Source organism: Vipera ursinii, assembly GCF_947247035.1.
Source record: "Vipera ursinii genome assembly, chromosome: 1".
Taxonomy (NCBI): domain Eukaryota; kingdom Metazoa; phylum Chordata; class Lepidosauria; order Squamata; family Viperidae; genus Vipera; species Vipera ursinii.
In genome coordinates this window covers 240173106-240234053 of record NC_139512.1, presented here as the reverse complement: position 1 = coordinate 240234053, position 60948 = coordinate 240173106, and the positions used below count along the sequence as shown (strand labels likewise).

The window sequence follows — 60948 nt, the reverse complement described above, 5'->3', positions numbered from 1 at the left end:
TCAGGCATCTCAAGACAATTCCTTATCTTCCATTTATAGGCAGTAACCGGGTCTTGAGAAGGATGCTGCTACAATATTTGCAAACATAAAACCTCGCAACAAAAGTAGGGATTAAAGTAGCCCCAGAATGTCCCCTGGCCAGCCTGACAATTAGAGTGAGCCAGTTGCGGGAAAAACCAATTTTGGGAGAGAGGCCCAGCCATGGGCAGAGAGATCAGTGTAGATCTCGTAGTCTGCCCTAATGCCATTCTGGCCAAACCTCTGTATAATTTCAGCTGGCCACACCTGAAATAAACATAACACATACTTTCTCTTCCCCTTTCCCCTCTTCTCCCCCCCCATCTCCTTTTTTTCCATTCCTCTGGTGTTTAATCTTCCAGCATTGCCAAGGCCTGTTATCCTCCTGTCCTGTCTGAGGCCTTCAGGCCACCTTCAAGCTGTCATTGTTCCTGTGTGATCCTAGCTGGCGCTCCTCGTCATAACTGTCAGGAAAATAGTGTTTTGTCCTCATTGAGATGGCCAGGAGGAAAGTGAGAAAAAGGGAGGCAAAGGAATGTATCCCTGTTGCCAAGGTACCTGTGCTTCCTCGCCGGGCTACTATTAGGATGTGTCAGCCTTGTTGTCTTAGCAATAACAATAAGGATGCTATTTACCAACCCTGAACTACTGCTGTGTGATATAAATTGGAGAAGGATTTCCTTAACTGCAGACAAAATCCTATATTCTTGGCACAGTATTTTCACAACATGTTGACATATTTGGTGCGTGCAAGAATAAACGTGGCTACTGAATCAGAGATGATAATGTTTATGAAAATCATCTTTTCTCCTGTCCCATTTGGAGCTCACCCTAGTTTGTGATTTCAAAATACAAAATTAGGCTTGGGCCTTCATTTTTATTATTCTTATCTAGAACAGCAATGCTTATATAACCTTAGCCATTAATCGAAAGCAGTTTCTGTATCTTTATAACAGTGAAAAAAAAGGATTCCCATTTGATGTGTATTGTGGCCAACTAGGATAAAATTAATCCAGTCTTATTTCCAAAGTGAGATTTATCATCTTTCTTTGTCTGCTACTGGGCATAGAATAGAGCCACTAGGGATAGTAGTAGTAGTAGTAAAGTTGGAAGGGACCTTTGAGGTCATCTAGCCCAACCCCCTGCTCAGGCAGGAAACCCTATACCATTTCAGACAAATGGTTGTCCAGTCTTCCTGCCATTCTATTTTCCTGCTTAATATTGACTTTTCACCACAGATATTGAGATGTTTAAGGGCATATGTAATAGCAGTTGCAAAATCTCATTCATGAAATGAGATTTCAAGTGTGGAATTGTGGATATCAGAATTATCTGGAAACATAGAATTATATTTCCTTTGCTTCTGAGAAAGCTTTGAATACTGTGTAACAAGACCCCTCTGTTAATGTCACCATACCATTTTGTCAACATTGTTCTGCAAAAGGAGAGGTTCGTGATATGAGGGTAGTGTTACATAAGTGTGCTCTCAGGTTTAGTTTAGGGTCACTCATTCACACACACAGAGCCCTGGAAAATTGCCACATTCAAATCGCTTTCAACTGAACAATGAGGCACAAATGGTTCTTTAAAAGACATGGAAACCCAGTGAATTTAAAATAACAGCAAACCTTTACTGATTATAAAGTATATCTATTTGCTCTCTCACATGCACTCTCTCCTTCATTCAACCAGTGGATCATTTCAGCTCCATCTTCTTTGTCAGCAACAATTGTCAGACTAATCTTTCATCTGTTTCTCAGATTGTACGCATTCAACTCTTGAAATTGTTTGACTTTTCATTAACCTTTCTAAAATTTCATTGTTATTGTTTGCCCATTTTTGACATATCAAAATAATTCCAAATCAAGACAGTTTAGAATTTCGCTGTCACTGATATATTGGTAAGAATTCAGTTTTCCAAACAAAAACAGTTCCTGCTGAGAAACTACTAAGGTAAATATAGAACAGGGATAGGCAACCTTGGCTATGTACTTCAACTCCCAGAATTTCTGAGCCAGCATGGCTCAGCATGGAAACCTCTCCCTTCCCTTCAGCATGGCTGGCTCAGGAATTCTGGGAGTTGAAGTCCACGAGTCATAAAAGAGCCAAGGTTGGCTACCCCTGGTATAGAAGATAAAAATTAAACAGACATATTTGTGTTTTTGCTGTTATTTTATATTGCATTTATCTTTTATTTATAATTTTGTTAATTTCCGCACAGATCAGGTTTATAGCTACTACCTCAGAATAACTGTCTCAAATGCTTCAGAACACACTTTGCTACAGTCATATGCTATTTCTAGAACCTCTTTACTTTCTCAACCCAGTGATTTCTTTAATTGCTGAAAAATAACTCCAGATTAAAATTAATGTCCAGGAAATATTCCAGTACTTTTAGCATGCAATTCATCCAACTCTCTTACATTTATGTAAAACTAGGGAGAAAAGCTTGCCTATTGAATATCTATGTAGTCAATACTGTACTGAGTTTCATATTTGTAACAAACCAAGATGAAAAATATAGTTCTGTAAAATCTTCCATTATCTAAATGTACGCAAGTAGCCATTCTTTTGTGAGTTCTTAGCAATGGCACGACAAGCAGAAAGTTAACTGATTGTCCTCCAAGTGCTTTTTTAAAAAATAACTCTTGTAATATATACTTATGTATATGTATACATAATATGGATTAAAAAAGACTCTACCATTTCATGTCACTTTTAAATTGTACTGTCATAATATTTTTAAAATGTCTTTTCTTTCAACAGAAAATGAATATAATTGAAATTTAAAATATTTAAATATTATTTTAATGCATTTCCTATAATCTTATTTCAATTTTGATCTGATCAAGAGATACTGGCAATAATGACCATTTTAACTATAGAGAATTATAACATTTTATATATAACACTATGACATCCAGCCAAACACTATGACAATGCATCATTAATGAAAAGGCTTTATACTATATAATGTATGGAAATGGATCATTGTCTGAATATGTCTCTCATCCTCAGTGTGTGGGTTTAAAATTGTATCCACAAGCAACAAGGAGTTTAACTGCAATCACCACATAATAACTATGGTAAAGATAAGGAAAAGCATACTCAAAGTTACTCACACTCACTTTTAGAGCTCAAATGATTAGATGGAGAACTTTTCACCTGGCCTTGCCCTTGTTCTAATTATAGGATTTGATAAAATGGAAAGATGGATTTGTTTGAAGTGGCAACAATGATCTACACTTTAGTAACCTTGTTGGAATGAATGCCTTGATGTCTGAAAGATGTACGAAGTCTTGTATATGGTATTTTTTCTTTTATGTTTTTTTATCCCTCTCATCAGTATGTTACTCTTGATGTAGGAAAGGTCCTATAATGTCATCTTCTCAACCTGTATTTGTGGAATATTTATGGAACTTCTCATTTCCTTTTGGGGGCAGCAGTTCTTCAATTCAAAGAGCAGTCTTTTTTTTTGTCACTAGTAAACATCCAATTTTAACATTTGTCTAGGATATTCCTGTATCTTGGTGGCTTTCACTGGCAGCAGGAGATACAATTCATTGCTCAGTCAATTTGCAGAAGTGATACATATTCTCTGCTGAACAGATTGTCTAAAACTGAGATTTTAAAACTTTTTCATGCTTTGGAACTTTTTTAATTCTTGGAGTACCTGATCAAGACAATAGTCTGCTCTGAGTGTGTGGTTTCTTTTATTGTACAAGATAGGGAGTAAATCAGATGGAAAAATAATGCTATAGGCATTCTGGATGGCAGTAGTGAATGTTTGAATGCATTTTAAAAACATTTTTTTCTCTTAGCTCCTCACAGAGATTTTTCCCTAGTCTTTTGTGTAAGGGATTAAAATAACAGCTTATTTATATATTTGTAAGATTTATATAACTGCCCATCTCATACAAGTGTGACTTTGGGTTATTCATAAGGTTTAACACAGAAAAACAAAACACCAATAAATAACCGCAGATGCCCAATGATAAACAAAAAAGATACACTGCTAACAGCAGAGGTCATCTATCTACCTGAACTATGGGCCTGTCATCTTTATCAGATAGACCAGACAGGAGACACAGCTAGATATTTTGCAAGTCTGAAAGTACAGTTCTTCCACTATCCCTTTTATAGTCCAAGGGAAGATGCCTTCTGAGCCTCTTGCTCCTCCCTCTGTACAACTGTGGGCTATGCTGCCTCTTATCTGATTGTTCCCTAGGCCAGCGTTTCTCAACCTTAGGAACTTGAAGATGCGTGGACTTCAACTCCCAGAATTCCCCAGCCAGCATAGCTGGCTGGGGAATTCTGGGAGTTGAAGTCCACGCATCTTCAAGTTCCTAAGGTTGGGAAACGCTGCCCTAGGCATCATCTCTTCACTCCATCTCACAAGGTCTTTCCCTCATACTGTGACAGGGTGTAGGAAACAACTAGGACTTGTATACCTTTCAAAACATTGAGGGTTGAGCCACCCAAATCTCGGGAGGTGGGGTGGAATTTGGATTCTATCCAAAGTATACCAGATTCCAATTACAGTAAACAATATTGTCCATGCCATTTCACTCGATTCATAGTTTGGCCAAAAACTATCAATCTGTGCATGGAGTAGTCCGCACATCCCCATTTGTCCTTCTTACATTTCCTTCGCTAATTTTCTATTTTTGTCATAAACTAATGCTTTTATATATATTATTTTGCCATGTATATATATGAGAGGACTTCTGCTTAAATCCCATATTAAACAAAGAGATCTTGTATAAACAGTAACCCACTCTTGGATCTCTCAATAGTCTTTTATTTTTCCTTTATTCCCATTCACTTCTGATACCTAGGATTTTTCTTCTTCTGGTTCCCATCTATTCAAAATATTACATAATTTCCCCCCAAATTCATCTCTGATTCTTCAATTCAGCAAATCCGGCAATCAGTATAACATGCAAATTTCACTTTCTTACTTTCACACTGTATTTCAGTAATTGATACCAATTCATGCTTTCCTACATAGAACTCAAATCTTTGAAGAGGAATGTCCTATGCTTGCTTGGGAATACTTTTAAGCTAATGGCAGGATATTATTGTGATATTCATTTGTTTGAGATGATATGTTCTCCTGCTTGAACAGAGGGCCTCCAAGGTCCCTCCCAGCTCTATTCTATTCAAATTATTGTGATATTATTGAATTGGAATATCCATTAGCTGTGAATTGTGCTTAATATTTTGTTGAATATAACAGCAACTAGAACACATTTTCTAGATAAATAAAATTTAGCTTTTGTTATTAAATTAACCTTGCAAACCTTTAGTGTTTTACACCTTGAAGTCTTTTGAGAACATCATGATATACAAATACCTTCTATATGTTTATTTCCTTATGGATGTTATAATATTATAGGTATTATATTCCATAAAAATAATTCAAAATAAGAATATTTCTGAATAAGGCTTATAGATTAAAATTAATTTGATATGAAATATTTTCAAATGCACAATTCAGAGAAATAATAGTAAAAATGTCTTTGTCAGTTCTACATTTAATACTTTTTCAAAAGTTATAGCAAAAAAAAATTAAGACTTTTATTCAAACTGAAGTGCTTTTCATATTTATACATATATTTTAAAACTTTGTTTCTTATTACACATTTTTTTACAAAAATGTTGATCAATTCAATTTAAAATGAAATTATTGTAATATTAATAAAACTAAGATTACACATGGCCAGGAATATTTCACCTTAACTTTACATATTAAATAGAGTTCCAATGATTTTGTTTTCCCCACATGGCCTTCAGATACACGACAATCTTTGAAGCAGAAAGCACTGGAGAGATTATTTTGAAAAGCTACTGAAATGTGTACATTTTAAATAACAAGCCTACTTGAAATCCTTTTCTAGCAAAAGAACCCATAAGAATTCTTGCTACATAAGAAATCAGTAATGTATTTACATAAATGTTAACCTACAAATTCTGTAAACATTAGAGATCATGATTAATTAACAAATAATTATTTGCTTTGGTAGTTGTGGTAGAAATCTGAAGAATTGTTTCCACAATGTGGCCTATTGTTTGAAGAAAGAAAGATTCAGTGATAGATCTTAATACAGGTTTTTCCAATCTCAACAGCTTTGAAGGTCTGTGGACTTCAACTCCTAGAAATCTTCAGTCAGCATAACCACTGCTAAGAATCTTTAGGAATTGAAGTTTTCACATCTCCAAGTTTGTTGAGGTTGGGAAACAGTACAACTTGTGCATCTCAGGTTACCTTTATGGTGAAACTTTTATGTACACTTCAATATATGTGACAATTACATCTGTTTACATTTGAGACCAGTTATTTTCTTCTTCAAGCTACCCTTACCATTAGGAGTATATTGTATATGGCTTCTTGGGCTACTGTTATCTCCAATTTCTGATAGAATGATACATTTAGCTTTTTATAGTTTTAAAAATTAGAATACATAAATGTCATTATTGCACCTTAATAACAGGCAGGGATTTGTTCAAAGTAGTGACTGCATAAAACAAATAAATTTTAATACTCCCAGTTTTGTTCATTTTCTAAATATGATTTAAAGGTATTTAAATAATACGGTTCCTTCTCGTTTCTTCAAATTGGGAACATGCCACTTTGATTAAGCTTAATTTTATTGGTTTAGAATTCAAGAAAATGGGTTTCCCAAATTTTAGAAATACTTAAACATTAATTTGGTAGGACCACCAAAGTGTGAAGATCATTTTTTTTCTCTTGTCTTACTCTATGTTTCAATAATGAATACATGATGCTTATTTGAGCAGAACCCTGAGATAAGTTAATATGTTGGAAATAAAATAGTAAATGTTTTAATAATACCAGTTACCAGAGAAGAATCTTTTCTTTAAAGTGTTAACTGAGTAACAAACTGAAAGAGCCAAGAATATTTGTTCTTTAGTATGAATGATTTAAACTTACCTATATACGTGTGTGTTTGTGTGTACACACAGAGAGACATATACATACATACATACACAACCTGGGATTTAAGTGCACCTCAAGTTTATGGTTAACTTAATTAACCTAGCAGAAAATGCTGAATCAATACAAAAAAATCTAATTTCTAAAGCCAAGTTCAAATTCAATGTATGACTTCCATTGCCCAACGCTACTAGATATTAGATGATTCTGTATTATTGTTAGCCCTGTGCACAAGTGTCATTGTTCCCTAACCAGAGGCAAATCTGAGCATATTTGAGGGGTGTAATTCGAACTGCAACATTGTAATCCTGTTGTTCTCCATTAACGTCCACCCACTGGTGGCCAGAATAAATGGCAATAATTTTGCGTTTCCATTTCTTCTTGTTTGGTTCTTTAAGGCGGAGGTAGATTCCTGAACCAGTAGAGCCAGGCTCAGCATCACAATATTGGTAGAAGAGATCATTGGATTCATCAGATATGCTGCAAAAGCGATAAACCAGTTGGCCAGCTCGGTCTGCATCATATCCAGAAAAGTGGATCATATTTCCAGGAATCATCTTGCTATTCGGACTGATGCCAAGTTCCATGTATTTCTTCTTGTGGGGACGCCTGAGCTCCAAAACTGCATAGTCATAATCGACTGCCACATCCCTTGTCACATCTGTTGTCCAGCCTTTGGGGATCTGAGTACTTTTAACTCTGGTCCACTGGAAGGAGGGCTTGCGCTCTGACTTCCTCTCATTCAACACTGATGTCTTTTGTTTTCTGCCAGCTCTGCTGCCAGCTCCCCTCTTCTGGAGTTTGGAGTCAGCCACATCATCTTTGACTTCTGGCACCTCCCTCTTACTCCTCTTGGCTCCCCTGCGTCTCTTGCCACTGCCTTTGGATTTCAGTTTCAACAGCCCCACTCTCAGTTTCTTGCCACCTTTAATGTAATCTTTACCGTCATGCACACAATGGGCAGCAGTGAGTACATGCTTTGGAGAAATAAGGATGCCACTGCAGCCCGTGGAGATCTTTACCGCTGTGTTAAAAGGAAAGTTGGTCAGAAATCGAGTGTCTGAAATGCTGAATCTGCTGTCTGTGCCATAGACCTGTCTCTTCCTTCTTCTTGGCATCTTGTTAGTAACATTTACAATTGCGTCGGGCTCCATCCCCAGAACCTCCACTTCTGTCAAGGTCCTCGTCCCATTCTCAAAGACTGTCTCATAGGAAAGCAGCTCCTTCAGATCAGACCAACGTGGCACTGGTAGTGTCCTTTGGCATTCAATCCCACATACGCCGCTCAGTTCTAATTTGGCACTGGCTTCAAATTTAGGAGTGTCGAGAAAGACAGTCTTTTCCTTCACAATCTGTGGTATTTTTTTTAACTGCCAGCTAAAATCTTGCAGGTTTATTCCATTTGTGAGGCTGAAGGCAAGAGTCGAAATGAGCAGAACTAAGGCCATCATGTGCTTGGTTTCTGTTTTGAAAAAAAAAAGTGTGAAATATTATTTTAATTACCATAAATTTACAAAAGCTTCTAGAAACCTTGTAAATTTGTGTCATAGTAATATTAAATATGGCCCTATAAAGACAATTAAAAACTCCCACTTTACGACCTGGTGGTCCCTATTTTGGGTAGAGTCAGGGTGACTCTACTGGATGGAGCTGAGCTATAAAGACAATCAATATAATAAAAGTAACATATTCAAATAGCTATCAGCATTTTTTTTTCATTTTTAGCTTTTTGAAATTTTATTCTGCATCTAATTAAACAAATATTTAAGCATTCATGTGGCTAGCAAAGCCAAAAATATTTATTTATTGATCATTTTTTTAGTCTTCTTATAACCATATGCTGCTCTATACTGGTACTGTGTAGTATTAGAAAAAAAATACATTTTTAATACATCCTTGCTTTCCCTCAGAACTTCAAGGTGTCTTATGTGGGGCTCTCATTCCATCTTCTATTCTGAGGTACAATCCTGTAAGGTAGGTTGGCTGAGAAAGAGTGCCTGGCCCAAAATCACTCATCAAGATTTCTTTGCTGTCAATTGAAATCAATCTCTCCTCAATCTTATTCTAAGACTTTAACCACTCTACAAGACAGCAAATTCCAATTCTTGTATTGTATATCTATAACTACTGAACTTAACTAACATATTTTAGAAATAATTAAGAGTTTGAGGTAAAACTGTCACAGCTGATGCCTTTACTTTACTTACAAATCTTTTTTTCCACTAGCATTTGCATTAGATCTCCTAACTGAACTTGCTATATAAAAGATAGAACAAACCAGGATCAATCCAGAAGTGAAATACCTTTCTCAAGAATATTTTGATAAATATCCATGTCGACTCAGAAACTGAATTCAGTCCATCAGAATACTTACTAAACTTAAGTATACATAAGGCCCTTTTCACATAGTATATTGAAGATATTCCAAGTATATCTTCTCAGTTCTCAACATTGTTTTTCTGTCCCAAAGGTGCTTTTTCAGGAGGCAACTGGACTTTCTTATTTTTAATTGAAGACGTTTTGCTTCTTAACCAAGAAGCTTCTTCAGTTCTGACTGGATGATGGGGAAGTGAAGGATTTATATTCCCCACCATCCAATCAGAGCTGAAGAAGCTTCTTGGATGAGAAGCAAAACGTCTTCAAAGAAAAACAAGAAAGTCCAGTTGCCTCCTGAAAAAGCACCTTTGGGACAACCATGACCTGGATGACTGAGAATCTCCATAGACACTGTTTTTCTGTGGTTGCCTGGAGTATCTTCACATTTTTCTATTGAAGTCATCCAATGTACTTCCATGTTGGCCAATGATGGAATGCTAAAACAACTTCCATCCTCTGCTGTGCTTTTTATCCTTGAATTACCTTGAAAAGCAGCCACTGGCAAAGCCATATTTAGAGCAGGCAAAAATGGCAGAATGGTATTTAAGTAAGATAGGACTTTGGTTTTAGGAGAAAAGGGAAAATCTCAAGAGCAAGGACAAGAGGGAAGAACCACCTGACCTGTATTACATGGGAAATGCAGCTGATTTGTCTCTTCTGCATTGTCCCAGGCCAGTTACCTTCCAAAGTTTTATTTGACACATCAATAGAAATTGCACTATTTGCAATTCAATTCAAAATTGAGCACGGACTTAACTAGTCAGGGAGAAATTCTTAAAATTCTGGAAGTTTTATTTGAATGCCTGTGGTGGGCACCAAGTTGGGATGATCTGCAAGAGGTTGCCATAGTTGTATATTCAGAAGCAGCAAGAGATTAAATGTTATTTCCCTCTATATTTCAAACCAGCAGCACACATAATTATATTACATTTCTAGTGCTTTCCAACCTGTTGTTTCAATAAGAGAGGATCCTTTTTTAAACCTGGCGGTATTAATAGTGTCTCTTCCCTTAGATGGTTTGTATAAAAAAACAGCCTGAATGTTGCAGTGCTCTGAAACTAGTCCTAACACAACCACAAGGACCACACCAGCTTCTTGTATTGCATTTTGGTTTGTTAAATATATATGCTTCTTACTGCAGCAAATTCAGGAAGGTAACTTGTAATTAACGGCAGGCGCATCTGATGTAATGAAGGACAGTGCCACAGTGTGATTGCGGCTATCCTAATCACAGCAAAGAATAAATGTGTGGCTTGACTCCTCCTCTGGCCACTGTATTCTCCTTTGCCTCAAAAACAAATGAAACAACATCTAAAAGCACGCATTTTTCCCTGTTCTCTGTCTCTCATTCACTCACTTCTCCCAGTAGTAAAATCAAAACCTGAGGTATTTTCTCCTTCATCTTCTGACTCATTTCCACATATACTTTTACAAATAGCACAGTTCTGTGAGACTTCTTTGGCTTACAGCAAGGGAGGTTCTCAAAAGGTAACAATGAGGCTACGACACCCCACCATTCTTCACCTAGGCCACAATTCAAGCAGCCATATTGGCAATATTGACACCTCTGGACACTTGCCTTTTGCTCCTTTAGTAAAGCAAGCATTAAGCATCACCAGTGTTGCTTTCAAGATGGCCTGCAATGTACGTTTCCCATAAGCTCCTTGAAAATAATAATAGTGGGGACTGAAGATCATTTGCCAGAGAAAAGGAAAAGGATAGAGAAAAGTGAAAGGGGACACCTTAAGGGGTTAGGACAGGGGTCTTCAAACTTGGCCCTTTTATGACTTGTGTACTTCAACTCCCAGAATTCCTCATCTAGAGTTGCTGGTTGGGAGTTCAAGTCCACAAGTCATAAAAGGGCCACGTCTGAAGACCCCTGGTAGGAGGAGTGATTCAGAGAATCCTCACTAGTTCGTCTTACAGCCTATATGTTAATGATTGGCAAGTCCCACTTTTGCAGCCATGTTCTAAACTCACAAAATCCCTCTATGACAGTCACAACATAGTTCCAATTTTTAAATATGCCTATCAGCCAAGGTGTGCTCTAGTCTAGTCCTTAAAAGGACCTAAAACGATAGTTTAGTTAACTATATTCTGCTGTGAGTGTGTGGTTTCTTTTATTGTACAAGATGGGGAGTAGATCAGATGGAAAAATAAGGCCTGGATTAATCATTTTTGGTGGTGTAAGCACAATTTTAGTTAGTTTAGTTAGTTAGCTATGTCCTATTTGAAAGGATCTTTCTATACCTCAGAGACAGATACTTTGCTAGTGCTAATTGTACTAATATCCAATGATATTTCTCATCTGTGTCAAGTTTAACCATCATTTGGGAAAAGTTGAAGCTATTTTTATTTAGACTAGATATAAGACTAAATCTAAGAGCAGGTTGCTTAAATTTAAGCTATTGAATTATAATTTTATACACTATATAATAAGTAATCGTATCTTTTATATATTGGTTTACATCTATTTTTAATTGTTTTGACCCAATTTGAAGAGTGGGTGGGTGATGAATTACAGTAAAACTAATAATAAAGTTTCCCTTCATCTTAACTTTCCTTTCATCTTAAACTCAAATATGTTTCTGAAATAACCACTAGAGGGCAGAAAATTTATTTCAAGTGCACTTAATGAATAATAAAAATGTGTTTCAGTACTTCAGACTGTGTTCGTTGAATATATTATTACATTCATATGATAGGGAGTGTGAATCAGCCACGGCTCCTTGGTAGCCCACATGTTTTGAATGTCTTCGTACTTCTTAGTTACTATCTGACAGCAAGCTTAAGAAAGGTCCTTACCTCTGAATTTGATGTTTGGTTGTGCTGTAGTGATTCGAACACTTGCTTGTATTGTAGTGGTTTTGATAAAACGTGCTGACCAATCAACCATATAGCACAATTAACACAAGCTATGAAAAATATAACACTTCTATACATCAAAACATCTAAAAAAACAATTAACATTACAGCCACACAGCATCACCAGAGCACAAAAACCAAATAAGGCCTTTCAAAACATCTTAAGTAAACTAAAATACCCAATATCCCACAAAGAAAAAAAAATAAGAATCAGCTACAACATACAGTGCAACAACTGTACCAGCCACTACGTAGGACAGACAGGCAGAAGACTAGTGGAACCCATCCATGAATACCAACTAGAAGTCAAGAGACACAAAGAAATCTCCTTACCCTCACAACACATGCCCAAATTCAACCATAGGTTCAATTAGGAAACTGTGAGCATCTAGACCAGGGGTCTTCGAACTTGGTCCTTTTATGACAGGCATGACCTATGATCATTTGTGACAATTTGAAGTTATGGGGTTACTGAAAAAAATCATGGCACGTAATTGTGATTTTGGTGCTTGGCAATTGTTATGCATTCACGATGGCTGCAGTATCCCATGTTCACAGGATCACCATTTGTGATCTTTCCAGCCAGCTTCTGATAAGCAAAGTCAATTGGGAGGGTAACACAAGTCTTAATCATCTGATGATTCAATGGTTTATTTAATAATTACAGCAAAAAAGGTATAAAATTGGATGCAGTCATATGATGCTTACTTAACAACCAATTTTCTGGTCCCTCTTGTGGTCATAAGTAGAGGGATACCTATAATCAAGTGCTGCCATGGAGAAAACCACACTCCCACCAATACTCATAGGGCAATTACTGCATACAAATAAGAAGCAAACCCTATATTCATTAGCACTTAAGATGTTACCTAGATGGGTGATGAAATATCTACAAGCAAGCAATCAAATTCAGAGAGCATCAAGGACTCCACAAATTCCTATATATTAATTTATATATCTCCCTCTCTGCTGTTTTTGTCTCTTCTTTTAGACTGCAAAACTGAGTACACAGCATTTCATTTTGCTTTTTTTTACAAAATGCTTCCTAAACTTTAAATATTGGCCTTAAAAAAAATCCCATCTTACATATGAAAAAACTATCATCTATCAGTACAGACTGGAAACAATAATACTTTCTCTGCTGTTATTCATTCTTATCTCCATAAGCTAGCCAGGAAAAACAATCACCAAATGGCAGTGGGGTTCTATGGACAAAACTTTCCAAGTAAAAGGGCTTGAGAAAGATGCCAAGTAGGGAAAAGAGAAAAGTCCCTGCATCCAAGCCTCAAAATGTATGTAAGTTATTTCATCAGGCCAAAGAGGTATGCAATATGCAATAAGTTAAAAGGAACTTCACTGACTGACTTCATCCTTTAGTTCAGGGGTGTCAAACTCGCAACGTCACGTGACGTGTCATGACTTTTTTCCCATTGCCGGCAATGGGGTGGGCGCAGTTTTGCTATGACGCACCCGGCCCGTGGGCCGGCAGTTTGACAGCCCTGTTTTAGTTCTTTGGCTTATATTATCACCCATGCAACAAATACATTGTAAAGATTTAATGGGAATAATGGGAATCTCCCAGAGCAGTTTATAGTTCTGAAAACATTTTCCATATAGGTAGAACCCACTGTCAACAGAATCTGCCTTTACTCCAATCCTTATTACTCTTTTACTCTTAGATTCTAAAAGCTTTATAATAAAATTTACTAGGAGTGCCATTAAAATCTATCTTCCTGATATAATTTATAATTTGGAAGGTCTCTTTGTTTTTCTGATTTGATTGAGATATGGCTTTCCCAAGGAATACTTTCACTCTATCTTCTCAGAATTTCAGATGCTTAAAATTTAGATTTTCTACCCTAACCCAACGGGGTTGGATATTTAATTATCAGGGCTTTTTTTCGTCATAGAACGCTCAGAACGGAGTTCCGGCACCTTTTTTGGATGGAACCTTGTAGGGTAGGCAAGGCGGGTTGTATGACAGGTGTGAGTTCCGGCACCTTTTTCTTTTACAAAAAGCACTGTTAATTATTATCTGTAATTGACTGGATTATCTAGAAAAGGCCTCAAGACTGGCCCACTCTTGGGACTCTCATTTAAGATTTTGTTTCCCTAATAATTGCTCAGGTTTTAAAGTACAGCTGGCTCTTTTTAGCTTAAACCATTCTCTTGTGGAGAGATTCCCTCCCATCTCTTCCCATTTTTTTAACAATCCAATCATTTTATGCCATTCTTTTTTTGGTCTGTTAGTCAGTTTTTTGAGTCCTGGCAATGGCCTGGATAAGTGCCAGAAGTTTTCTTGGCAAGGTTTTTTCAGAAGTGGTTTGCAACTGCCTCCTTCCAAGGTCTGAAAGAGATTGATTGGCAGTATATATGAGCCATGAAACTACACACCATCACCCTACTTGCAAAAGAAAACATAAAATGTAAGCTATCTATATCTGAGGGTGTACTTGGGTCAGTGCCCAGTAATCTGAGACAAACTCCAGAATCTTATTCTAGTCATTTTACCACTTTCTTGAACACTTATATCCAAAATGCAATATGAAGTGGTATGTTTCCAAAATAATGGCTCATAAATCCATTTGTGAATCATTGCAATGTATATATATGCAGTATTGCAGTTAAGGCAGAAATTAATGAGTGGAGACTTTTCAATGCCTAAATGGCAGTGGTTCCCACTGGAAGAAAAATTCTAAAAATAAAAGCTTGAAATTACTGCAATGAGAGAGAAAATTACTTTTGGCAAAGAAACTGTTTTCTCCCCTCTGTGCTGGTAATGACTTAATTGAGTTCTTAGGGTTACTGCTGTCAACACTATTTCCTTTTCACTCTGCAATATAGGAAGAGCTTTGAAAACTCCAATCACCTTTAATATATTGCTTAAATCACTTTCCAGTTTGGTCCATGAGGAGCACAAAACCTTCTCACTCAAATAAAGACAGGTATGTGGAAGTTGGGGAGCCCCATGGAATACTTCATATGTAAAAGAGGTTCAGTTTTGACAGCAGTCAGAACCTTCTATGGCTGTGGTGGCGAACCTATGGCACGCGTGCCACAGGTGGCACGCAAAGCCCTCTCTGTGGGCACACATGCCGCTGCCCCACTCCTAGGCCTTCAGCTGGGTTTTATAAAACCTTTTCGCTTTAGGCCTCCGCCGTGTGCAAAAAAAAAAAGGTTCAATCAATCAATCAATTTCAACTTCTCATGGGACCTCGCAGTTAGAATTGATTGATTGAACTTTTTAGCCCCATCCAGTCTGCCTCTACCACCACAGCCACGCCCACCCAATGGGCCAGGCCCACCTGACACCCAATGATACATGTGGGTTTTGGGTTGCAGTTTGGATACTCAGTCTCTAAAAGGTTCGCCATCACTGTTCTATGGGTCTGGTGTAAATGCAAGCTAGGTCTAGAGGTTAAGACACCAGGCTAGAAACCAGGAGACGGTGAATTCCAGTCCATCCTTAGGCATGAATGCCAGCTGGGTGACTTTGGATCAGTCCCTCTCTCTCAGCCCAACCCACCTCACAGGGTTGTTGTGAGGAAAATAGGAGGAGCAAAGAGTATTAGCTATGTTTGCTGCTGTGAGTTATTTACAAATGTAATAAAGGTGGGATAAAAGAAATCTTCTAAAAATGCAAGGAAAGTATGAAATTGGGGTTAGCCATGTCTTCATTCTGCTTCATGTTCACTTGTAATCTGAAGTGAAGGAATCCATAGGTCTTTTAAGCCAAAAACTTTCAAATGGTGTCTGAATTAACTCTGTGTTACAAACTAATCAAAATGCTTTGGCTGTTTTTATTAAATGTAATTACTTTTTAGGGTCCCTCCCTTTCTACATTTCTGCTGCCTTCTTTTCATTTATTTAAACAAGGTGTCTGAAGCTGAAAATCAAATAAGTAACCTTAGTAAAAGACTTTTGTGATTCCAACACACAGAGCTCGTCGAAGAGGCAATCTGGATAAAATTAGTGTCAGTTTTCCCAAAAGGAAATGCAGGGTTGGTTCTGAATTTAAAAGCTGACTATTTCAAGAGAGCTAAATCTTTTGCCCTGTCAAATCCATACAGAAGCTCAATAAATACTCAAAGACCTTTGTGTACCAAGCTGAGCAAAACCAAAATATTTATCATGGTAAATGCATCCCACCAATGCCTAAATTCTACTTAAAGTACACATAGCTTTCCCACTTCCATTCTTCAATTTCCTTTCCTGGGCTTTAAATCCAAGTCTGTTTATTCTTTCTCTGGCTCCGCTATTAACCCTCCTAGGAATCGCTTCCAAGAACGACGCGCAACCATAAGAAAGCAGTGCTAAAATTCCGCTCACCGATGTTGCCGAAGCTACCATCATTTATTTCCAACCAATTTGTCTTTACAATCTTTGATTTAGCCTGTAGCAGATTGATTTTATTTAATTCAATGTATTTATTCCATTTCTATGGCCGTCCAACTCAACCAAGTGTCTTTCTTAGAGAGGGATAGGGGATGCTTCCCGCCTGGTCCTATGCTGTATTTCAGGGGTCTTCAAACTTGGCCCTTTTATGACTTGTGGACTTCAACTCCCAGAATTCCTCAGCCAGCAAAGCTGGCTGAGGAATTCTGGGAGTTGAAGTCCACAAGTCATAAAAGGGCCAAGTTTGAAGACCCCTGCGTGTATTTGCTCCGTTCCCTCGCACCAATTTTAAAAGGGGCACCGAATCGCAGCCCCCCCCCCGACACACACACACCCGGTCCCCCAGACGTGCATTTTTGTGCCTTTGTGCATCGCCCTTCCGATTCACCTCTTCGCTTTCCTATTTTCATTAACTCTACCTTTCGCCCCCGATCCCGATCCAAGTCGGCATCCCGCTTTTCCCGTCTCAACAGCCCCGCACCAAGCATTTCTTCAAGAAGCCCCGTTTAAAACCATCGGCTTTCTGGCAGGTTAGCTCAAGCCTGAAACGCGTCCTCTACGAGGCAAGGAACGGGGCCGCTTCCAGACAAGCCATTCCAACCGGGGGCAATTTTTTTTTCCTTCCCCCCTTTAGGACTGAAGATCAACGCAAGCCTGGAAGCCGGTGGGGCAACCGTACCTCGTGCGAATGGGCCACCGCTCGCCTAAGCCTCTTCGCTCCTTCGAGACTCGCGCTCCGCAGCCGCGAACGCGCGGCCGTCCCAAAGTGCAGGGTCGCAGAATTGCAAGCGCGCGCAGAGGACGAGCCGTCCAAAAGGGCAGCGCCGCCGGGGTACCCGCCGCCTTCAGTTGACTCGTGAGGGAAAAGGCGGGGTGGCGACGGCAGCGGCGGCGAAGCCCTGGCGAAGGCTACTGCTGCGGGCGGAGGGGGATCCGCCTGCTAGGGTCTTTCCCAGCCGCGTGGGCGGGGAAGAGCGGCGCGAAAGGAGAGGGCAGGGCAGCTTCGGGAGCGACGGGAGGGAGGAAGAAGTGGCGGGAGAGCCGGCGGGGACGGCACTCCCGGAGAGGGCAGCCGCTCCGTAAGAGCAGGGGCCGAGCGGCTAGACGGGGCCGCTTTCCCCCCCCCCTGTCAGATGCAAAAAAGGCGATTTATTTATTTATGTATTTATTTATGTATTTATTTATGTATGTATGTATTTATGTATGTATGTATGTATGTATGTATGTATTTATTTATTTGATTTATATACCGCCCTTCTCCTGAGGGACTCAGGGCGGTGTACAGGGCAATAAAAATAAGAATACATTAGTTAAAATAATATTAAAACCCAAATCCATCAGGCCAGGCCGGCTCGTTCCAATAGTTTTCCCGCTCTTCCCGCGCCGGTCTAGGACAGAGAGAAACGAGGGGCGCGCGGTTTGCTGAGGCACAGGAGGCGCTATTTCTCGGCGCATATTATTATTATTATTTATTATTTATTACATTTTTAGACCGCCCTTCTCCCCGAAGGACTCAGGGCGGCGTACAGGGCAATAAATATCAGAATATCAATACAAAAGTTTAAAAAGGAGGTTAAAAAGAATTAAATAATTATGCCCCATATAATACAATAATTAAAACTAGGTTAAAATTAAATCCAACCCTAAACACATCAGACCAGGCCAGATTGTCAGGGGTCTTCAAACTTGGCCCTTTTATGACTTGTGGACTTCAACTCCCAGAATTCCTCAGCCAGCAAAGCTGGCTGAGGAATTCTGGGAGTTGAAGTCCACAAGTCATAAAAGGGCCAAGTTTGAAGACCCCTGGTTCAAATAGGTAAGTTTTTAATTCGCGCTGGAAGGAGCGAAGAAGGTCGGGGCGAGCTCCTCCTTTCCCAAACTGGGAAATAAATCTGCAAGGGTGTCTTTTGTAGGAGCACGCCGTTGCAAAACCGGGCAAGATTAATTGCGGAGTCGGTGCCCGACAACGTCGCGCCGCCTTCCCCCGGCAGTTGGCTGCTGCTCGGGATTCCCTCAGCAAGCCGGTCGTCGCGCGCGCCTCGCTTTCGTTCCGAGGCGGGGCGCTTCCGAGCAAGCGGACAAATCTGATTCATTTCCCCCCCCCCCTTAAGACAGGCTATTTAAATAAACCCAAGAAGGGAGGGCCATGGTGAGGGGTGTTCTTCTGTACGTTTTAATTAAAGGCGCCTCCAATTTAAAGCAAAAGCCATCGCAATAAAAGTGAGGGGCAAGGTAGGCTTTACAAGTAAGCTAGCTAACCAGAGTGTTTATAGCAGGGGTCTTCAAACTTGGCCCTTTTATGACTTGTGGACTTCAACTCCCAGAATTCCTCAGCCAGCTGGCTGAGGAATTCTGGGAGTTGAAGTCCACAAGTCATAAAAGGGCCAAGTTTGAAGACCCCTGGTTTATAGCATAAATGTATCGGGGTGAATCAGAAGGGCGATGCACAAGGAACAAAAATGCACGTCTGGGGGACCGGGGTGTGTGTGTGTGTCGGGGGGGCTGCGATTCGGTGCCCCTTTTAAAATTGGTGCGAGGGAACGGAGCAAATACACGCAGGGGTCTTCAAACTTGGCCCTTTTATGACTTGTGGACTTCAACTCCCAGAATTCCTCAGCCAGACATGCTGGCTGAGTTATTCTGGGAGTTGAAGTCCACAAGTCATAAAAGGGCCAAGTTTGAAGACCCCTGGTTTATAGCATAAATGTATCGGGGTGCTGGTACTTGTGTTTTCTCTACCCCTCCATATTCATACAAGGGATTCTTGGAGGGTGTTTTTTCCCCCCCCATTAAAGCTTCTATAGCTGGGCTGCAAATACCCGATGGTAAAGGGCAGCTAAGGTTTGGGGTTTCTGTATCCTTTTGCAGCCCAGGCGTCTTCAAGTACACCCTTAGAGAAAATGAGATTTCATTACCCTAACTAGGTAACATCATCACTGCTTAGGACTGATGCACTGATGATGCTACCTAGCTAGGATAATGAAACGTCTGCAAGAAAACAAGAAAGCTCAGAGAGCACCGAGGACCCTTCTTTTCAACCCTGAGCTACAAATATTCTCCTTCATTGGTAAGATGGGAAGGAAACACCAGCAGAAGAGCCCCCACCCACCCCCTCAAAAAAACCAAGAGAGAAAAGACTCCATCAGAAGCGTTGAGAGGGGTGGGGAGAAGCCAGACTTAACTGCTGTCATTCCAAGTGTCCAGCCAACTCAGGTTACCTTTCCAGTTCAATTATGCTGATATAGCAATTTATTCTGAAACAAGTTATTTTGTTATTGTTATCCCAAGTCTTTTATACAATCCAGTATAATTTCCTTATCCTTTCGCATCACCTAATGAAGTTGGTTTGATTTTAGTTTAATGTGATCTGAGAATTGAGGTTTTGATTTCCACCACAGTTTAGGGTTTATTAGAGCAGTGTGTGGAGCCAGTCATTATTATTCAGTAAGCATGGTGAAGCAAACAATGGCTTAGTGCAACACCAGCCAGCTGTTTTATTGAACATTGATTTTAGTCTCATACCAAATTGATTTTAGTTTCGCACCCAAGCAACTTTGGCTTGGGTTCAGATTCACATGCATCTAAAGTAATCATAGCCTGAGCCACATCTGAGCCACATCTCCAAACAATGCCTGGGTGATGAGGCTTTGTCAAACATGACTTCACTCATACCATGAAAGTTTACTAGTATACTAAAACAGGAAAACTCTGGCTTTCATTCTTTCCCCTAAAAGGACACCATCTTGAGTTCCTTGGAAGATGGGAGACAGTTGAGATACAAACAAACGGTGCACAAGTAGCAATTTCTAGAAATCCCTGCAGTGGATTCCAGTAGAAAACAATCACGGTTTTGTTTTTACTCATCAATTATTCTACCCTGCATTCACCTGGCAATATAAGCAAGAGGCTGAAGTTCCATGTAATTTCCATACAAGTAGTCCTTGACTTACAACCATTCACTTAATGACTGTTCAAAGTTACAACAGCACTGAAAAAGTGACATTACTATTTTTTACACTTACCACCATTGAAGTATCCCCCCATGGTCATGTGATAAAAATTGCCAACTGTCTCGTATTTGCAGATGGTTGACACGTTCTGGGGTCATGTGATCACCTCTTGCAACCTTCTGACAAACAATATCAATGTGGAAGCCAGGTTCACTGAATCCTCCTTAAAAGGCAGATGTTGTGAAATTGAAATTGGCTGATATGTATTTGAGGAGTGATGGATTATAATCTAATAAATAAAAATAACTTTTCTGAGAATCAAATCTTCTGTGGCAAGCTTTTATTGCAGAATAACCTGTGCTCACAGGTGAGTTTCTCATACGACAATTACCGGTATTCAGCAGTTGTTTTGTCTTTTCCCAAATCATAGATTTATTTTTCATAGATGTGGAAGAATAGGGTAGTTGCCATAGATTTAGTTGCAATACTCTCTATTAAAATTTTACATGCTCATTTTGGGCAGAGATGGGTGGTCTAGAAATTCTTACAGCAGGATGAAGCCTAACATAATAGTACAAAGATAGCATCATTTTCTTTTTTTTTTCAACCGCTAAATTTTGTTCTCTATGTGCTTGGAGTGGTGGTGTCAGATCTGAAAGCTTCAAGAAGCTTTTTGGGACTAAAAGCAGTCTTTGTGTCAAATTCCAATCTTGATTGGCAAATGAAATTGTCTATATTGTTGCTTTGATGGCAGTATGGAAGAGACCTGATGGACCTTCTAGGATTTTTTGTTGTTTTACTTTTCAGTCTACTCTGCAATCCCACCCAAGTAGTATCCAGTTTAAACTGTGCTCACCTGTTTTGAGATCAGTCAACCTTGACTAGAATGCTGCTACCTGCTGTAGCTCTTAAGGCAATGTAGGTTAATCAGAGGTTACAATTAGACTACTCCCTTGAAATGGTTTTGTAAACATCACAGGCCTAAAACCTGTGAAAGAACTGTAGGAAATACGTTTGTGAGGCTTATATAGGGCTATCAGTGCATGTAACATAGATGTGTGTGTGTGGACAAGAATATCAACCTTGCTGTCAAGCAAAATCAAACTTCTATTAGCAAGTGCCACACAAAGTGCACTAACCAAATACAGTAGGTGGTAAGACAATAGGGGAACTCAGGCACCACACAGGTTATGTAGAAAGTAAAGACAGGGTCAGACATAAAGGACTCAAATGTCTATACACCAATGCACAGAGTATGAACAGCAAACAGTGAACTAGAAATTCAGGTTAATGAGGGCAGATATGATATTGTTGCCATTATGGAAACATGGTGGAATGAAACCCACAAATGGAACACACAGCTAGAGGGATTTAAATTATTTAAAAGAAACAGACCAAATAAAAGAGGAGGTAGAGTTGCCCTCTATATAAGGAATAACTACATCTCTACAGAAATAGAACACAATAATGAAAACTGTAAACTTGAATGCATTTGGGTCAATATAAAAGGGGGGGGAATGACATTGCCATAGGTGTATACTATAGGCCACCCAACAAAACAGTGGAAATAGATGAACTTTTTGCTAGTAAGCTAACTAAGGTATATAGGAAGCACATCACAATAATAATGGGGGACTTTAACTACCCTGACATCAACTGGGAGACAAACTCTGTCACCCAAAAAGTAGAGAAGGGAACTAGGGGATTAGCTATTTTGGATCTAATTCTCACTAACAGAGATGAAATGATAGAAGGTGTTGAAGCCACAGGAACCTTGGGGGGAAGTGATCATGCAATATTGGAATTCAACATTATTGAAGCACAAGCAATAGAACTCAGTCAAACTAGAGTCTTGGACTTTAAGAGAGCTAATTTCAATAAACTTAGAGAGGGCTTGAGAAGGATTCCATGGATGAGAATCCTCAAGGGGAAAACAACTCAAGAAGCTTGGGAAATTTTGAAAAGTGAGATAATAAAAGCCCAGTCTAGCACAATACCAACGAAAAGGAAAAATAACAGCTCTCAAAAGAAACCAGCGTGGCTGCATAAAGAACTCTCTGATAAATAGAAAGATAAAAAGGACAAGTATAGAAAGTGGAAAGAGGGGCACATAACTAAGTCAGAATATCAGCAAATAGCCCAAGCCTGCAAAGATGAAGTGAGGAAAGCTAAGGCTCAAAATGAACTAAGGCTTGTGACCAAAGTCAACAATAACAAAAATAAGCTTCTTTCAACATGTAAAAAACAAGAAAAAAGTGAAGGAAATGATTGGTCCATTAGTGGGTGAAAGTGGCAAGCAACAGGGAGAAAGCAGAACTATTTAACTCATTTTTTGCATCTGTCTTTACACAAAGGGAAAAAACAGACCAACCTATCTATTGTGTAGTGGGTCCGACGCAAGAGAGACGCCAGCCGGTGTGTGAGTTCAGCTCTTTATTGGAAGGGGAAGTGAACTGAGGAAACTGAGGAATGAGGGCTACCTGGCCTCCTTATATACCTGGCCAGGTAAGCTAACAGCCAATGGGGTTGGCCCTAGGTTTCCCGCCGAAACTGTCCAGGCCAACGCCCCCTGATGGCTGTTGCTATGCAGATGCCTGCATACATAACACTATCAAAAATAGTTCCATAAAAAACAGAATAGAAACATACTGTAATTTAAGAGGCAAGAAAATGAAAGAGTGGTCTGAAGGTCCTTAAGGGGTCCGCAAACTCAAATACATGTTTAAAAATGTCTTGATCTTAATTTCTATCTCATAATGATGTTGTGAGGAAAATAGAAGGCTGGGAGATGTTAATCCCTTGAGTTATTTACAAAAAAGATGGAATCAAAATATAATAGTAATACATTATAAGTAGAATCCACATAAACCAAAGCTCTTTGGGCTCCACAAACATTTTTAAGAATCTAAAGAGGTCCTGAGACCAAAATGTTTGAGAAGTACTGCTTTATAGTTCTAAACTAAGACCCACAGATTAAGTGAATTATTGTCTATAAGAAGCAGTTGTTTACATACATTCCTTTCTCTCCCATGTGCATGGAAGGAAGAAAGCTGCAATTCTGCCTTCTAAACAATTTCATACTGTTTTCAGCAAAGTTATAAGAAAGGTCAAATTCATACCATTAAATCTGCATGAATCTGATACCTTAACACAGTTTAGGACTAAACAGAGCAGTCTTAAATATAAAAAACAAAAATAGTTGTATGGTGATTTTTAAAAATATTTATTGTTGATAAATGATAAATAATGAGATATACCAACAGTGCTACTGGCCAGATAGGCATGAAAGCCAGATGGGTGACTTTGGGTCAGTCACTCTCTCTCAGCCTAACCTACCTCACACAGTTGTTGTGGGGAAAATAGGACAAAGAAGGAGTATTAGGGATATTTGCTGCCTGGAGTTACTTATAAAGTAATAAAGTGGGATAGATAGATAGATAGATAGATAGATAGATAGATAGATAGATAGATAGATAGATAGATAGGAGGATGCATGGATGCATGGATGGATCGAAATGGCTTAAAAATATTGGCACTCATTGCATGAGAAAAAGGTACCTAGTTAAGTTTCTAGAAGCCCACTTGCTCCAACAGGAAAATATATATGATTCGCCACCTACGCACTTAAACCAACAGTGACATGGAGTAGATAAGAACTAAATGCAAAAAGCATGTTAAAAATCAATTATATTATTTATTAGCCTTGTTTGCATTTATGGTACATCTCTTTTCATGCCTGCCAAATTATTAAATTATTTAATATTATTTTGCCAACTAATTTTCACTTACAGTATGTAATACTGTGAGTTTTTAATCAATTACTAGGAATCACTAGATTAAAATAATAATAATAATAATAATAATAATAATAATAATAATAATAATAATAATAATGAATAGAACTGGGAAATGGAAGTATTATGAAAGCACTAGCAAAGGATGACGGTTACAAATACCTAGGCATATTGGAAGCAGATAACATCTTGAATGGAAAAGTCAAAGAGTCAACACAAAAGGAATACATCAGGAGAGTCCGCAAAATACTAAAATCAAACCTGAATGCTGGAAATATAATTAAAGCCATTAATACATGGGCAGTCCCAGAGATACGCTACCCAGTTGGAATTATCAACTGGACTTTGGCTGAATTGGAACACCTAGACCGGAAAATGTGTAAACTTTTGAATATGCACCACGCTCTACATCCACGAAGTGACATCAACAGGTTGTACCTGCCAAGAAGAATAGGGGGCAGAGGGCTACTGCAAATCCACCAAACTGTAGAAGAAGAAAAACGAAGTTTGAATGACTATGTAAATCAAAGTACAGAAAAATTGCTGCAGGCTGTGAATACAGAGAGCATTATAAAAATAACAGAAACAAAGGCAGAATATAAGGAAAAACGGCTGGATGACTGATTAAATAGATGGAAAACCAAAGCTTTGCATGGACAGCATTTGAAAAACATTGAAGGAAAATGTGATAACAACTTGACATGGGAATGGCTTAAGATGGGAACCATCAAGAAAGAAACGGAAGGCTTAATACTGGCTGCTCAAGAACAAACACTACAAATTAATGCCATGAAAGCGAAGACACAAAAATCTACTGACAATCCTAATGGCCAACTTTGCAATGACAAAGTTGAAACTGTTTCACATTTAATATGTGAGTCAACAAAATCATACAAACTGATTACAAAGCTAGACGGCCCAATACTCCCATATAACACCTCTGCTCCATCAGCTGCATTGGTTACCGGTTGCCCTCCGGGTGAGATTTAAGGTGCTGGTACTTACCTTTAAAGCCCTACATGGCTTAGGCCTGGGATACTTGCAGGATCATCTGCTACCGGGAACGAATTCCCATCACCCAGTACGCTCACACAGAGAAGGCCTCCTCAGGGTACCGTCGGCTAAACAATGTCGGCTGGCGACCCCCAGGGGAAGGGCCTTCTCTGTGGGAGCGCCAGTCCTATGGAATCAGCTCCCCCCTGAGCTTCGGATGGCCCAAAATCTCCAGTGCTTTCGCCGCAGCCTCAAAATACTCCTTTTCCACCTGGCTGACCTGGACTGACAGGCATTTTAATTATGTTCTCAATTTTTAATTTATTTTTAATTTTAATTTATTGCACAGATGACTTTAATTTTAATTTTATCTTAATTTCTGTACTTACTATATGTTATTGTTGTTAGCCGCCCTGAGTCCTTCGGGAGATAGGGCAGGATATAAGTCCCATTAATAAATAAAATAAATAAATAGACATGACCGAGTTGTTAAACTAATCCACTGGACATTGTGTAAAAAATACGACTTGCCTGTGTCCGAAAAGTTGTGGGAACATAGGGTGGAAAAAGTTGTCGAGAATGAGAGGGTGAAGATCTTGTGGGACTTCCAAATATAGACAGATCACCATTTGGAACACAATATGCCAGATATCGCAGTCATAGAGAACCAAAGTGTACAGTTGATTGATATCGCTGTACCAGGAGATGCCTGAGTCGAAGAAAAAGAACTGGAAAAAATTATGAAATACTGTGACCTGGCCATTGAAACTTGCGTGATTATGGATGAAACGTGTAACAGTGATATCCATTGTCATCGGGGCACTGGGAACTATGTCCAAAAACTTTGCAAAATACATCAAGAAATTGCAGCTTCCTGCAATAACTCCAGCAAAGCTACAAAAAACTGTGCTACTCGGAAGATCTTACATTTTAAGGAGATACCTGGTTGATCCCTAGGATGCTGGCAGCAACCCGTGTCAACCATTAATGCCAGTCAATTTGAGTGTTCAGTTGACTTGTGTTGCATGTTTTATGAATAAAAGTTTTATAGTAATAATAATGTTGGAAGAGACCTTGGAGGTCATTTAGTCCAACCCCCTGCTCAGGCAGGAAACCCTATTTCAGACAACTCTTATCTTTTAGTTTTGTTAATTCCTGATTCCCAAGATACTGCTCTGCATATCTGATACTCTCATTAATTCAAGCAAGCTGCCGGCGAAAAGAAACGCACGCTACATATGAACTGGACCAATTTTACACTGAGACACTTTTTCTATCTCCCTTCAGAGCGGTGTTGATTTTCCTGTTTGGCAAGGTAATAGTGGAACTATTCCACTATTCTTTATCATAATCACCCCCAATATTTGTCTCCCAATAACAGCTGACTTTCAGAGCAGCATGCAAAAATAAAGAGCATGTATTTTTTTTTTTAAAAACACACCCTCAAAACTTCAAAATCAGCATCCAGTTCAAGGCAGCAGAAAGACAGGCACCACAGGTTTCAGTGAATGGGAGTGTTCATCTGCTGTCTTTTGACGTACTCCAATAAAGGTGGAATTTAAATACTAAGGTAGAGTTGCAAGTGTCCCTTTGATCCAGATTAAGGGAGTCTCCAAAAATGATGAAATAAACAAACTCCCTGCAGGTAATTTTGTCTCCTATTAATCTCTCTTAGGCAAAGTTAGTACACACAGTTAATCTTTCTGAGCAATCTGGATATGTAGGAAGAACAATCAAAAGATTGTTTAAAGCCCATCAGTCCATTTATACCACTGGATTTACTGGAAGAAAATGAAAGAGTCATTTATAAAGTTATAAAAATAATTAACTCTTATACTAGTTAAAACATAACTAGTTAAATCTATAATGTGACACTGTATGCTATTGTAGTCCAGTATTCTCAGGATTCCAGGTTCAATAGCATCTTTTAAATTGATTTTATTTACAGAAACTCCTATAGATAAAAGCAGAAATGGACTCAAACCGACTAAGAACAAAACTAAATGACATCCTGTGATTTTTTTTTGTGAGGTTAAAGTAAGACAAGTTTGAAAAACGATTCAAGTTCTCCTAGGCATCTGAACATAGGCAGAACTATCTATGGGAACAATTAATTTCAGAGTTTTCTTGAGGGTGAAGAGCAAATATCGATGGTGTTACAGAATACAAAGCAAAACACTAAAAATGGAATGCTTTGTAACTTCGGCTGCCCTTAAATCAAGTTTAGCTGCAAAACTATTGTAGGACAGTGCAGCAAAGGGAGCAGATTGGTCACAACACAACAATATCTCATTTTCAGCTTTATATAGTAAAACCCTAAGGAACAAGCCCATCAAGAGATGATGAGGTTCTTTCAGAAGCCACATGTTACCGTAAGGGAAGAAAAATGAATTGGGAGGCAGGGGAATGTAGACAATTGAATAGACACCTTCAGAAGAGCCAAACAGTGTGTGGTATTACTTATTTGATTGGCAAAATCTTTTGGAAAATTTAGATCAAACGTCTTCACTGAACCTTCATTGTGTCTGGAAGTCCTAAGTCTTTCTGGCTGCAAAGTCTGTAAATCTGGCACCCAGTTTGGGTGAGATATTTTCCCAATCTTAGGCTCTTTCTGAGAGCTATTGCTTCCTGAGGAGACTATGCTGAACTGAAATATTTAGAAAGCCATTTAAGGGTCATAGGTGGTTTTCTTTTTTTTAATAAAACAAACTAAAAAAAACTATAAACTACTGTATATTTCTGTAGACGGCTGAAGAAGGAATTAATGTTGGCAGATGGGCAGAGCAAGATCCTAATGGAGACTGGTAATTGTATTAGGGTTAGAGGTTTGTATCATTGTATCTGAAAAATGTGAAAGATTGAGAAGGAAAGTTTTTTTTATTTTGCTGTGGAGAGCTGTGAATTCTGCAGTTCGTTGTCAGCTGGAAAGATATTTCTGCTGTATAGGATAACCTAATTGTGAAGGTAGAAGTTCTGTGCTATATTATATACAACTATGTGCGTCTCACATTAAAAAAAATAATTAACACTACTGTTATAAAAACAATCCTTCTGTAATGCTGGCTGTATCATTTAGTCATACCCTGCAATTTGCTAGTTGTTATATCTCATGCACAACTGATTGACACAGCATGCATAGCAGCAGCTAAGCTCTTATTCAGTGGTGGGATTCAGCCAGTTCGCACCAGTTCGGCAGAACTGGTAGCTAATTTTTTGTTGCCGAGGCCCAGAATGGACTTCTGGAAGCGGCATCCACACAGAGAACTGGTTGTTCACATATTTGAATCCCATCACTGCTCTTATCCAGTGCTTTTTTTGTAAAAGGAAAAGGTGCCGGAACGCACACATGTCATACAACCCGCCTTGCCTACCCTACAAGGTTCCACCCAAAAAAGGTGCCGGAACTCCGTTCTGAGCGTTCTATGAGAAAAAAAGCCCTGCTCTTATCTAATGTGCTGATCTGAATACAGCTCTCATATAGCATCAGCAATGGCTTTACTGGACAATCAGGAAAAACAATTAGAGGTGCTCATACTTGGAAATGCCTCAGGAATTGTTTCCTAACCAATGGGTTGGAGTATTAGGTATTATGAAACAATTGAAGCCCAATCTGAAGGACAACGTGCAGTACTGGAACATTTTTACCATATATAGGTGGGCTTCTTTCAGCACTTGTTTAGTGACTGTCCAAATTTGAGATGGTGCTGGATGAGACTGAGTAGTACTTATGACCAGCCCATGAAGTTCCATGTATCGCAGCGTCCCTGCAACCATTGCAAGATGATTGCAATCTTGGCATTTGGTGCATGGCTGCTTATTATGATATTGCAGTCTCCTGCAATCACATGGTCACCATTTGTAACCTTCTTTGTTGGCCTCCTACAAGCAAAGGCAATTGGGAAACAAGCAGAAGGTCCCAAATGGTGATCACATGATTGCCTTGCTTAATGATGATGTGGAATTCACTTAACGACAGGAACAAGAGCCAATTTGAAGTAATAGTTAAGGCGGTGGCCTAGAAACCATGAGACTGAATTCTAAACTCGCCTTAGGTATGAAAGCCAGCTGAGTGATTTTGGTCCTATCATTCTCTCTCAGTCCTAACCAACTTAAAAGGGTTGTTATTGTGGTAAAAATAAGAGGAGGAAGGAAGAGTTTGTATGTTCACCACCCTGAATTACTTATAAAGTAATAAACTTGGGATAAAAATAAAAAAATAAAACCAGAAGGTGCTGCAATGCAGCCACGTGATGTCACACTTTACAATTGTGATTGCTGAAAATGCAAAGGATTTGCAAGACCTTGTAACAGAAATAAAAGAGAACAGTGGAAAAACGGAACTGAAATTAAATATAAACACCAAACTAATGACAACAATTGGAATAACCAGCCTTGGAATTGACAATGAAGATTCCAAAGTTGTGGATCACGTCTGCCTTTTAGGATCTACCATCAACAATAAAGGACAAGAAATATACCACAGACAAGCATTTGGTAGAGCATGGAAAAGATATTCAAATGCCATGATGTGTCATACCCTCCAAGATCAAAGTTGTACTTTGAAGGAATAAGATAAATAAATCAACCCAGAGTTCTCACTTAAAGCACAAAAATAAGGCTCGAATTATCTTACTTAGAATAGAATAGAGCTGGAAGGGACCTTGGAGGTCTTCAGTCCAGCCCAGTGCTCAAGCAGGAAAACCTATATCATTTCAGACAAGTGACTGTCTAGTCCCTTGGTGGCGAACCTATGGCACGCGTGCCACAGGCAGCAGGCAGAGCTGTCCCTGTGGACATGCGTGCTATCATCCCAGAAGGACGCAGGATGGGCTGCTCCCTTCCCCCTCTCCATGCGCGCCAGCGCTTTCACTCTCTTTCTCTGCACCGGGAGTCAGATCAGCTGCAAGAGCTGGGCGGGGAGAGATGAGAAGCCAGAAGTGGCGCAGAGAAAGAGGTGTTGAGACGAGCTCAAGGGCCAGGGAGGGAATGGGGAAAAAGATCGCTCTTGCCACAATCTCCCTTCTGCTGGCCACTGGGAAGATTGGCGGCATGGCTTGGCACAGCTAAACCGGGAAACTCCAGTGCCCCGGACTTGCAAGTGAGTTTTGGCGCTCCCCAAGTTTTAGTGCGGCAACTGGACGAAACTCAGCAAAGCGTTGAGTGTTCTGTGCAGGTTTGTGGTGCCTTTACGAGAATGGCTGCTCCCTCTGCCTTCCCATCTCCCCTTATCTAAGGGGTGCTTTGGCATGAGCAGCTGGGGAAGGGGAGGCCTGGCTTCTCTCAGGCTGAATTAAGCGCACTTTGGAAGGGGAACCTCTGAGTCGGGGACAGCCAAAGTTTGCCCTCCAGCTTGGGAGAGGAGCTCCTTCCTTTCTGCATGGAGCGACTCCCACCTCCCGCAGCAAAACTCTGCAGGGGTGGGAATCGTGGAGTTTAGGCAGTGAGTAAAATGTGCAAGATGATTGAAAGCTCTTCTTAAGATTTTAGGAGGGGCGGTGAAGGGGGGGAGGTTTGGGCAGGGTGATCCATGCAAGGGGTGGGGGGAAACGGTGGCAGCAGGGTGATCCGTGGGGGGGTGGGGAGGAAAAGGCGGTGATGGCAGGACGATCCATGCGGCGGGTGGGGGGGTAATGGCAGTGGTGGCAGGGCGATCCATGCAGGGGGTGTGGGGGGGAAACGGTGGTGATGGCAGGGCGATCCGTGTGGGGGTGGGAGGGAAACGGCGGCAACGGCAGGGCAATCCATGCAGCAGGGGTAAATGGCAGCGGCGGCAGGGTGATCCATGGGGGTGGGTGGGTGGGAAATGGCAGCAGTGGCAGGGCGATCAGTACAGAGGGTGGGGGGGAAACAGGGGCGGCGTCAGGGTGATCCGTGCCTGTTACTTCCTTGCCATCTTATCTCTATAGTGGACCTACCATTTCCTTGACTTTTTTCTTGTTATTAATATGTTGAAAGAAACTTTTTTTATTGTCCTTGATTTCTGTTGCAATGTTCTGTACCAGCCTGCTACCAGCCCTGCAGAAAAGGCAGGGACAACCCCTTTACAAACGGCAAGAGGCTGGAATTACGCCTGCCAAATTTATAGCTACAAAAACAAACAAGACACGAACCAAGAAACAGGAGCTTTAAGAAACACGAACTATCCAAGCAGTTGCCTTCAGCAAACCAGCCCTCCCCACACATTCCCCTTATATAGAGTTCAGGGCGTGGCTTCTCTCTGCCTCCTTCCGAGAAGCCCCATTGCCTTCCTCTGTTTACTCCTAATTGACTGCCTCCTGCGTCGGGCGTCCTTGAACAGGGCCAGCTGTGGGTCATCTTCACGCTGTCAGGCTCACACAGCTGGGTCTCCGTGGTGACCAAGTGGGAGGGGCCTGGCTGAGGGTTTTCATCAGCAAGATCTTCAACCCCCTCAGCAAGGTCTTCAACACCCCCCTCCTCCTCTGAGTCGTCCGACCCAACTGCCGAACCCACAGGCTGACCCTGAATCACAACATGCAAGTCTTTTCATTTTGAGCCTTTGCTTTCCATACTTCATCTTTACATGTTCTGGCTGTCTGCTGATAATCAGCCTTAGTTATGTGTCCCTCTTTCCATTTTTTGTACTTGTCCTTTTTGTCTTTCAGTTTGTTGGAGAGAGCTTTGTGCAGCTATGCTGGTTTCCTCTTGAATTTCTTGTTTCTCTTTTTCAGTGGTATTGCACTGAACTGGGCCCCTATGAATATATTCCTCAGAGTTTCCCACGCTTCTTGAGTTGTTTTCCTCTTTAGGATTTTTGTCCATGGAATCTTTCCTAGGTTCTCTCTGAATTTGTTAAAATCAGCTCTTTTTAGGTTTAAGACTCTGGTTGGATTATTTTCTATTGCTAGTGTTTGCATTATATTGAATTTCAGCATGATGTTTTCACTTTCACCCAAGCTTGCGGCAACTTCAACTCCCTCTATCCAGTGGTGGGATTCAAATATGTGAAAAACCAGTTCTCTATGTGGATGCTGCTTCCAGAAGTCCATTCTGGGCCTGGGCAACAAAAATTAGCTACCAGTTTTGCCGAAGTGGTGCGAACTGGCTGAGTTCTGCCTCTATCACTTCTTCAGGATTAGTAAGGATTAGGTACAGTATGACTTTACTTCTAGTTCCCTCTTCTATCTTTTGGATGATAAAGTTATGGGCTAGGTTGGTTAAGAATCTGTTTGATCTCCCACTCGCTGCAGAGTTTGTCTTCTAATTGATATCTGGATAGTTGAAGTCTCCCATTACTACTGTGGTATGCTTCCTACATATGTTTATTAACTAGTTGGCAAAGAGTTCATCTATTTCTTCTGATTGGCCTGTAATATATACCTATGGCAATGTCACTTTTTTTCTTTTATATTGACCCATATACATTCTGGAGGATTTTATCTTTGATCACATGGTCCTCTGTAGATATGTAGTGTTCTCTTACATATAGTGCAACTCCCCCTCCTCTTTTTGTAGATCTATTTCTTTTTAACAATTTGTATCCATCCATCAGTACATTCCAGTCATGGGTTTCATCCCACTAGGTTTTTGTAATGCCAACTATGTCATACCTGCACTCATGTACTATTGCTCCTAGTTCACCCTGTTTATTCCCCAAGCTTTGAGCATTTGTATATAAGCATTTAAAACCTTTATGCCTATCCGTAGGTACGTTTCCTGCATCTCCTGATTGTTGTTGGAGTTTTTCATTTTTCTTATCACTCCCTACCTCATTGTTTGATTTGTTTTCTTGGGATTTATGACTGGTTTTGTGTTCTAGAGATTCTAAACATTGGTCACCCTTTCCCCTCAATTTTAGTTTAAAGCCCTCCTGATGAGTCGGGCCAGTCTTTTTCCGAGTACATTCTCCCCTGTTTTAGTGAGGTGCAGCCCACCCCTTGACAAGAATTCTTCATGTAGGAAATACAGTCCATGATCGAGGAAACCAAAGTTTTCTGGATGACACCAACCCTTTAGCCAGTGGTTTATTTCTAGAATTCTTTTTTCCCTTTGGACACCTTCCGTGAGGACTTTCTAGTTTTCTAAAGAAGGCTGTAATGCTGGGAGAGATGGAAGAAAAGAGAAGAAAAGAATGGCAAGCAAGCACCAAGGAGGATGGACCCAGAGTAGCAATGAACTGCTGAAGGACCAAGTTAGGGTCAAATCATCATGGAGAAAATTTGCATGGGATCTGCAAATCCCTTAAAGTTGGACATATATATTTTAACAGCTTCAGGGCTGAATAAGGTCTGAGGTCCAGAGAACTCTTGTTTACTGCAAAAGGTAACAATTGACATTTCATTTCATGAAAAAGTCAAAATAGTACATGGATTTCTTAAAAACCTCCTCAATAATCTTTTAGATCCATGCTTTCCAGCTAATACACTTACTGTACTTACAGAGGATACCAGAAGCAATTGCAAAGATATGGGATTGTTATTCTTGATATGGACTTACTGACAATGTAGATAAACTCAAACCTATTGGAACTGAAAGAACAACATTTGTTTGGTGAGTGGGTCAAGGCTTTCAAAAATGAAACTATTAATGGAATGGAGATGCTGAAAGAAATTCAGTTGGCAAGAAAATGCATGAACCGATGCAGTGAACATCACTAATATGTATCTGATAGGAGAAATCTTGGCACTGCCTCTATTGAAGTAGCAGAGTCTGTTCTTGACTTCTTGAATTAGTGCTTTGAATTTGATATGGAACTATTGCTAATTATGAAGCCTTTTGCCACTTTCCAATCTGCAGTAAGCCTGGAAACAGTTCACAAGGTGTTAGGAACTGACACTGATCTGGTAGGACTTTCATTAGAACATGAGGACATAATTTATCAATCTGACAATTTCAGTGACATCTGCAAGATGACATTGGATAGTGCAAGAAAATGGAACAAATGAAATAGTCATAAAAATGTCACAGTAACACTCATATCACCTAAGCCTCATATTGTTAGTGCTAAACATCTCATTAGCATCTGTGCAGTGTTGAAATTTGTACCCCCAAAGAGAATCTCAGTTGTGTCAGAAATTTAATATAGTAGGCCTTTGATTTAATGGATTAATAAGTGGACACCTGTCAGTTAAAATTGACTTATCTATACAATGCCAAACAGGAAAAAAGGGGGAATCTTGAGACACAACAAGAAACAATGTTGTGACTGAAAATGATTTGGCAACCACAAGTACAACAGATTAGTGCACCACAGAAGAGGTAGTGTGGAGGTTGCGAATGAGATCCTGTGGGCTTAATGTTTCTAGTGGCAATAAAGAGAGGGCAATCTAGGTACCAGGCAGTTCCAGCTGCTATCACCCCCTGTTTTGTCAAGTCAAATCAAAAGTCTACTCAACCAAGATTGTCAAGAATTATTGGTGTATCTGTTACAATATACTCCTGTTCACTGAATGGAATTTTAAAACATCCTTACAATCCTGCAAATGAGTAAGCAAGACCAAGTGCACAGCAAAAGCAAGAGAGCAAATGTGATTCAAAGGAAAGTCCTGCAAGAACCAAGGCTTCTCCCACTAGATGGTCCAGATGACCATACTATGATCAAACAAAGGAAATCATTCAGTATAATGTGAAAGGAGGCACAGTACTATGATGTTTTCCTTATTGTTTCAGAGAGAGAGAGAGAGAGAGAGAGGAGAGAGAACGATTTATAACTACCTTTAATTAATTGGATAATTTGAAAAGAAGCAATCTTATTTTTTTATTTATACTTTTCTAAAACTGTTTTTTGTTAAACTTTATCCTTCCAGCTGCATAAAACCCTAGATCCAATTATATGTTTTTTCCTCAACACTATGTGTCCAACTATATGTTAGAACAGGGGTGGGCAATTCATTTTCCCAAGGGGCCATATGAGAAACTGGGATTGATGTGGAGGGCCAAAACACTGTAACCGAATTTGATGTCCTCAAACTCTGTCGCTTCAGCATGTCAGGCTGCTCCAGGTGAGGGGCGAGTGCTGCACAGGTACAGAAAAGCGCACCTCCCTGGCCAGGCAGACACAGCCAAAGGTCCAAAAATATCCCAGGAGCCATAAAATGCATTAGACTACATCTAGTTGGGCACAGATAAGCAATGCATGTGCAATCCTGCCCAATTTTTCTAAATGTATTTATGACCATTGTAATACATACTGTACCTAGAAAAATGGCCCATCAATCACAGTGAAGTGTACTTCATGCATTATGTTTCTCTGGTACATTTCACTAAAATCATTGGGACAACTTAGGTTAATTTTGCACATCAGGCTAAGTAAAAATGTGATTTTATTTAGTTTCGGCTTAACCAAGAAACCATAGTTTTAAAAATTGTGGTTTAATTCAATATATTGAACTTGATATGTCTGCAATTAATTTCAGCCAAATTCTAACTATGAATGGATCTGAAATCCAACATGTTTTCCCACACTAACCTTTAGTTTTAAAAAAAATTAAAATGAAACAAACAGGATAAGAATCAATATTCTTTTAGATGACAATGCGATGATATGTATATCCAGGAGTGAGGCCCCACTGAGCTCATATAGAACTGTACTGGTAATAGTAACAGAGATACGTTTGGGAAATCCAGTAACGAATGAAATGTTCAGCTAGTTAAGAAGGAATTTCCTCAAAGACAATATGGGGATAAAATACATACTGTTCTGTTTTTCTGTGTTTCATGAGTGTTCCTGAGAGTAGGAATTTGACGAATGATTAACTGAAGCAGAAAGGAGATGTATTTATAAGAAATTATAATGGGTTTAGTTAAAATCTACCACCTGTGAAGAAAGACAGAAGGAGATGACCTCAGACTAGTAATCTGAAGCGCGGAAGGGTTTATTCTCCTGTAGTCACAGCATGAAAAGTTATTAAAGAAACAGACACAGTTGGAGCATATCGAGAGAAATGATAACAAATTGAAAATTATGTCCACGTGTGGGTATGGGTCTATTTAAAACTTTTGAAAGAAAACATTAAAACTAATAGAAACTAATATTAAGTAAGGGGGAAAAAAGAAAAAGAAAGAAATCAAGAGAAAAATATACAAAGAAGTGGCTTCTGATATTCTTCACAGCAGTTATAAGTACAAATATATTTTAACTTCTCCTGCTCCCAACTTACTTCATAATATTTTTTATATAATCTATCTTGTCTAATCATCAGTCATAAGTAGCAAGTTATTTTTTTATTTTTATACAAGTCTACGAAGGGTTTCTAGTCGTCAATAAATACAGCAAATTTAGCATTCTGAGCTGAACTGAAATATTATTTTAATTAATAACTGTATTAATTCCCAAGAATTCTATTTCCTGTTAGTTTTGTTTATTTGTTTATTTCAAGTTTTATAAGCTGACTCAAGTCACAGTGTGTGGGCAATGTATCACAGAGTAAAAGTACAGAACATAAAAATAAAAAGACACACAGTTAAACCTATGCCTGCCCTTTTGCTAGTTACAATGAAGAGCTATAAAATTATTTCAGCATATAAATAGTTTATAGAAATTACAACTCAGAATTTTGTAATATGTGTTTTAAATGAAAGCAACTAAAACTCAGAATAACATAAACTTTATATGTAATATTCTAAATCAGGGATCTTCAAACTTGGCCCTTTTACGACTTGTGGACTTCAAGCCCCAGAATTCTTCAACCAGGCATGCTGGCTGAGGAATTCTGGGAGTTGAAGTCCACAAGTCATAAAAGGGCCAAGTTTGAAGATCCCTGTTCTAAATGATCCAAATACTGTGTTGCTTTTAAGATATATAGAACATGTCGTAATTAGAAACATGCTATAAGGGTGCAGTGCAAAATATACTTGCCACATTGGGGAGCTAAACTTCTTTTCTCAACAAATAAAAGCACCTCTGAAGTATAGAGTTGGAAGCACTGATTCTGGCTAAGTCATTTTAATTTCTGGAGCAACCTGAGAGCTGTTTCCTAAAATCCTTTGCAATGTCTTATTCTTGTCCACCAATTGGCCATGCTGTGCTGGAGCTTATAAGAAGTGAAATCTCATATACTTGGAGGGTATCATAAAGGGAGAAATTGCTATTTACAACTTCAGTGTGTTATTCCTTTCAGCTACAAACAGACCAGGGCTATAATTTTTGAATTATATGATTCAGTTCTGGTCATTTATTGCTGATGTAAGAAACTATTAGTGTTGCATTGGGTAGTCAAGCCTGAATTAGATTTCATAACTGGCAAAGTTCTGAAGAAAGATAGGCTAAACTTTTTCATTTTGGCGCACCAAAGAAATGCATTATCTCCATTGGGGGGAAAACGTATTTTGTTTCACATACTCTGGAAAAAAATAGGAAAAAACAAAAATGTTCAAAAAAAAGGGAATGCTAAATTTATCCTGAAAAATGGTGCATTGATTTGAGTAGATATACACATAAGTATGAAAGCTGCAAACCATACACACGTTGGCTTCAAACCCTTCACAGCAAATCTTTTATGAAAAGCTTCTAAGCCCTGGAATGTTTATAGGCCAAAACAGTAAAATGGAACCTTCTGTTCTCATAACCCACTTAAACTGCTGCCCAGACAATTAGCTTAAATAATGCTGTACGTATGGCATTTATAGTAGCTGTGCAAACTTTCCATGAAGGTTCATTGCTGCTTTTGTGGAGAATTCTAAAGTTGTGTTTGCATTAAATACCTTAAAAAAGCAGAACATCTATAGCCTTAGACTTGTTAGTGAAAGGGGGTGCAATGCTCGTGTAACTTGTTGGGCCTGATAAATACAACAACAGTTTTAATGCTAAAGTCATGTTTGGGCGCATAATAGTTAAATTAGTAAGCTTCATAACATTCCATTGTAGTGTTTCTGCATTGCCTTATAAATAGGGGGTTGTCAATGAGTCATATGTTAGAGGTCAATTCTGTTCTCTCTTCCTTTTTGGCCACTCAGATGTTTTTAACTGAAATCCAGTACCATATAATAAAATTAGTTTTAAGATATTTACATTTTTACAGTGATGACTCTACCAATCAAATTTGCAAAAATGACAGAAATGTGTTGCCAAGATATATTTCATGATCTTTCACATCTTGAGGAACACTGTACTGATAGTAATTGAATATAGCCATTGATTTATTATACTGTAGTTATCATTTTAGATAACAGACCCATTTTACAGGCTTGGTGTTGGTAATAATACATGGTAACAATAATGACAAGCTTGTATTATATATATTTACATTTTTAACATGCAGCGTTTTGATTATATTTACAACTCTGCTATTCTGACCATATAAGTTCAGAAATATGTTTCATTTAGTTTTATTGGATTTACTTTCAAGATAGTAATTACTGTATATGATAACCACCTTTCTAAATTGATCCCTATAAATAAAAATATAAATGTCTTGGTTCACAAACCCAGGGAATATCTGCATCCTAAAATTAAGGTTACTTTATTTAGGACAACAAAAATATAAACTGCAGTAATCAGAGACAGAACACTCTAGCTCTCTAATGCCACCTGAATTTTTGCAGCCCAATATGGTAGCTCTGAGTACGACTGCTAACTTTTTCTTAAACCAGCAACTTGCCTTTAACACTGGTGTTTTCTATCAATATAAATTGCATAAAAAATAGTATATCAACCTTTTCCTAAAAATACAGCTTTCATATACATTTACAAAATTTTCATATACATTAAATAATTTGCCTATTGCTTTTAGTTAATAAAGAGATAGTATTAAACCAGATAACTTTCTTGTTTTAGTTAGCTGGCTTAAAAATAATTAAGTGGGTTGTTGCCTGGTCTTAAATTTAAGTGTCAGGACTGAAGATAAGGTTGCTATCTGGGAACAAAATAAATAACATGGAAACTCAAACTGTCCTGAAAGCCAACTAGTTAAGGCAATCATTATGTGATGAAAATATTGTAAATGACAGAACTGGGGTATTGAAAACATTTATTACTGTATATTTATTTGTCAATTACTCATGTTAGAAAAATATTTTTGTCCAGCTTAAGCCCCTAAAGAGCTCACTGCTGAAAAGCACTGAGGAGTTTAGCAGAGACATTGAAATGCAATTTGGCATTGACAAATGTGCAACAATTGCTGTTGAAGTAGGAAAAATGGTTGTAGATGATGGATTCATACTTGATAATGAAAAGCTGATAAAAGCAGTAACACCAGCAGAGGGGTACAAGTACAGGAGTTTTGGAAGCTTCTGACCTGTTGCACAACTAAGTCAAGGATGCTACCTCAACAAAATACTTAAAACAAGTCAGAAAAAACTTGAGATCAAAGCTGAATGGAGGAAATATCATAAAGGCAATTAACATCTGGGCAGTGCCTATAATATAGTACTCGGCTGGAATAATTGATTGGGCTCAGTTAGAACTTGATAACATGGATCAAAAGACAAGAAAACTAATGCACCATGCTCTGCAATCAAAAAGCGATGATTGATTGTACTTGCCAAGATCAAAGAGTGGCAGAAGTCTCTTACAGGTGCAACAAACTGGAAGAAGAAAAACACAACTTAATTGACTGCATAAAAAAGCAAAAAAGCCTCTGCTGAAGGAGGTGAAGAAGGGAAACCTCTTGAAAACAATAAAATTGAAAGCAGAATATCAAAAGGAAACAACTGAGCATCAGGTTTTTAACTGGAAAAAAGAAACCTATGCACAGTCAATACCTGAAAGACGTTGAAGGATAGGTAGATACAAAGCTAACATGGAGCTGGTTGAGATCAAGAGTGCTGAAGAAAGAAACTGAAGATTTCATTTTGGCTGCTCAAGAACAAGCCTTGCAGATCAATTCCATGAAAGCAAAAAATCAACATGGCAGCAACCACAGGAAATGTCGCTTTTGCAACGAGAAAGATAAAACAGTGGAAACTGGTTGTTTTTGTTCTTCCTCTTGACTTGGAACATCCACAAAACAGTTTATGATCAGTTCCTATCTGTGTTTTACTATTACAATCTAAGCTCTTATATCTCCTTGTATTTACGATGTACAATAGTCAATTTGATTTTTGTGCTCTCTCTCTCTCTCTCTCTCTCTCTCTCTCTCTCTCTATATATATATATATATATATATATATATATATATATGCAAATTATTCAAATTGCTAATAAAGAATTTGGGAGGCTAAGATGATCATTTCGAACTATTTATGTTCTCATCAGTTAGTCATACCCTTTATCTGAGATTCGAACCCGGGCTGATTGTATATCAGGCAGTGTTTTAACCTCCTGAGCCACGGGGTTCTTTCTCTCTTATATTAGCTGGAAGGCAAGGCAAATGTATGTTTAAGTATTTGTCAAGGCTTTTTGAATGGACCTTGCTAATTAACTCTTTCATTCCTGTTTTGGCCCGGCTCAGGGCTTATCCTCAGGAACTAGTCAACTTGTGACAGCTCATTATTTGTGCAAATTATTCAAATTGCTAATAAAGAATTTGGGAGGCTAAGATGATCATTTCGAACTATTTATGTTCTCATCAGTTAGTCATACCCTTTATCTGAGATTCGAACCCGGGCTGATTGTATATCAGGCAGTGTTTTAACCTCCTGAGCCACGGGGTTCTTTCTCTCTTATATTAGCTGGAAGGCAAGGCAAATGTATGTTTAAGTATTTGTCAAGGCTTTTTGAATGGACCTTGCTAATTAACTCTTTCATTCCTGTTTTGGCCCGGCTCAGGGCTTATCCTCAGGAACTAGTCAACTTGTGACAGCTCATTATTTGTGCAAATTATTCAAATTGCTAATAAAGAATTTGGGAGGCTAAGATGATCATTTCGAACTATTTATGTTCTCATCAGTTAGTCATACCCTTTATCTGAGATTCGAACCCGGGCTGATTGTATATCAGGCAGTGTTTTAACCTCCTGAGCCACGGGGTTCTTTCTCTCTTATATTAGCTGGAAGGCAAGGCAAATGTATGTTTAAGTATTTGTCATATATATATATATATATATCAGATGGTTGGCAGTTTGGCGGGTTGAATCCCGAGTGCTGCGTAACAGAGTGAGTGCCTGTTACTCGTCCCACCTTCTGCCAACCTAGCAGTTTGAAAGCACGTAAAAATGCAAGTAGAAAAATAGGGAACACTCCGGTGGGAAGGTAACAACGTTCTGTGCGCCTTTGGCGTTTAGTCATGCCAGCCACATGACCACGGAGACGTCCTCGGACAAGCGCTGGCTCTTCGGCTTTGAAACGGAGATGAGCACCGGCCCCTAGAGTTGGAAACGACTAGCACGCATGTGTGGGGGAACCTTTACCTTTACCTATATTTATTTATTTATTTATTTGTTTTTATAAACCGCCCTTCTCCCGAGGGACTCGGGGCGGTGTACAGAATAAGGTAGGTATACAGAATGAACAATAGTGAAAAAAAACAATAGTAAAAAAACAAACTGGGACCCCAATTAGAATTATCAGGCCAGGCCGGACTGCTGGAACAGGTAAGTTTTTAAGTCGCGCCGGAAGGTGCGGAGGTCGGGGGCCATCCGGATTTCGGTTGGTAAGCTGTTCCAGAGGGCTGGCGCACCCACTGAGAATGCCCTCCCCCTGGGGGCCACCAGCCGACATTCCTTGAGCGGTGGCACCCTGAGGAGGCCCTCTCTGTGGGAGCGCACAGGACGGTGGGGTGCTGACATTGGCAGAAGGTGCTCCCGTAGGTAGTCCGGACCCATGCCATGTAGGGCTTTGTATGTCATTGTTAGCACCTTGAACTTCACACGGAAGGCAACTGGAAGCCAGTGCAGCGCACGGAGGAGAGGTGTGATATGGGAGTATCGGGAGGCTCCCAAGAGTGTCCGTGCCGCTGCACTTTGCACCAGTTGAAGCTTCCGAGTGGATCTCAAGGGCAGCCCCATGTAGAGAGCGTTACAGTAGTCTAGGCGAGAGGTCACAAGAGCATGGGTGACTGTACGTAAGGCGTCCAGGTCCAGATAAGGCCGTAATTGGCGAACTAGTCAAACCCGGGAGAAGGCCCCCTTGGTCACAGCTCCTATGTGATCTTCCAGGGAGAGCTGCGAGTCAAGGAGGACACCCAGGTTGCGGGCCCTATCAACAGGGGGTAGTAACTTGTCCCCGATGTTAAGGGATGGGATGTTCTGAGTATCCTGGCTTGCCGGTACGTACAGCCATTCAGTCTTGTCTGGGTTCAGTTGAAGCTTGTTCCTCCCCATCCATTCCCGGACCGCTTTCAGGCAGCGGGACATCACGTCGAGGGCATCACTGATGTTGTTTGGAGTTGAGATGAAAAGCTGGGTGTCATCAGCATACTGATCGTACCCTACTCCAAAGCTGCGAATGATCTCGCCCAGCGGTTTCATGTAGATGTTGAACAGGAGAGGCGAGAGGACCGACCCCTGAGGGACTCCGCAAGCGAGAGGCCTCGGGGTCGACCTCTGTCCCCCTGCCAGCACCGACTGCGAGCGACCCTGGAGAAAGGAGGAGAACCAACGCAGAACCGTGCCTCCCACTCCCAGTCCCCTGAGGCGTCGCAGCAAGATACCATGGTCGATGGTATCGAAAGCCGCCGAGAGGTCTAATAAGACTAGGACAGAGGAATGGCCCCTGTCCCGGGCTCTCCAGAGATTATATATATATATAGGTATCATTTTAATTTTATTAATATGTTAGCACTGAATAATATGTAATGTATACTGTATTACGTAAGATAGAGGATTTTATTAGAGATTACAATGAAAAGTGCTCATAGTACTTAAAAATATTTCATAGAAAGGAAAATAGAAAAGTTTACTAGAAAGAGGTTCAGAAAAAGACAATGGATCTTGAATTGATATTGACCACATAGTATTAAAGATGTTGTCCACAAAGCCTCATGAGTTCCAGGTATTTTATATATGGTTTGTGGAACATAGAAAATCTGGATTCAGATTTTCAGAAGAGCTTCTTATATGGGAAAATAAGGACATTTTGGATTACAAATATTCTGGTCATGCAGGTTTTCCTGCTCTCCCAGGAGACTATTGGTAAAATGCCTATTCACATTATGAAATTACAGTTATTAACTTCACGTTATGAAGTTACAAAATCTATTAATCTTACCTTTGTCTAAGAAACTGAAAGAGATGATTGAACATTGTAGTAAATCCCTACTCTCACATTCAGTAGGCTCCAGTAATTTTATCAGAGTAGGTTTCAGGCTATTTACATGAACGAGGCCTGAACAGATATTACTTTTAATTTCAACAACTGTACAATTTTATTCATGTTTGCTTTCTTTTTTCACTCCCAAATTCTTCCTCACTTCAACAGTATTGCACTATAGTTTTAAGACAAAGCACTCGTTGTGTATTTTGTAATCCTTTTCCAAGTTGCCACCAGCAAAAAGAGAGGAGGAAGCATGCCACACAGCAAGCTGCATTTTCCTATGTAGCTCAGTACAGTTCACACTAAGTAGCATAGCAGCATTTTTAGGCATTTCCCAGTCTTAACCTGAAATACGAGAGGGACCTTGCATGGAGAATTCTTCCCTACAAAATTAGGCACATGTTCAATGCAGTACTATACTAGTCTTCTTTTATGTTGCTGAATTGTTCCATTCCTGCCACTCCCGGTATCCCTCATTTATACAAAAACATGAGGAATATGCTTGCTTTTAAAATCAGCACACCTTTAATATGACTCTGAGAAGATAACTCATCACCCCTAATTAATCAGTACCTTGGTACAAATATTAGGGTTTTTTCCCACTGCTTAGATTCACCATCCACATAATGTTCTTGAGATCTTTCACTATTGCATAATTATACTGTGCAATTAAACTTTCCTCCACAGTGCACACTTGGCTTAGATTGTTTCCAACTAGTGCACAAGGTCCACCCAATTTTCTGCACTGATATTAGCTTGCTTAACCTTTTAAACTCTTTTCACCTTAACCTGTACTTAAACTCCTATATCTTCTGCAGCTTGACCCTATGTATATTTACTTGGTAAGGATGAATTTCTTGCAAAGTACTCCTTGAATCCAGCATGAAGCAATTCAGTTTGAATTCCTCCTGTCTTTGTGTTTTCCTTCTATAAAACAAATCCAGGGTCCCTTTTCTATTGAAGACAATCATTTCTCAAAAAAAGTTGGGGGAATATAGAAACAAACGATAAAAATCACAAACCCAAAAGAAAAAGCATATGTAGCAGGGGTGAGCATTCTTTTGGGGCTATGCGTGCATTTTTTTTTAATGTAACCTCTGAGACCAATTGGGAGGTAGTCAATGGTATATTTATATACGGGCAAGATAAAAGAGTCAAGGATGAATGTTCCTCAGCATGTAATCAGAAATTATGAAAATCAATAAACAACCACAAGAATAAAAACTAGTAGCAATCACTTAAAATTAAGTGTAAAGAGAAAATAGGAGAAGAAAGGTTTACTTCTTTTGAAGCAAGCCCTGGATTCATTCTGTTCAATATATAAATGGAAATTATAGAATAGGCTATTTGTGGAAGCAGGGCAAGTTGTAGGCCAGGGTTTTTTTCCTCAGATCAACTGGCTGACCTTGTCCTACTTATGAGTGCATATTGAAAACAAGGAGAACAAGCTGAACCAGCAGAGCTGTTTGCAAGGAAAAGGTATCAGCATCTCAGGATTGCATAATTACCTTTAGCTTAAATCATCCAAACTCCTGGAAAATATGAAATAACATTATTAGAAACTTCAGCTGTACTGACATAAAGTAAATAGATATTAAATTTAATTAGAAGACAGAAGAGATGCTCATACAGGTAGTCCTTGACTTACAACAGTTCATTTAGTGACCGTTCAAAGTTACAATGCCATTGAAAAAAGTGACTTATGACCATTTTTTACACTTATGACCATTGCAGCACCCCTATGGTCATGTGATCAAAATTCGGACACTTGGCAACTGACTCATATTTATGATGGTTGTCATGTGATCATCTTTTGTCACCATCTGACAAGCAGTCAATGGGGAAGCCAGATTCACTTAACAATCATGTTGTTAGCTTAACAACTGCAGTGATTCACTTAACAACTGTTGCAAGAAAGGTCATAAAATGGGGCAAAACTCACTTAACAAATGTCTCAATTAACAACAGAAATTTTGGGCTCAGTTATGGTCATAAGTGGTGGACTACCAGTATATGGAGTATAAAGGTCTTCAACAAATATGTACTTGAGAAATAGGAATAAAATGAACTGCTCTCTTAGGTCATGCGATTTATTGACTTAAACCCTTTTCAACTGTTTTTTCCCCAAAAAAAGTTTTATAAAAATAAATCTGTCAAATAACTGAAAATATATATTTTAGGGTTACTACCACATTTATAGAATTTATTTTATTCTGTTATCATGTTGGTAATATAGTCTACATGATGCTTTCCAAAAACAATAACTGTCTTCTGGTTATGTTAATGGTTGTTTTAAGATGTCTGATTATATGTTTGTATTTTGTTTTGATTGTAAACCACCCAGCCTGATGTATCTCAAATGAGTGTCTATATCAATCACTCTATCAAATAAGGAAACCATTTACCATCATTTTCTTACAGGATTTTCCCCCCCAGCTTTCCAGTCCAGCCTACATCCCTGTGATTTCTTGTTGGTCTCCCATCCAAGAATCAGGACCATGATTTATATGGCTGCCCATCTCACAACAGTAACTTGGAGTGGCATACAAAGTTAAAACAATAATACTGTTGGGAATGGAGATCAGCCACCTATGTATGTAGGCTGTATCTGCAGTACACAGCTACTGAGTTTACATAGGGATAAAATTGGTTCATGGCAGGACAATTACAGCAGATAAGCAAAAATACTTTGTTTTTTCTGCACATTCCATGATATTGACCAAATGGGACTTCAAAATAACAATTGCTGAAAGCAGTTATGGAAGATAGTCACCTTTTGTTATTATAAGGACCATGATATAATAGTGTCAAATTATGTCTTTTAATGTTGCAACTGACATAAAGTGACACAAACATCATTAAAGTTCAACTATTAAATGATGTAATTGACATCAATTATATAATTTTGGATTTAATGGGTATTTTGATTTAACAAAAACAACTTTGTTCAAATGATCCACTTTTGTTTTATTCCAGATTTTTGTTACTAAGCTTTATTGTGAAAACGGACTAATTGGAACAAGTAAATAAATCGGTATACCTTGTTAGAATGCTAACTTAAAAAATAAAAAAGGGTGGAAAAATGTGGTAGAAATGTAGTGGATAGCACTAGAATTTAGACTTATATACTGCTCTATAGCACTTTACAGCAGTTTCTGGGTGGTTTACAATGTAAGCATTATTTGCATATTGCCCCCCCGACAATCTATATAAAGCTGAATATGTTCTTGCTATTCTATATTTAACTTATGGATCAGTGGTCACTACTGGCAACAGGGTGCTGCCAAGGTAATTGAACTGGTCCATTGTGTTTCTGCCATTTGATTGTGATGTTGAGCACTCTGTGTGGTGCACGATGAGCAGACTGGTGCATTACTTCAGTCTTTTGCACATTGATGGTGAATCCAAAGTTATCACAGGCTGCAGAGAATTTATCGATACTGACTTGCATCTCTGGCTCTGAGCCAGCATTTAGGGCTTAGTCATCAGCAAAGAGGAAGTCTCCAAGAGCCATTTCCTTCACTTTGCCAATAGCTTCCCATCTTCTCTGAACTTGAGGCAGATGCTGTTCTGAAAGACATCATTCAGCATGACAATAAACATCATGCTGAACTGTGTGGGAGCAAGCAAGCAGCCATGTTTAACACCATTGGTAACTGGGAACGCATTAGAGGATTCTCTATTTCCAGTATTTGGGCCATCATGCCAATGTGGGATATCATTTGAATTTGGCGGGACAGCTGAACTTTGACATAATCCTCCATGGGCCTTTTTGGTTGACAGTATTGAAGACTTTCATGAAAACAACACTGGTTGCGTAAAGTCCACGATTTAGCTCCTGATGCTATTACCGGCAGATCAATCATGGTGCTGTTGATGTTGACTTGGGGAACCCTATCACCTTGTTATTAATAGATGACAGTTGGTTGAGGATGCAGGATTTGAGTCTTCTCTGTAATGAAGGATGTACTATCTATACTGGTATTCCCAACAGACTGAGGTCTCCAGGGAGTGCTAAAGACTTAATCAAACCATTTCAAGTCTTTACTATTACCATATTTTGTCTGCCTTGGTGCTCAGCCAGGCATCTTGCATTTTATGCAGTTTATTCTGAACTCTCTCACAAGCAATGGAAAAGGCGTTTTTCTTGGCAGATGATAAGTTGTTCTGATGGACATGATAAAAGTGATGCTTTTCAACAACTAAAGCCTGTATCTCATCATTCTCATCAAACCAGTCAGGCTGTTGGGAGTGTCCTAGTATCTTCAGTGCACATAAATGGACAACATCCCTGAAGCATTCTCAGTCTTCCTCAGCACTGCCGGCAAGATATAGGTCAGCTAGCTTAGTTTTTAAGTCTAAGCCCTGCTGTGGGTTTTTTTGTTTTTGTTTACCCTTTACATTAATTCTTCTCAGGGCTTTGATTCTTGTAGTTCCTTGTTGGGTCTGATGAGTAAGTGGGATTGCTATAATAAAATTGAGAGGAAGAGTACTAGGTATGTTCTATCAGTTGAGGAAATGTAGAAGACAAGCTTGAGTTTTGCTGGACTGTAATTATTCTCTTTCTGAGCCCTTTTTTATTGTTTTGTGACCTATATCCAGGCTACTTTTCAAGACAAATTGTCACCTTTAGGAAAGTTTTTCTTTTGAATCTTCTGTTCTGCGACTTGGGAAGATTGCAATGTATATACTGAAATTCCTGCCAGACTTTTCCTCCAATCCCCTTGAAGTAAATGTTGGACTCCACATTTTCCTATAGTTGATTCCTTTTTGGTTAGCCCCTGCCAACAGCTTTGCAGTCTCCAATGTATTTTTTTCCAACACCCTTAAGGTATTTTATTAAAAATAAACTACTCAAGCAGGAAAAAAATCCAGGTTATTCACTTTTTATCTTTTTTAAAAAAAGATATATGTGGTTTGCAAAATAATTTATTATTCTGATTTTATAAGTAACTCAAGGCGGCAAAAATACATAAGATTCTTTCTTCCTGCTATTCTCCTCGCAACCCTTGTGAGGTAAACTGGGCTGAGAGAGGGACTGGCCTTAAATCATCCAGCAGGCTTTCATGCCTAAGGTAGAACTAGAACTCAGTCTCCTGGTTTCTAGCTAGCACCTTAACCACTACACCAATGCAGTTATTTTTAACACAATTAACCAACTTTCAGCAAATCTTTCACTCATAAGAATTTATTTCCATGTTACTATTAAATTGGTCTTGTCAACCATAGCTCTCTTGGGAAAGATAACCTTTCCTGCTGATTCACTAAATGAAATTACATAATTCTGATTCTTAATGAGGTTTATCTAAGGAAATAGCTGGATCTATTTATACTCAATTTACTATAGAAGGGGTTGCTCAGAACAGCAATAACCTGCCCTTTGTGCTAGATTGGGTCCGTATCGTCTGAAAATCTTGTCATAAAAAAGAAAACATTTTGCTTGTTTTGGACTTGAAGGTTAAAGTCTGTACAATGTGCTGATCTAGGCTTGCTTGCATATTGGTAAGAACATGCAACATGCTGAGAGATCAGCTAGCTCAATTTCAAGGAACAAGGCATCCTTTTACTATTGGGGCTAAGAGTAACAGTTCAGGGTACAAGATAAAATGAACCACAGTACCTCATTGCACAACAGTGCTACTTTTTTTGCTTCCCTTAAAGTCAGAAGTATAATAACCCTATGTTATACAGTAATTGTTGCTGGATTAACAGTTTGAGCCTGGCACTCATTATCTCATATGGCTAGAAAGCTGACTCAACCAAACGTCATTCGACTTTTAGAGCATAGAACTTAGCCAGAAACATCCTCTGTTTTTCAGCAATTGTTGCACTGGAGCACAGTTGTACACTGAATTTAATGTAGCAACATAAACAAATACATCAAGACTGTGATCTATTTAGTGATAAGCAACTAAAACACTGGACTGTAAAAGCATTCTTACCTCATCCTTTTAACTTACTTTTTACTTAAGAAAAAAAGATGTTTGATTCTAGAACTGCTTTTAAATAAAAAGGCAAGAGATTTTCTTTGTAGCAACAGTTTGCTTTTGCTGGAAATGGGGAATAGATGAAATGATAGAGTTAAATAAGCTAAACAATCTTTAAATTGCACTAGAAATACTATAGGCTCTTCTTACAGATAAATTATATGTGTGCTGAAGAATCCATACTTTCATAATGCCCTTGATGTCTCTGCAAGCTTAGCACACTCAGCAGCACACAGTTAAGTTGTAAGCTGACACCATCGTAGGTAAAGTATAAAATGATGTGACAGAAAATGTTGTCCAGAAAGTACAAGAGGTATTCCTTGACATTTACAAGTCAAACATCCATGCAGTTCTCAGGGATGATCCTTGAAGCCTAAAGTGAAGTTGGCCCAAACAACTTTTGTGAAAGTATTTTTATTCACAGAAATATTGTACCTTACAAAATATTAGCATTTCAAGGGGTTTGCCTAATGAAGAGATGTTAACCACATATTAAATATACAGTGCTTAAACTGAATCTGGTTGCCAAGTATTATAGACTTTAAATAGGCCGTACAATTATCTTTACCATGTTCAGAGAGATTATGCCATTACTGTATTAATTTGCAAACAGTGGTGCCATGCATTAAGTGCAATGAAAGAAAATATGTTCAAATAGTAAAGCAATTAAATGCATACAATTTTTATTCATGAATTAATATGTGAATACAAATAGCCTTCTCACACAGCTCTTGTTTCAAAATCATCACCGTTTTGTACGCAGAACTTAAAATTGCCTTATTTTACTACTTATAGCAGATGTAACCATGGTCGGATGGGGATAAGGTCACAAAATAGACAAGACTAGCTCAACTGTGGGTGAGAGTAGGTTCCTGAGAGCATCTGCGCTTAAAAAAACCAAACACAAAGCTGTTTTAAGGCCTATATTTTTAATTTGCTTCCTATCTCAACATAGCAAGAAATCACACTCTGGCTTTCAGCAGCCATGACCAGAAAGGCTTGCAAGGGCCAGTTTTTCCCCTCTATCCTAAAATTATGGTAACTGTGAACTGTGTTTAATTCTTTTTTAACTTTTGTATCTTTGTACTTTTATATGTTTGCCCTGTTTACCGCCCTGAGTCCTTCGGGAGAAGGGCGGTATACAAATAAAAAAATTATTATTATTATTATTATATTATTATTATTATTATTATTATTATTATTAGTATTATTAGTATTATTAGTATTATTATCTAATTCAACTACATTTTTGCACACCACCATGCACTCAACCTCACTTGAATATTAGCTCAAAAGCGCTTATTTCACGAGGCAGCCTTCACACTACCTTCGCACCCTGACCGAGACTAGATTTCCCCCGGCTAGGTGCTGCAGGTGTGAACCTAAGGCGCGGCAAGGAAAACGATGCCAAGCAGATCGATTAGGGGTGGTGGGTCTGCGCCCCTCACGGCTAAGCTCTTCGCGCCCGGGCAAACACCTGGCGCGAAGTGCCTCCGCGGCTGCTTCCAACAACTCCTCCGGAATGACTCAGCGACTGCCGTGCCCTATTGACCTCGGAGGAGGAGGCGGTAGTTGGGGAAGCTCTGTTCCTTCTCCCTCTTCCTCCTCCTCCTCCTCCTCCCAAGAGGCGGCCGCCTCAGCAGCCCCGGCCATAAACGCCAACCACCGGCAACAGGCACCACCCGCCGACCGGTGCGACCCCACCAGCGATTCCCCTGCTCCGCAACTGGCCGGCCGCCAGCATGGAAGCAGCCGCACCTGCTGGGAGGAAACCTAGGTGGACCACCAAGAGGGGCTGCGATGTTTTACGCGACCCAGCCCTCAACAAGGTGCGCGGGTCGGGCTGGGTGGCTGGCAGCAACTCCGCGGAGGAGGGGGGCGAGAGCGGCTGTCTTGAGAGAGCGGGAACGAGCAACCGCGGGGAGAGCCTATAGCTCCGGCTCGCTTCCAGCCCCTCTTTTCCCGGGACGGGCTTCCAAACAAGGAAGAGTTTTCTCTGGGCGCCGAGACTCTTCGGCGGCATGACATTTTGGCGTAACCGAGCCGGCTTGTATTTTTCCTCCGCTGGCTCCGCCTCGGCGCTCGCCCGGTCAGCTAGGCTAGAGGGAAACGAGAACTACCGCCGCCCTGCGCTGGGAACGAAGGAACCCCCCCCCCCTCCCAAAAAAACACCGCTTTTCTCCAGTAATTTGAACCCAGGCTCAGTGGATTGGTTGGGCTCTTCTGGCGTCGAACTCGGTTGGAGTTAACTGCAGTCTGGGCGGGTTGCGTGTAGTAGTGTGTGAAGAACAAGACAACACTTCACACAAGGGGATAGGTCAGGGGTCTTCAAACTTGGCCCTTTTATGACTTGTGGACTTCAACTCCCAGAATTCCTCAGCCAGCGTGTCTGGCTGAGGAATTCTGGGAGTTGAAGTCCACAAGTCATAAAAGGGCCAAGTTTGAAGACCCCTGGGATAGGTGGCTGGAATAGAAAGGGGGAATCGGCTGCGTTTGGGACTTCAACGCTTTGCTTTAAAAGCAATGCTGGAAATACCAGGTGAAGCGGTTCCAAGGCACAGCCGGACTGAGACGCTGTTTAAAGGGACACGTGACAGCTCTTAGTTGTAGTAAACCGAAAGTACAGGGTACCTTCTTAAGTCACCCTTCTACCATCCATCCGCATTGCTTTCTTAGAGGGATTAGCTGTCTACGGCAGGGGTCTTCAAACTTGGCCCTTTTATGACTTGTGGACTTCAACTCCCAGAATTCCTCAGCCAGCTTTGCTGGCTGAGGAATTCTGGGAGTTGAAGTCCACAAGTCATAAAAGGGCCAAGTTTGAAGACCCCTGGTCTACGGTGTGAGCCTTTTCAGTGTGTGTTTACTGTACACAAATAATCAAACCCTAGTTAGCTCTTTGTTCTGATCAACAGTATCTGGCTTTTTCAGCAAGATTAATCAGTATATCATAAGGACATTGCGCTCTTTCATTTTTCCTGTCAGGCTGCACCATTTCATATTTTTTTTAAAGTTACTCTTACACTACCTCAGCTGGCCATAACAATCCAAACAACATTCTCCATAGCCCTTCAGCTTCATCTGATTAGAGATAAACTACCAGGGAGGGGGGGAATGGAATGTAATGCAATAAAAAGGTACTTAATATGGGATGAAAGTGAAATTTGCAGAAAGAAGGCTAACAGGCTAAAGGTATTTTCAAATTGAACTTGAAAACTGCATGGATGTTACTATATTGTTAAAATTATGTTTTGGAGAGAGAGAACTGAGGAGTATTATTTCTTTCATAATATCATACCACGTAGTGAAATGGTAAAAATATTTGGTCTATCAAAGACATGATAAAGATCCTTGGTTAGGGCTTCTTTCAGGTAGAAAACAAAAATAGGATTTCCTCAGGAGAAACGATTTCCCATTGCATTTAATGGGAATTATTTCAGGAAGAAGTAATCATAGGACTGCAGCCATGTTGATGAACTTAGTTGATGAGGAAAAATTCAAGTCATCTAATATTATGCTAAAATAAGGGGAATGAAACCTGTTATTGTGCAATTAGTTTCTTTCAGCTTTTTTGCTCAAATGGCAGTAATTTGCGTATAAATAATTTTCACCACTGCTCTTCCCATAGGACTAAGTGGTGAGTCTTGCACGTTTCCATCTTTTAATGGCATTTATGGTTTGGTTTGGTTTTTAAATTATATTGTACAATGGTTTTTATTGTATGTCACCCAGAGTTGGGTAGCCTTATACATTTCTAAAGCAAAGAAATGTACCTAATATAACAATGGAAACAACTAAAGTTCCCATTATGTAATGACTACCTGCACATGTTTGCTTGAGAAAAATATGGACATAATTTACCGTTATATTTTAAAATAGTTTCTAATTAATTTACATAGAGCCCTTGGATTTTCTGTACAGTAGACTTGTTTGTAAATCATATCCAGATCTGACTCTATTTAGCTTTTCTCAGATTAGACAAGGTCAGGTAGATGCTGCCACCTGCTGTGATAATAAGGAGTGTCTATACATAGTGCTAAGATGTTACAGGTATTGTAAATTAAATAATATGGAGCATACTCTGCTATATATGATCACTTAGTCAACTTTATTCATCCTTTTCCTCTGCACTTACCTTTATCAATATTTAAGCATGTTTCTGTTTAAAAATAATAGTAGTGAAAAATAAACAGTCTTTCACAAAGAGAAGATATCAAATTTTCAATGTATTGCAAGGATATTATACAACTAAACATGCCTGTATAACACATTGAACCACTAGCTAATCATGTTTTAGATCAGCATGTTAAACGAACTCAACCTGTGTTGTTTTGTGAACTTAGAAAATTTGTGCTTCATATTGATTTCCTGCTTTTCCCTTAAAGCTCTTTTTTTAGTTTTGGAGGTTGGTGTCTAAATCTGAACTAGTTGTTGCAAAAGCGTTCTGAACAGAAAGTACAATATTTCCATTTGGTAATGGAAGAATGTCATCAATCTAATCCAGCCTTTTTCACTAGGCTAGGGTTCCATGAGAGATTACCAGGGCTTCCAAGAGAGAGTGTGATGGGAAAAAAATATGTATTTTTGAAGTTCTGCTGCAGAATGCTACCTCTCCTAGTGATTGGAATTTTTATGTGGTGTGATTTAGCTGCCAGCTGCCACTTTGTTGTTGTATATATTGTAAAATATGGGTTTTGTAGATTATTATAGTACTGATTGTAGTATGAAATTTTCATATTTTCCTAATGATTTTTATGTCAGGTTTCCCCAAAATGTGAAAATCATTTCAAGGGTTCATCCAAGGCAAAATGTATCAAAAAAAAGATTGATCTTTTGATCATCGTGAGTTTGTAAAGACAATGTGAAGAGAATCTATTTCCATCTGTATGTTTCCATACAGTTTAAAAGCATTCTGTACTGTATATTTTAAGATAGCATGTACTTGTAGTCCTTGATTAAATTTAGGAATAAATGTCACTTTGTAAAAATTCTGCAAAGGCCTGGTCTTTAACAACTAACAATCTTAGGTCTAGGCACAATATATGACAATATATATGGCAAAGTGGAACCTAATCTTCTGAACGTTTTTATAACACTCATATTTTTCAGTCAAAAACTAAAATTTAAATATGAAGCTAAGTGTTTTTGTAGAGGAAGGAAGATAGATAAACTATCAGTAGTTTAGTTAAACAGAACATTTTCAAGGCTAACTCTATTTCCTTGTGGAAATAACAGGAAGGTTTGGTGATGCTATTTTAATTAAATGCTGTGAAAATGATATTTAACCTTTTATTTTCCTTGGAGATCATTGGTATATGCACTAATTATTTTCTATCAGTCTTGAAAATTATAATTAACACCCATTCTTATTTGAAAACAAGCATCCTAGTTCCAAAGGTAGAAAATTGGACTATGTCTACTTTATTTCTTTTATAACATATGCAAGATAATTTAGCAAAATGAAACACATTTAACTTTTCAAGGATCCTTAAGAATAATTTTGCTTATATGCAAATTGTTTTCCTGAGCGTCATTAGGGGCCATACTGCAAAATTGCAAAAAAAAGTCCTGTTACAGATATTTATATTGTTTACTTTTAGTTTCTTCTTTGTTTATAGGATATGAGACTAGTGCTCAAAAATGTCCATGTCTTGGAAGTTATATCCCTTGATATGCTTTTTGCATCTCTCATGCATGTATTGCGAATCACCCAGAGTCATTTAGAATTGGATAGTGCCTAAATCAAATACATTAAATTAAATTAGCCCTTCCTCACACCCCTTTGCACCCTTCTCATGCCTTGTTGCCCCTTTTGTGCACTTTCCCTGACCCTCCTACACACCCTTATTTCAGTCCCCACCCAGCAGCAGCCACTTACCTGACTGTATACTGGGTTTTGCAGTTTTCTGCCAGCTTTCCCACTGACTTCATTTGTGGGTAACTGGCAGGAAGCTACCTAGCCTAAATGTTGTGGGATGCAGTTATTGGCAACCAGGACTCATTGCTAACTGATGCAGTCTTTTATTAGTGATGGAAATTCCAGTCCTAATTGCTCTCATATATTGAAGATTACCTACATATGTAAAATTTGCACCTGACTCACCCTGTATTTAAATGCTTCTTTGATTAATTTTTTTTCTTCATGGAAATCTTAGCAACAAACAGGGACCCAGCATTTCTGAATCATCCTTGAACTTCTGTTCTGTTCTGATCTGTCAGTAGCGTTTTCCTTCGGGGCGTGTACCTTCCCTGGTGTGTCAACCAGAAGTGACAGATACTGCAATTACCTCTTGACGTTTTGGTTCTTTGATGCTACTTAGGTTGATTCAGCACAACAAAGTTCAAATTGCACATTATATTGCATGAAAGCTGAAAGAGTGCCATGAGAACACTTAATGACTAACACCAGAAAAGTTGTTATTTATACCTCAACAATACCTATTATTTTCTCCCTTCTCCTTTATAAATCTCTGGTCTGCCTCAAAATTAACTGGACAACTTTGCCTTAGTCATTCTTGTAACTAGCAATTAGATGATCAACTGTCTGCAAACTGCTTTTACTAATGTCTACAGAATATTAATGATTAGTGGTGATTTCTGAGAAGGACAGATGAAGTTTGTAAAGTGGGACACTGTGTATACTTAAACTATTGCCCATGTACTCTCTTATTCTACGACCTATAGTCTTTTGGAATAAAAACATTATATATCATATTGTGAGGATAATATTAGAGAGGCAGAACAATGATATCATCTTGAATTCTTTGAAGAAAAGATGCCATATCAATTTCTTGAAATACCGTACCTGTAGTTGGAACATTGTTTTTTCCTTGTCTCATGACTCACTTCTGACTATAACAAAATTCTATTTCCTATTGTTTGTGCAGTGAGGAGATACTTCTGCATTTCAAATAACTTCATGTAGAGATGAAGTGATAGAAACATGCAGTTAAATTGTATAATTTGAGAGGCATGTAGGCACTTATAGCTGAATGTAGTGAATTGTTAAATCATTTTTAGATAGAAATGAGGCTTATTCCATAATATTGATGTTTAGAGTTCCAGTAATAAAAAAATAGCACTAGAAGGATTTGTGGTGAATCCAAAAGTTATTTTTGCAGGCTTCTGTAATGTATCTTTGATGCCAACCAAATAAATTGGTGAATAGGGAACCCAAAGAAATGGTTCCACACAGGTAAGTAATCTGTATAAGTAAGCATGAAAAAAGAAGGGCAAGGATCAAGCAATGTCTACTAGATTGGCTACTCTCAAATATATAGATGGTTTTGACCACCTATATACTACTAAAGCTCTTGTGTTTGTTTGATTCATTACATACAATTGGGCAAAATTGAAAGCCAATGGCAACAATTAACTCAGTAGTTTAACATATAGAATGCTAGGACCCATGACTCCTATGGGAATGAAAGTTGGGGAAGTTGTTGCTGCCAAACTGTGGTCACATGTTCATCATTTTCAACATTTTCAACAGACTATTCCACCTCTAGCGATGGGGGGTGAGGTGTTACCCCCCCCCGTTGATAGGGTTCGCAACTTGGGCGTCCTCCTGGATTCACGACTCAATTTTGAAGACCATATAGGAGCCGTGACCAGGGGGGCTTTTGCCCAGGTTCGCCTGGTGCGCCAGTTGCGACCCTATCTGGACTGAGATGCCCTACGCACAGTCACTCATGCGCTCGTGACCTCCCGTTTAGACTACTGCAACGCTCTCTACATGGGGCTGCCCTTGAGGACCACTCGGAGGCTTCAGCTGGTGCAGAATGCAGCCGCGCGAGTTGTGATGGGGGTTTCCCGATACTCCCATGTAACACCTCTACTCCGCGAGCTGCATTGGCTCCCGGTTGCCCTCCGGGTGAGATTCAAGGTGCTGGTGATGACCTATAAAGCCCTAAATGGCTTGGGTCCGGGTTATCTGAGGGAACACCTGCTGCCGGCATCAAGCTCCCTTCGTCCAGTGCGCTCCCACAGGGAGGGTCTTCTCAGGGTACCACCGGTAAGAGACTGCCGGCAGACAACACCCAGGGATAGGGCCTTCTCAGTGGGTGCGCCTGCCCTTTGGAACCAGCTGCCAGTGGAGCTTAGGACCGCCCCCAACCTCCGTTTGTTCCGCCGGGACCTGAAGACCTGGCTCTTCGAGCTCTCTGGCCCAGGCTGAGAATTTTAATTTTAACTGGTGTTTTATTTGTTCAGGGACGGATATAATTTTTTTAAATCTGTTTTTAACTTTTGTATTTTTTGTTTTAACCACCCTGTAAACCGCCCTGAGTCCTTCGGGAAAGGGTGGTATATAAATATAATAAAATAAATAAATAAAATAAACATTGCGGGACAGCTTCCTCAAGTTGATGGATAAGCTTGCATGGAGAAAGTCAATGGACAGGGAAGGTTGCAAGTGCATGTCACTTTGCACATTTGCATCTTTCCCACTTTGCATCAGCCACTTCTTGTCTGCTGGCTTTGGACATGGAACTTCCTGCCTAGGACACTTGCAGGGAGAAAGTCAATGGGAAACCTGGCAGACTAGCAAGTTTCCCCCACTCTTGGATTCTCTTCCAGTTCCTCTGCCCTCACACTGCACTTACATGCCTTCTGGGAAGGGAAGGGAAAGGAAGGGAAGGGAAGGGAGAAAAGAGGTCAGAGGGAGAAAGGAATATACTTGCCATAAACATTTGTGCATCATTCTAAATTAAGTGATTTGTTTTGGTTTTGCTTTAGTACATTAAACTTTGCTATTATGCTTTATAAACCATGACTTGGATGCATCCATCCAGTTGTGTTTGATTCAAGAAATCATGACTAAATAAAAGATGGCTTAGAGTGATACGTGGTCACTGAGTATGATAATTCAAACATGTTGTTTGATTCTTAACATTTTACAACGATACAGCCATGTGGCTCTGTATGCATCTGAAATACATCAGTGTAATTAGGATGTATTCCTTATATCTTTCCAAGATGCTCAGAAAGTAAAGGGATTTTTCCCCCCGAAAGCCATTGTTGATACATTTATTAGAAAGTCTGATTTCTAATCAAACATAACAAAAGACAGAGATCTAGAGATGAATTGTGTAGATGTGGATATGTTTAACTACTTTGATTTCAACACAAAAGAATTGCACATGGAGATTATTAATGTGAGCATAAAGATTTGACTTTTAAAAGCTGTCTGGACTTTGTCCATGAACAACTCTTGAGGGATGTCTATAGATAAATCTTTCTTTGGCATATGTGCTGGACTAGATATACCAGCTGAAATCCAAAAACCAAAAGAGAATAACAAAAATTTAATTTATTTTATTATCTTTAGTACAGTTTCTGGGCTGGTATTACATCTTTTAAAAATGTTCAGATTATTGGGCTTCTATACATTTTAAATGCTATTACTGTAATGTTTTTTTCAATGAATCTTTTGCATATTTTCTGTTATGAATTCAAACTGTACACAATTACTCTTCATATTGTATTCTGAAATTAAATTCAAATTAATTAAAAATTAAAGTGAAAATAATGATTTCACAAATGAGACCCAGTTTTTGGTTAAGTACTTAGTTATTAAGGTAAGTCCTTAACCTGATCAGATGCCACATGTACAATGAATGCATTTCAAATCCAGCATATATAAATATCATTATCTGCCTTCACATTGGGTGAACTATGATTCATAATTAAGAAAAAAAATGAGCATAACACTATGTTAAGATATTCTTTCTTTTTACAAATTCTTGTCAAGTTCTTTATATACTTCTGTATTCATATAGAATTCAAGTCATCAAAATAAACTATACCATTGGTTAATTTATATGGCGAACCTTTTAGAGACCGAGTGCTCAAACTGCAACCCAAAACCCACTTATTTATCGCCGGGTGCCAGGTGGGCGTGGCCCACTGGGTGGTCATGGCTGTGGTGGTCATGGCAGATTGGGTGGGTGTGGCCAAGGTGGGCGTGGTCACCTCAATGTTGCTCGTGGGGAGGGACGCCTGTGGGGGGTGGTGGGCAGGGTTAGGGGAGATCCAGGAGTTCTCTGGTAGGTGGGGCGGTAGGCAGGAGGCTCATCCTGCGGGGTGAGGCAAGGGAGGGTGGGGATGCCATTGCCATGGGGCAAGGCAAAAGCCGGAGCAGCTGCTGCCTGACACCATTGGCCCCCGCACAGAGGCCAGAGAGCGCATGGGGGCTGACGGTGTCCGTCAGCAGTCACAGTCTGCCAGCCCCTTGACTGGTGCACTCTGGGGATCCACAGCCTATCACCAGCAGTTCAAAGAAGCCGCCTCTGAGATGGATGGATGGCCAATAACTGAGGAGGTCATGCCCAGGAAAAGGAGAGCATGCGAGGCCAGGAGGGACGGGACAGGGGGAGAGGGAAAACAGCTAAGCCGGGATGCATCCGGCCACATGGGACCTCAGCGAGTTAGCAGGCGGCTGGTTGAAGAGGGACAGTTGCCATCTCCGGGGCATGTCGCATGTGCCCACAGAGAGGGCTCTGAGTGCCGCCCTGGCACGCATGCCATAGGTTCGCCACCACTGTCATAGAATATCATAACTTAAGCTATTTAATTGTATAAATTAGTATTGAATTTTGATTTCACGTCTTGAAACTGGTTACACCAGAAAGTTAGTAATTTCCAGAATAATGTCTCCCAGAGCATGATATAAGTGTAATATGTGCATTTGTGGGTGTATGTTTGTGGGTGTAGTTGAACATGATTTTCTGAAGACAAAAGTAGAAACGAATCTTACAAAACATGGAAACTGTATTCCTTACTGTGTGTTCCTTATTGTGAAACAGATAGATGTCATTTGGTCTTAAGAGAATGCTTTAACAAAATGAGTTAGAAGCATTGTGATGTATGTATTATATTTTACAGCAAGACATATTTGTAGATATTTAGGGAATCATTCTCTTAGGGATTAGATCCAGTTTTTTATGGGTGCTAAAATTTATCATTCTCTTTGCCATGTTGCCTATGGCAACACTTTTCCCTCTACCCTGCCCAACCAGGTGACCTCCCCCTCTTCCAAGGATTCAGTGAGTTGCAGAGAACGAGGTGGAGTAGATGGGTTTGGGGTTTCTATTCCACAGACTTTACAGATGCTAGAAGCAGCATCTTCATAGAGTACTATTTCTACAGGAGCTAAGTACAAAAATTAAACCTGCACTGGAGACCTGGAGGAGAGGAGGTTTTGGGTTTACTATCGCAGCAATGACTTGAAAGTCTAACAAATATTTTCCCATTATCCTCTTTGCACCCATAATATTATGGTCCCATAAAACATACGATAAATCCTTGTTATTTCAATGGCAACCTTGGCTGACTTTCTTTTCTTCAGTCTAGTTGTTCTGGAATATTTTCTGATTTCATGTGGAGCTTATAAAATTCAACAGGAAACTAGGAATGTATCTACCACTTTTAGTTTTTGCTAAGCACTAAAGAAGGAAATAAATTATTATAGACATAATAAATGAGTAGGTAATAACCCATGCAAAATTAATGGAAATTTACATAAGCTT

The 60948-nt window shown here is 39.4% G+C and overlaps 2 protein-coding genes across 2 annotated transcripts in view; one reads left to right on the top strand and one right to left on the bottom strand.

The window, feature by feature from the left end:
- Positions 1-7115: 7115 nt before the first annotated feature.
- PRSS35 (serine protease 35) lies at positions 7116-8424 on the bottom strand (the record flags this gene model as incomplete). Its single annotated transcript, XM_083349224.1, has 1 exon — positions 7116-8424. One exon carries the CDS (start codon positions 8422-8424, stop codon positions 7195-7197), a length of 1230 nt encoding a protein of 409 aa, XP_083205350.1. The 3' UTR covers positions 7116-7194.
- A 42603-nt stretch (positions 8425-51027) lies between these two features.
- The window catches only part of ME1 (malic enzyme 1), a 134357-nt gene continuing 124436 nt past the window's right edge, over positions 51028-60948 (top strand). The window contains exon 1 of the mRNA XM_083377330.1: positions 51028-51252. Coding sequence (XP_083233456.1) covers positions 51166-51252 — 87 coding nt within the window. The 5' untranslated portion in view covers positions 51028-51165. The remainder of the gene's footprint in view (positions 51253-60948) is intronic.